Below are 72089 nucleotides of genomic sequence, written 5' to 3'. Positions count from 1 at the left end.
TCTAGTATTGGCAAAGGATACTTTTTTTTGGTCTCTGCCCATCTTCTTGCCATTAGGACATGGGGTGAAGTGGGAAAATATTCTTAGGAAATCCTTTCTTGACTAGGATAACCATTAAACTTCCAGAACTTTTCTTCTCTTTATTAATGATACCCTATTTATCAATTGGATCTTTTTTATTTTCTTATTCTTATCATTCTTAGTCTAAACTAAAATAGTGGGAAAATCAAGGTCATGCAGAAACAGAAATTTTAAAAATCAAGATGAATTTAAGCAGAATCCAAAAATATTTCTGTAGGCTTGATGAAAACATAGTTTTTAAATATAAAAAAGCCCCAAATATTTAACCTCTAAAAACATTCTTATTTATTTTCATATTCAGCCATAATGGTACAGGCATGATCCTTTTTGCCAAAAAAATATATAAATTCCCTCTGCTGTAGAGTTTGTTGATTTCATTTTCTTTTCAGACCATTTTGAATCATGCTATAGTGAAATCATATATTTCCTATACATTCCTATTTGCTGTTCTCTTTAAGAATAGGAACCTCTGTCTTCCCATTGAATAATATAATTCCAAATATCATCTGCCTCCTGTCAGAATGTATCTCCCCCGATGGTTAGACATTGTTACAATTATCCATTATGTTGGCATTTCAGTTCCTTTTGAACTGCATGATACATCAGTCGCTACAACTGTTCCCAAATCATCAGACAGCTTCCTTGCTTAATGCGGTCCGTGGAGGGCAGGAATAAATTACCCTGGTTCAGGATCCTGTGTGTGCCTGCACTGCAGGAGTGGCAGGTGGGCTTCACACTGCTGCTCACTCTGACACAGAAAAACATTCAAAAATTGCAGCACTGGAAAGGATGGGGAGAAATTGTAAATACCCCGGTAGCAATGCTGGTGACAAAAAAACCCCAAAAAACTGACACGCCATAGGAAAATATCCTTAAAGTCCCCTACTTTAAGGATTCTGGTGGTCCTAGCCTGCATGAGGGACTCAGTGCAGCTGGGTTGTGTCAGTTCTGTCTCCAATGGTCAAAACCACCGTACCCATTCTGGCTGGGGACAAAAACTTTCATTTGCTCAGTGATATGTAGTTCTAGGAGATTTTGGTGTGCATAAATCTAATGTTAATAAACTCCAAATGATGACCAAAGAAAACTTTTTGGGAGACAAAAAATTGTCTGACAGTGATTCTAAGGAGAGCCAGAGAACATTAAAGCAGCCTCAAAGTCCAGATCATAAATACAGAACTCCCCACAAGCTCATGAGATTAAAACCTTTTGCATCCCAGCATCTGTGGAAGCTGAATGAAGGTTCTGTCCAGGAGAAGCCAGACTGCAGCTGAGATGTGGGAATTTTATCCTGTCTGTAACAGAATCCAAGTCCTAGGCCTCAACCTGTTGACTGAATCCCACAGCTTCTTTAATCAAAAAATAGTATTTTTACAGATAAAAGAAAGTTCGCAGTTTCCTTCTTCCCATTCATCATGACTGAAGCACACTCTTTCCAATTTACTATGAAAAACCTCTATTTACATTCTCTAAATTTCCAAAATGTTATTGCAAACTAGTACCACATGTCATGCAAATATTAAGTATTTAAGGAGAGACAAAAACTCTGAGTGACTGAATTGCAAACAAAGTTTGTTTAAACAACTTCTGTTACACTTTTGCTAAAATTCATGTTTGCTAATCCAAGCCCCAACACAATAATAAATTGATAATAAATCTGACTGTTATACTAAGTATAGGGTGTTCCTTACAGGCATTCAGAATATCAGTTAAATTTTAGAATTTTTACTTATTCTACCTTGAATTCACAGAATTTCCACAGTACTCTGTCTTATCTCTTTGCCCAACAGAAAAATGCACCTCATGTAAGCTAGTTTGATCCTCCAGAGTATTTATGCCATGATAGTTCAATCACAAAACTTATTTGAATTCTCCTGTAAAAGTTTCTGGTGTTGTATCAGACTTTGCCCTTAAAATTAATGAGCTAAGTATTTCCAAGAGACAACCTTCTAGAATATTATCATATCCTCTAATGACGTCTCCATGGCCTTCATGTGATCTCTTTCAATTAGCCAGTCTTTCTTCAATAAGATCAGTCTGATGGGAGTGGACAACACATTTGAGGCAAAAGATTACAATGAGGGACAGTTCCTCAAAACTCTTGACTTTAACTCTGAATAACTTTGAGTTCTTATTAGCCAATTTTTCGTGTAAGGGAAATATTTTATAACAATTGGATAAAATTGGCATTTTCAGTGGAATGAGCATCTAATGACATTGAACCAAAACTTGTTTGCCCTTTTAATTGTGATTTAAATACAGTTAAAAATATATAAATTATTATGAAAAATTGAGGCAGCACATTTGAAAGAATATAGTTTTAAGTATCTTCAGCACTGCATCCACTTTCTCTCTTGGAAGCACCTCCTTTATACTATGATTTTTTAACCATATATGTAAATAAAAGACTTAGGTATATCTTTGGGTTATTTATTTGGAATTTGTTTTTTAAAAATTTTTCAATCTTAAACTGAAGTACTGAAGTGGTCACCAGCCTTTTATTTATGGTAGTATCAATCTGATTTTGTAATCAAGAAGAGAGTCATATGCTACATACAACACATCAAAATCTGCCTTTGAAAACAAATATTATTAAATATTAAGAGCTAGTGGAATTCTACATGGTATACAGCAATGTGGGCAGCTTAACACATGATGACATCCACAATGGAAATCACATGTATTGCATTCTAGACTTAAACTTTTTTTCTTCTGGACTTTTTGGGTCACAGTGGAAAATTTAGAGATAACTTTGTCCCCCAGATCACCACCTTATTTATACCAAATACCATCTTCCTGTTGGAAAATGCTTTGTGGAGATGGAGAGGAAACAGATCTCCTACTGCAGCCTCAGAGCTCTGATCTCATGGAGATTGACCTCCAGGAAAGACAGTGCTTGGAGAAGACCTTGTACAGCTGGTCTTTTCCAAAGATGAATGTGAAACAGAAAATAGGCATCCCAGGTTGGTCCAGAAAACTCAAGGGACTTCAGGACACAGATACCTGGACAGCTAGCCAGATTTCATTTGGGTTTTTCATCATGTTTTCTGTTTCTGGTTGATGTTTCTTCAAAGTTTTCTTGCATATCCCTAAGGCCCTGTAATGTTTTGGGGTTTTTTTTGGTCTGCCTTCTTGCCTTTATGCAGAGAATGTGTTGTTTTGTTTTGTTTTTTGCAAATTAGGTTTTAAAAATCCATTTTATAGGATATACTATTTACCTAAAAAATAAAATAATCTGTTAAGCCCTCTTTAACCACTGAATATATGTTCAGTAAACGTAATGAATAATTTGAAAATTATTTATGCTTTGACAAAAATGAAAAGCAGAAGAAAAAGGATAAGTGAAGTTGAAGCAATAGGATTTTAGCTACGTATATATATTTTAGCTATGTATTGAAGTAAATTCACATATTAAAAAAGCAATCTACTGTGTCACAGAAGTAAGGCTGTTCCTGCAATGCAATTCTCTTTTTATTTTTGTTTTCCTCCTCTCACCTTTAGACAGTTCTAAGGAAAGCTGCCACGGATTTCTATGATATGTCTTGTTCTGTTATGCCTTAATTCAATGGATAATGCATTAGCCAGTCTTCATTTTTATTGTGTGTACATGAACAACACTATATGGAAAATAAGTTTATGAATGTTCTGACTTTCACAGTATTATCAATGCCACTGGCTGCACAATCTGGTAACTACTAGATGAGCCTTAAAATTGCTGAGAAAAATAAAAATAGGCAGCTGTAGTGTCAACACATGGCAGTTTGTTATAGGAGCACATTCTTTTCAGTGCTGTATCTAAATTCTTCAGATCAATATGTGATTTGTGGTTCTTCAAATACTCAATTATCTCAGGTTTTGAAGATCTTGCCTGAAGACAGTAGAAAGAGTATTGATTTGTCTTTAATGCAATACTTTTTGAAAGTGGTTCTTGAAACAATTTCAACTTTAAATGTCATGTTTTCCTATAATTATTTTGATCAAATAAGTATAGCATTTGATCATTATAGGCATGGGTAATTTTGCCAGTTTTTACAGAAAACATTGCAGGATCTTTGAAGAAAATAGTTGTTTAATCCTTTCTATTTTCTCCCTTGCTTACAATGTAAGACAAATGGTAGTTATAGTACAGTGATCTAACACACCACTACATTTTGAACTTTGTGTTGTATGTTAACTGCAGGAAAAATTGTGGTGATGAAACATTGCAGAGCACAGTCAACAGACAGAGGGCACTGAAAACTGGACATTAGGTCATTGATAGTACGTATATATATGTCAGTGTTTATTGTTTCCTTTTTGAGAATGAGAAATAGTACAAATGTTGCAGTAAATGGAAGGATACATGCTGTGATAAATAGCCATGTTTCAGTACTGCTTATTTAATGACAACTGCAGCCAAAAATACTCTGAAAGAGTTTAAGATTATTTGGGAGATGGGTGATCAGAAGATGAAATCATACTTCATTATTCCTTTCTCCAAAAACAGCATGAGCAAACAAGACTGTAATTATGACCCCTTTAATTAAAACAATTCATCATACAATGGTATGAGTGTAGAAGTCTGCTGCTATTTTTTAAAGATCTCCTCCCTTTAAATTCCTTGCTTTTATTCCTTGTTTGAAAAATCAGTGAAAGGTTTTAAAGAGCCAGGTCTGTGACACTGGAACAATGTTTTCTGCAGTGACTGCTGCTCCCTAACTGATCCATGTCACACAAGTCTCGTGCCACACAGTGCATTATGTGAACTGCACGTAGGCAGGTTAAGAGATTTTGTAAATCAAGTCTTCCAAAATGGCTTGTCTATTAATAACCCAAAGAACCCAAAGAATTTTTACAAATGGAAATAAGTTTCTCTTATTTCTTTTCAACTAAAATAGACGGTTGTCGCAGACATCTTTCATGAAAAATCCTTTCTTAGGATTTTTCCTTGTGAGAAGCTGCAGTTTCCAGCAACCAAAGTAAACAATGGTTATCTGCTGCTGTGGAATGCAACAGGTGATTGGTCTCCTGTGGGTGTTTGGATTTCTTGACCACTCATGGCAGAGCTGGCTCTTGCTCTGTCTGAGACACAGATCTTTGTTATTCATTCCTTTTCTATTCTTAGCTTAGCTAGCTGCTGAAGAAACTTTTCCTTTCTATTGCTTTTTAGTATAGTCTAATGTAACATATATCATAAAAGAATAAATCAAGCCTTCTGATCATGGAGTCAACATTCTTGTCTCTTCTTCACCCTGAAAACCCTTGTGATCACAGTCACAATTGGTGACCCTCGACTGAGGAGGACAATCATCACTTGGTGAGACCACCAGAGGAGCATTGCTGCACTGGGTGAGCCCCAAATGTGTGGCGTTGATGGTTGCTTCGCAAGTGACCACAGAAGTGGATTCTAGCCAGGAGCTGAAGAACTGAAGATCCGAATTTGGACAGAGTTCTCAGCAAGGCTGACCACAAAGAGAACCTTCTGAAAAGCCTCCAGGAAGATGTTCAGAAAGCTCAGCAGCACCGTGCAGATAGCCAGAGAGTCCTGGACACTGTCACAAGGTACTGTTGGTTTTTGCCCTCCTGAAGATGAGGCCATTCGCAGTTTGTGGCTGCTCATCTGGAGGACTTCTCCCCTAGAGGATGAGGTTCCATTCTCCCCTTCAGAGGAGAAACTTATTGCCCTCTGGCAAAAATGGGGTGCAGAGGACAGAATTCTCCTGTTGGAGACAGATTTGTATGAGTTTTTTCGATGGGCGAAGCTCTTTGGTTTTTTTACGGATGTGCTATATGCCCTCGATGTGTTTGTCTGGGAGTGTATGGGCTCCATTTTCCATTTCTTTTTATACCGGGGGTTCGGATGCCCCTCGATTTATCCAACCTTTTTGAAGCTCTTTCTAGTCTTGAAACGGAGAGCAGCTGTTTTTCCCTGGATTGCTAACTGCAAGGGCAAAGCCCCGTTCCCCCCGATTCCGGGGGAGGACCCTTTGGAGGGGGACGCTCTGCTGCTTTCCAGCCCCCCTGACCCACAGTGGGGGGGCGAAGTTTCGCCCGCAACCAAAGTTTTTTTTACTGTGTCTTCGGAGCATGCTCAGACGGAGCCGGTTTCTCCCCCATCCCGTTGCTCTCAGGGGGGATGGGAGTGGGCGGCACCGCCCCGGCCAGCGCCACGGGCACCGCCCCGGCCAGCGCCGCCAGCGCCGCCTCACCCCGCCCCGCGGGTGCGGGCAGTTCCCCGCGCGGCCCGTCCCGCGGCCGTCCCTCCGGCAGAGCCTGTGGGGGCTCCAGCCGCGGTTCCTCCGGCTTTCCTGCCTGCATCTGAGATCTCAGAGACACCGCTTCCCGCGGCTGCGCCGATGTTGCTGGGCAACAGCGATCCACCGCTACCCCCGGCCGTCCCGCCGCCTTCTGCGACTGCGGTTCCGCGGCCGATGTCAGAGCCCGGCGCAGAAGATGCTGCCGACCCCGTGCCGCCCCCGCCGCCTCCCCAGGCGGCCCCGCTGCCCTCCCCAGCAGTTCTGCCGCCTGTGGGGACTCCGTCCTCCGTGTCTGCGTCAGAGGCTGCCCTGGAGCCAGCGGCAGCTGCAGCGGCGCCTCCTGCATCCAGCGTGACTTCCTCCCCGAGTTTTTCGGGTTGTCCCGGGGCTGCCCCTACAGCGGGAGCTGGGACAGGGGAAGAGGGCGTCAGCCTGTCCTTCCGTGGAGGGGGCATGGCCCGACAGCTGGCTGTGGGCGCAGCGCGGCTGCCTGTTTTCAAGATCAGCATTTTTGGCGGGTTGGGGGGTGTTTGGTCCGGGTTTTCCCCCTGGGGGATGCGGATCTCTCTGCCGCCCCTCGCGTGCCCCAGCGGTGAGGGGGAGGTGGGTCCCGAAAGTTCTGCCCCTGGTCCCCAGCCCAGAGGGGGTGGCGGTGGGGCTGTGAGGCAGATGGGAGGAACACCGGGTGCATTTGCATCGCAGAGGCAGAGGGCACAGCAGGAAGCGAGCATCGCTTGTCTGCTGTGGGGAAAGGACATCCCCAGACCCGAGACGAAGTTTCTCGGGACAGCTTCTGTCTTCCCATTGCCGGCATGCCTCGGTGATTTTGGGGAAAGGAAGCGTTTGGTCACCCCTTCTGCCATTGTACTGGCAGCAGGGTGCGGGTCTGTGCCAATGCAGAGCCTGCCTCGGGGGCTGGGCCTGGGCTGTCTGGCTTGGTTGCTTGGGCCAGGGCCACCTCCCAGCCTCCTGTTGGGTTTGGGGGCTTTGCTTCCCCCTTCTGGTCCTGGGCCACCTTTCTGTGGGCCAGGTCTGGGGTTCCTGATCCTTCCACATGGGCCAGGGCCCCCAAGGGCCTCTCTCTGGCTCCTCTGCTGCTGCTGCTGCTCTTTCCAACAAGACAAAAAAAAAAAAAAAAAAAAAAAAAAAAAAAAAAAAAAAAAAAATTAATTGAATAAAAAAGGGTGAAAGAGCTGGCAGCAGCTCAGAGGCATTGAGCAGAGGCATTGAGGAGCCAGGGATTGGCTTCAGCCCAAGTTGTTCAATAAAGGGCTGTGGCAAGACATTTCAGAAATTTTCTCGAAATTCTTTGAAGACTGTCAATGGACATTTGATAACTATTGATGGACTTTTCTGTAGCAAGCCTGTTTCAGGACCAAAAGAAACTTTCAGATATGGCAAAGAGGAACATCTTCAAGCCATGGACTTTTCCTGAAACTCAGCTGCTTGGACTTGAATTTTCTTTGCATTGTTTTTGCATTTTCTTATATTGTAAAATCGTTTTAGTGATATGATAGACTTTTATGTCCTACAGGTGAAGAAATTCCCAGTTCATTCCACAGGAGCACTTGAGTGGAGTTTGATTGGCAACAGATAACCTGTCAAGTGTTTGTCTTTTTCTTCGGCATGAGTACAGCAGAGAAAATTACAAACACTTTTTCCTTTTAATTTAATTAAATAAAAAAAGGTGACATGTCGCAGACATCTTTCATGAAAAATCCTTTCTTAGGATTTTTCCTTGTGAGAAGCTGCAGTTTCCAGCAACCAAAGTAAACAATGGTTATCTGCTGCTGTGGAATGCAACAGGTGATTGGTCTCCTGTGGGTGTTTGGATTTCTTGACCACTCATGGCAGAGCTGGCTCTTGCTCTGTCTGAGACACAGATCTTTGTTATTCATTCCTTTTCTATTCTTAGCTTAGCTAGCTGCTGAAGAAACTTTTCCTTTCTATTGCTTTTTAGTATAGTCTAATGTAACATATATCATAAAAGAATAAATCAAGCCTTCTGATCATGGAGTCAACATTCTTGTCTCTTCTTCACCCTGAAAACCCTTGTGATCACAGTCACAGACGGTTGTTAGCAAAATACTATCTCGAGGAGAATCCCATTCAGTGCTACATATTGCAATTAAAAGCTATCTAAATAAGGTGGAATTCCTACCCCACTTATTTCATTTTTGCAATATAACATGCAAGTGAACACTTGGCTGCATCATTCTTTGTGCTGAAGTTATAGCCACTTAGGCAAGTGGACACCACTAAAATGATGAAAAAAGATTAACCTTAATTAACACTGTAATTTATTTACTTTTGTTGAAACTTCCCTCAGCCTCTTTTTTGGATGAAATTCAGTCTTCCTTCAGGTCTCAGAGGAAACCTGGAAATTATAGCATCTTATTGGAGACATAGAAGGACACTTCCCTGCCTTGGGGAGGCAGCTGAAGTAGTGATGCAGGCAGAACAGCATAGCAAGGAAAGATTTCACCCATGACCTACTCAATTTTGGACTCTATTCAGGAAAACACTTAAGCACACATTTCCTTCTCCTTATTATGTCCTACTAGAACTTAAACACATGCTTAAGTGTCATTTGAGGAGGAATGCTTTCCTGAGCAAACACAGGAGAGAAATGGACTCCTGTCCCACCACCCTGCTCCTCTGTGCCTCCCAGGGCAGGGCAGGGATGGAGGAGCTCCACACCTGTACCTGAGGGTCCCTGTGCCAACTGTGCCTGCCCACAGTGCTGCTGTTTAATGGCTGTGCAGTCTGCTCAGGGCTTAATGAGCTCAAAGAGAAAAACTGTTGGGAGCTTCTGCTTATTTTATATCAACAATTAACTTCCTTTGTTCTTGATCTATGCAAATGAATTGAAACTTACAAATTAAAGGTATCCTCATTTGGCGCTAATGATTCAAAGTTCATCTGTGCTATTAGTTTATTTTCATGTTGAACAGAGCTTATTTGCAAACACACATCCACTTTGCTGTTCTTAAAATCTGAACTGAATACGTACAGAGCTACACTCTGTGTATTCCACATTACTAAGCATTCCTGTTTTGATTGTTTGTATGCAAGGCTATGAAGCCAGAGAAGCTCCATTGCAGCTCTTTGCTGGAGGGCTAGTTCCACTGGAAATGCTAAAATGATTTCACTGCTTTATGTATAATTCATTGAAATGTCTTAATGGTCAAAGAGAAATGGGAAAATGGGCAGTACAGTGTACATATGCTAACTGTAAGGACATTACTTTCTTTCTTTGTCCAGTTTTGTCTCCAGAATTTTTTCTGTGCACACACAGATTGTCGTAGGAAGCAGCTTAATTTCTAAATCTGATTTCTTCTGTTCATAATAAAATCTTTATTAAATAAGCAGTGGAGTAAAGCTAAATTAATCATGAGCAGCTAGATCCACCAATGCACTTATGTGCAACAACTGTGAAAACGACAGCACATAACAGTTAGGCATCTGCTCCCTGTAGCTGCTCTGTGCCCAGAACAAGGTGCCCAGGTTCCTGCTGCATTTTATGGAGGCACTTGGATGCTCAGGATTAAAGATCATAATGTGTCAAAGGCTGTGGAGAGGGAGAGCAGTTAGTAGTAAGAAAAAGCTGGGCACAGCAAAATGGATCTTAGCCCGGGCTCTTCTCTGAGATCAGGTTGATCCTAAAGGAATAAAACAGCTGATAAATGTGGCCTGGAGGGTGGGGCGCATTTGTAAACCTGCAAACATAGAAGGAATTCACATGGAACCTGCTTGAGAGCCTCGGAGGGCTCCTCTTTGTGCCGTGTGTGGCTGGTAGACACAAAGCCAGCCTCTCCTGCTGTGGTGAGGGAGGCTGTGCAGAGCAGGCCCTGTCTGCCTGGGCAGGCGCGGCACGGGCAGCCCGGCCCTGCCCCTGCCAGGGGCTGCTGCCAGCTGGGCCCGACTTCTCTTCCCTAAGAGTGGGCAGCCAGCTAAATCCTACACTTGCTCATCTGAGAAAAAGACAATAATGACTACATTTACCTCAGATGCTAACTAAATGCAAATTATTGTTTTCCTGAATATTGTACTCACCATACCATAAAACAAGATCAAGCCTCATTCTAGCTCCCTGTGAGCTCTCTCCAGTAAACACCTGAGAGGCAGTTTTGCTCAACTATTCATCACATTTCTACTCTTACATGTTTTTGGGGTTTTGGCTTAATTGTAAATTAAATTGAACTATTTCAACCATCCGTCCTTGAAAAACAAAGAGCATAAAATGCATACTCAAATTTAAAATGCATATTCACATTAATTGGAAATAGGACCAATTACTAATCACCAGATCCTGCGTGGGTATATATTTCTTTATATATTTAAATCTATTTATCTACATATATATATACATATACACACACACATAATTATCTGGTCATCCATATCCTTTCAAAAACTATTAATTTTTGTTTGAATTCAACCAATTTACTTAACGTAAAATTAAGTCAGTTGTGTGAGCTTTAGAATTGACCTTACGGAAACCAAATACTTCAGAGAGGGTTTTTTTTTTTTAACTAAAAAGATATCTGAGAGTCTGAACTGCTTCTGTATAAACAAGGAAAAATTCATGTTAGAAAACTATGGAAATGGAAACTATGGAAACTTGCTCAATGGAAATGTTTTTGCTAGAGTTATGTGACAAGAATTTGTAGAATTACTTCTAATAGGAAATTGTTCTGTATTTTTTGCACCATGGACATTGATGTAAAGTATTAACCACTCAACACTGAACTCTGTCAGATGTGAGGAGCACTAAAAATAAGATTTGTATGTTTCAATAGCCCTGTTTACTTGAGAATTGAACTTGTTGTTTGAACTTAGACTGGTTTTAAATTTCCAGCACTTAGAAAATGGCATTTTTGCTGCACTAAATCTGTTAATTATTTTATTATTTTAAATATAAAAAATAGAAAAGTTAAGAAATGTGTAATTCTCAAGTTAAGGCATTTTGTAAAAAAAAAAAAAAAAGAAAAACAAAAAGCTGCTTTGAGACTGTTTCATTGCTAAGCTATAAAACTCATCCAAAATATATATTTTTAATAGAAATGGAAGCCAGTATAATAGATGGAGAGTCTCAAAATGTAATCACAAACACTATTACTGTTAGGAGTGTTAAATTACCAAGAAAAGAAAAACAATATGCACACAAATACAGGTCTAAAATTTAGCTTCTTTATCTTGTCACCAGGTTAGGAGGTAAAGGTCATACTGCAAAAAAAACACTTTATAATAACAGCTGATGGTTTGTTCATAGATTTGTTTTTAAATGAAATAGGATAGAGCAACATTCTGTGGCTTATTTTACATTTATAAAAATGACTTATACTAATATTGATGAAGTTCTTCCAGATAAGGAAAAAACTTCTGCTTGAAAGTGTTTCAAAATCACTACTTCACGTGCAAAGAAATGAACCTGTCATTACGTAAATCAAAGAAAATATCAGGGTAGGAATTTTCCTGAACCCAAGAAGCCTCTCGAGCTCAGGGCTCTTGCTGCTCCAAGACTTGGGCAGCTGTGGGCAGGACAGGGATAAAAGATGGACATTAAAGGGAGTTTCTCGGCTGTGAAAGACACAGGGCACATTTCTTCCCTCTGGGCTTTCTCTGAGGCTCTGCAGGGGCAGGAGCAGCTCAGGGCAGCCCTGCCAGGCTGGGCTGCTGGAGGGTGGCCCTGGCCCAGCCTGGGGACAGGGGAGTGTTTGCCAAGGGCCACCACGGGCATGCAGAAGGTGTGGGTGGGGCTGGTCCTGGCACAGGATGGGGAGAGAGGGGAGCCCAGAACAGGCCCCGGTGCCTGATGCAGGATGGGGGAGATGTGAGCCCAGAGCAGGCCCCGGTGCCTGATGCAGGATGGGGGGAGATGTGAGCCCAGAGCAGCCCCCGGTGCCTGATGCAGGATGGGGAGAGAGGGGAGCCCAGAGCAGCCCCCGGTGCCTGGCACAGGATGGGGGAGATGGGAGCCCAGAGCAGCCCCTGGTGCCTGGCACAGAATGGGGGAGATGTGAGCCCAGAGCAGCCCCCGGTGCCTGGCACAGAATGGGGGAGATGTGAGCCCAGAGCAGCCCGCGGTGCCTGATGCAGGAGGGGGAGAGATGTGAGCCCAGAGCAGGCCCTGATGCCTGGCACAGGATGGGGGGAGATGTGAGCCCAGAGCAGCCCCTGGTGCCCGGCACAGGATGGGGGGAGACGTGAGCCCAGAGCAGCCCCTGGTGCCTGGCACAGGATGGGGGGAGATGTGAGCCCAGAGCAGCCCCCGGTGCCCAGTACAGGATGGGGAGAGATACGAGCCCAGAGCAGGCCCTGGTGCCTGATGCAGGATGGGGAGAGATGGGATCCCAGAGCAGCCCCTGGTGCCTGATGCAGGATGGGGAGAGATGTGAGCCCAGAGCAGCCCCCGGTGCCTGATGCAGGATGGGGAGAGATGCAGATGTGAGCCCAGAGCAGCCCCCGGTGCCTGATGCAGGATGGGGAGAGATGCAGATGTGAGCCCAGAGCAGCCCCCGGTGCCTGGCATAGGATGGAGAGAGATGGGATCCCAGAGCAGCCCCCGGTCCCACACTGCCACCCCTGCCTGGGGCAGGGCTCTGCTGCTCTGGTGGCCTCTGCCATGGCTTCGTCCCAGCAAACAGCTGGACAGGGTTCAGGTAAAATCTTTCCAGTGGATGGAGGCAAAGCAGAAACATTCAGCCTGTTAGCAGACAAATAAGGTTTGTCCTTATTCTGCAATGACTCACAAAAGCATGTTTTTCTGCCAAAAAACCATCACCATTCACAGACTTATGTTTTTTGTGGCAACAGAAGCAGTTTTCACATTTAACATTGCATTTTTGGTATAATGATCAGCTCCTGTATTACACAGCAGGAGAAATTAAAAAATTGAAAAAAGAGAACAAAGAAACACTAATGTCAAACATGATCCTTTTTTTCTATCATTAGGAAAAAAATAATATTTTTTAAGATATATCCTCTCCATTAGTAACTGGTTTATGCTGTGTTTAAACATATGCTTTACATAGCTTATATTCTACTGAAGAGCCACAACAGTTTTCTCTGCAGCTCTTATTATTTCATTCTGTAAATCATGGTATCTGTTGAAAGGCAGAAAAGGAAAAAGAATGGATAGTCATCCACAAATGAATAAAAAAAGCTATTCTCCTTTTTTTGTCTTATTAGGATTGATCTTTGCTGTAGTTTATGTAACTTATGTAACTTACTAAATTACAAAATGAGGCATACATATTAATCCCAGAAATATTCAAACTTTTCATTTCTGTCCTTCAGTTTCACAGTGGACTTGAAAGGATTCCAAGATAGTAGCCATGGTCTAATATTTTGAAGAACCAGATGTATCCTGCTCAGCATATTTAAAAAAAACCACCCAAACTTAATATTTTCTACTGCTGGTAGAACAAAAAGCACCAGGACCATTTTACATATAGTTTGCCTTTGAGAAGATGCAGAGTTGCAGAGTCTTAGGAGCAATTTTAAGAGCAAGAGACTGGCCAGCCATTAGATTCTTAAAAGTGATGATAAAGGCTAACAGCAAAGAATTTGTTGCCGAATACCAAGACTATACTGAGGGATTTTTAATTTTTTTTTAAAGAGTAGACTAACATTACTTGAATTTAAAACAAAGTTTGTCAAAAAAGGGAAAATTACATGAGGCTCAATTAAAAGAACACAAACAGAAAAGGTGGCAGTTCTCTTGAAGATTCTTCACTGCAATTTTATAGAGATCAGCTTCTAGAAGTGATCAAAAGTAACCAAGTATTTGGAGGAAATACTTTTGAAAAACTGTTGACAAAAATATATCTAATGCTTTCAGCTCACAGTGAAAATTTAAAGTTTGTTTCAATATGAGCTGTTCCTAGCTCATATCTATAGTTCAGGCTTGCAGATGAATTTTTAATGATGAGCAGTAGTGGTGTCAAAACACTTCCAAAGAGCATAATCTCAGCAAAGGATTCCTTCAAGACATTGTTTGTCTGCATGGACAGCATTAGACTGAACGAGTCTGAGTCCTGTAGACCTTCACAGAGGCTGAGGGGAGAGTTGTGTGTTTCACCAGTGACATGTGGAAAAGCAATCAGACACTGGATTACATGGCTGTCACTGTCCATTTGCCTTCTTTACCTCTACTCACTCTGAGCTCTTGCAAGTAATGACATTGCTGTGTAGAGCAAGACAAAAATGTGCAGGAAAGAATGGGTTTGGCATATTTAAGCTTTTTTATTTGCAAAGCAGTTAAAAAAATTCTTATTCTTAATACATTTCTTCAATTATATACTAGAAGGAATATTTGCTAAGGATAAAGGTTACTTTGCACTTATAAAGGTTACTGTTAAACAACTGGAAGGTTTTTGTGGTTCATTAATCTATGTTCAATGTTCGCCTGTATGCATTCGATTACTTCATTTCCAATCAGTTGCCCCAGTTTATAAATACAAGGGACATCTAAAAGAATTTGATAACCTGGTATGTGTAAAGAAGTGGAATGCCTGTTGCCTGGGGAGCACAGATTTTCCTACACACATTTGCTAAAGAGTCTGGGTGTGAACTTTCCTGTTTACCTGTCTGCAGTCCATACCTTTATATGCAGTACTCAGGTTAAAGACAGTGTCTGTAAGTTTATGCATCTTCAACAGCAAAGTAGATGAATACAGCAGTGAGAAAGAAAATAGCTGAAGAATTTTAGGCAACGTGCTGTTTTCATTCTTCCCACTGCACATGAAAAAGCATCATTTTGGCTATGCCCTTGAGGTTGGAAAAATAATAATAGCATCTTGCCTTGCTGAAAAATTAGAAAAACATAAGTCTCTGTATACTGCATTCAGAAAAGATTTTTCCTCCTAATCTAAATGTATCACATAGATACATTTGAATTTTCTTAAATGTAGATGCAAAGCCAACTGACTTCTTGAATTTTAGTGGTTCAGGGACAGAATTCTGCAATTGTTTATCGTTACTTCAAACCAGCAGTAAGCAGTGCCATCTTTGGGGAGCATGGGGAGGGGCTTTTTTGATTTTGATTTGTTATGCTGCAACCATGAACAACCATGAATAGACTTAATTTTTGCTTAGGACAGAATAACTATGTATCACTGTAATTAATTTAGACTCTGTGAGTCATTTTACATTAATTTCAATGAAAATGATACATGCACTGGAGGGGGCCTTGAGAGCAGACACAAATTAAATGAAGAGAAAACTAACATGCTTGTAACATACAGAGTCTGTTGGCTTGCTTTTTCTTACTGAACTTGTAAAGTGTATCTTTACCAATAGAATGTTCATTAGAATCACTTTAATGGTCATTAAACTAGATATTCAAACACATAGAAATTATTCCATCAATGCCTAGATTTGTCTTTTAGCCTGTTTTATAGAAAATATTGCAAACTATAAGCACTGCTTGCAAATGCTGCAGCTTAAGAGTCAAGCAACTGACATTTCTCAGAGCTTTTTCCATTGACAGCATAGCATTTGATGAAATAAGTCATAATGATTTTAGCTTTGTATTCATAAAGGAGTAAAGGATGATTACTTTCTGTGGAAATAAACACAGATAAGAACTCAGTGTCCTCTGCAGCTGATGAATAAACACCCCAAAGTGCATAGTACTCTGGGGACTGGAAAAGAAGGCAGAATTAGCTATTTCAGCCTCTTCTCTTATACTCTTTTTCCTGACTCTTTACTACTAAGGACCTTTGACTGCAGAATAGGGCGTAGCTTAGTAACGTATCTTTCAGAGTGAAATCTGCTTCTTTGGTCTTTATTCATTTCTGCTGTGCAAGTTCAAAGTAACTGTTTCCCTCAAAAAGCCCACGTTCAACAGCCCTCTGATAAAGTTATTCAAAACAAGCAATGTCTACTTAATAAAATGTTTTCCCTCCTTTAATTAAAACTTTGTGCATTGCTAACTTGACTATCAAACTAAGAAATAGCATATTTGAAAGAAATGTTTTTTCTCAGGATGCATGTGGAATTATGTAGTGGGAAGTTCCTTACTTGAGAAATAATAAAGCTTCAATATAGGTTTTTAGTATCTTGGGTTGGGGAGGAGCAGTGAATAAAATATATTCTAAGCAATATATCTGAAGACTTTGTATCTCATTTGTATGCATCAACAGGGAGAAAAAAGTCCCAAAAGGACAGGGCTTGTAGAAAAGTCAGGTTGCTTATCAAAGTGAGTTCTGTGCAATACTTTTTCTAATGCTTTATTTAGTGTTATTTTCATTATCTTAACTGTGTGTGTTTCTTCATTTGGCTGGGAGGATTCACACTGCAGTGAATCACACAGCATATCTTTTTTCCGTCTGACATTTATTCTACATTTTTATTCCTTTTGAAGTCACCATTTTTCATACACCTACCAGGTCAAATCCATCTCCCACTTAAATCCAAGTGTCCCAATGACTGTAGTGGGAATTGAATCAAACTTATATTCCCTATGCCATGCCAAATTCATAATATATATCCTTAAAAATATCATCCTTTGAACACCTGCAAGACCATTCTTCAGTTGTTCCTTGGCAAAGCCTTTTTGTTATACCCATGTTCATCTTCCCATGAAAACACCTGCTGTCATTCTAAATACAGTATTTAGCTCTTCACATAGAAGGCACTGTGGCAAGAAATTAAGGCCCAAGAAAGCAGTATTCAAGCTATGTGCATCTTTGGTCTCATCTACGTTATTCATTCTGCAGTTTACGTGATTAAAAAGCTTGTTAAAAAAAGGAATTAAAGTAATTGTCATCTGTAATTACGTAGGAGAACATGCACTTGAGAAAACTTCAAACTCACTTTGTGATACCAACATTGGCAACACAATGATGAAGAGGAAGTCTTTCACAACCAGACATTGCCCCATCAATCAGTTTGCAGTCAGGAGAAAAATTGACTTTGTCATGATATGGTTCTTAAAGCAAAAGTAATAAATTCTATAGAAACAGCAAGCCTACAGCGTAGCTAATTTATTCATTATCCACCCCAGAAAAATAATTAAGTCATGCTTTCTTTCCTGGCTCTTCATTACAGTTTAGCCTTTTTCTGCAGCAGTCAGTGACTGAATGCTTATTAAAATAAATTAGCTGCAAAACTTTTAACTCTGTCTTAAAGAAAAACTAATCCACTTTTCTAGTGGAAACAACATTGATTAAATAAACCGAGTTTCATGCCGAGACAACTAATTCCTTTAGCCACAGTTTCCGATCTTAAATCATGTTGTATCTGTATTAGTTTGAGAAGTATATAATGAGCTGTGAGTTTATAATTGGTATTAACCTCTTTCTGTATAAATTCCATTTTTTTCTAGCCTGGGTGATTTCAGTGATGGAATAAAATCACTATGTAGCCTATAGACATTGTACTTGTGTATCCTTTTTTTCAGAAAGCACACATGCAGTCATTCAGATATACTCTGTTATTCCTCTGATCCAGCTGTTTCAGACAGACTGCTTTGACAGGAAGGAACTTCATCCATATCAAACTGCTTCACAGGTACTACATAGGAATTTCACTTTAAGAAAATAAGTCTTTGCCAACTTGCTCATATTTCATTTAAGGAATATGGAATACGAGCATTTAAAATAACATTTGAACCTGATCCACTGACAAGCTGAATTAATGTAATATTCTCTCAAACAATTGTGTTTCACATAAAAGCACATCAAACAAGGCCAAATGCTGCAAAATGGGCAAATAAAGCTGCAGGAATTGTCACCATGTGACCTGTGTAGAGTTGCCCACATCACTGTTTTAAAAAGGATATAGGTTCATATTTTTAAAAGTAAATATTTTCTTTAATGCCAGCAGCAGTAATCAACCAACAGTTTGCTAAGTAGAGCAATCTAGTGATGAATCAATCAGATCACACACATACCAGCTGCCACAACAAAGGAGATAATAAGAATTTGATGTGAAATAGTGATTAAATCAATATAATTAAGCCAGGGATAAATCCATCACCCCTTCCCAAGACCAACCTTGTCACAGGGCATCAGAGGGGCTGGCTGATGCAGAAGCACAGCTCAGCAATAACTGCAGCCTGAGGGTGTCGACATCCTCTGCACTCACAACAATCCCCTGTGCACTTGTGCACTTCCAGTGGCTCTGAATATTTATAAAACCCTCAGCCTCATCTTCAGCACCCCATTCAGCACCTCTGCCCTAGGAAGAGCCTTTTTCTAAAGATGCCATGTACATCATGGATCTTAGTCCCTGTTGCCCCTCATTACCAGCTGCCAAAGCTTCTCAGGATGGCACACCACAGCTGCACAGAGCAGCCAAAGGAGCTGCCTGCTGTTTGAGGCTGGCTGCTCTCCCAGGGCACAGCAGCCATTCTGATGAAATGGGGAAAAGAAAACACAAAAATCTCCTCTGCCACACACGTTGATGGGTCCAACTGCACCGCATAGGAGGCGAGAAAATCTTCGAGGAGCGACTCTCAGATGACAAAGAGCATTCATCAGGCAGGGCACGCTCGCAGCTACAGCCCATTCAGAGGCAAACAGCCAAGTACCTGACAGACCTTGGTGACTGCTCCATCTTCTGGGCTGCCTGAGCCCCATGGGAGCTCAGGGAGCCCAGGGACACAGGGCCTCCTGTGAGGGTCTGGTGCTGGCCCTTTGTCCCCCAGAGCGGGCAGCCAATGCTTGCTCTGCTTGCCAGGATCTGCAAGACCATCCCACGCAATAACCCCTCAAACCTCCTATTTAAAACTCCACAGGTGCTGCAGGACTGGCAGAACAGAGGGAGAAAACATTCTTTATTGTCACATCCCCCCCACACACCCCTTTCAATTGCTCGCCTTCCCTTTCTCGGCTCAGCTCGTTTTATCTCCGCCAGGCTGCAGGAGCCAGGGCGGGAAGGGAATATGTCTGCTCTGACAGAAAACTCCTCTTCTGCAGGCAAGAGCTCACCGAGGGACTCTGGCTGAAAAAAGTGGTCTACATCTTGTATTGATAATATCTTTAGTCTTTGCTTTACACTGTGGTTATAGCTGTATTGCATAAATGCTACTTCTCTGTTGTTTCTTTTTTACATTACAGCAATAAGCATATGAGAAACTAAAACTCAATAATCAATTGAAGAGAATCTTAAAAAAAAAAATAGAAGAAGAAGAAAAAGTGATTGCTCTATATTTACACCAGTGAATTATTCAGGGAAGGCAGCTTACCTATTTCAGGCAAACAGCAGGGGCTATGACAGAACTGCTTCAGAATTTTTTGTTATAGTAATATGTTTATTTCTTCTAAGTGGTGAATTGTAGGAGATGTATTTCCTTCGTGTATTGATACAGTAGTGAAAAAATTTACAATTTTCTCATATTAACTTGATGTTCATACTTTCCAGTGAAAAATCTGCTGTTATATGTGTGTTTCTATAGGAATATTTAAATTTGGTTAATGTGATATACTTTTATCTAGTGAAAACTGGAGGCCTCTAATAAACTAAACAAATGAAAAAATGTCCTCTCTCTAGTTGTTTTACTAGGTATACTCATATCAATGACAGCTTATTTAATTTGATATATGGCACTGCCTTTCTGTTCCTTAATTGAATAATCACAAATCCTATCATTAATTAGCCTTCAAGGTAAAAAAAATTGTTTATAATATCCATAAAAATCTGTTCTTAAGTATGGTTTTCAAAGTATTATTTTCAGCATAAAGTAAAAATTATTAGTTTCTGGTGAGACAAGATACTGGCCTTTTCTCAGAACCCCAGGTTCTGTGTGACAGCAGAAAGTATAGAGAAGTACAAGACAGTAGGGAATTTTTTGTAATGCTTTGTTGAAAATATCTTTTGAAAAGGAAGTGGTTCTAGGAACTTGGTTATTGCCACTGGGATGAAGTCCTGAAAGAAAGGATTGCTCTTCTTGCTAAGTACAATTCTGTTTCAGCCTGGTTTACACACTTTAAAAAAAAGTTACACTTAAAATATAACATTGCCTGAGTTTTGATAGCTGCACTAAGTGTAAACCATGCAGGAGGACCAAACCATAAGAAGGAAAACAACTTCCTTTATACACTCATTTTTAACTAAATTGTTTATTTGGTAGGATTTTAAATAATAATCTAATTTTCTGCAAATATTCACAGACTTGAACCTCTAAAGTGGTTTACTAAAGTCTAGGAAAATGAGTGCATCTATAAAAGCATGCATGTGCATAGGTGCATACAGGTACAAACATACACTGCAGTGAACACACAACTGTGGACAAAGAGGGACAGTTTTTGGGCCAAGATTTAGTCAGATGAGTCTACAGGAGCTGAGGTTGTCTTCTCACACTGAAGAGTGTCCTGTGATCTCCCAGACACAAAAGATGACAAGATTGTTTACAAATTCTCAGAGTACTTTAAATTTATATTGGAATATGAGGTTCTCCTTTGTAAAATTTGTATGGCAATTGAGCAAATAAAACTTGAAACTGTGAGGTGATGCAATAAGGGAGGGGGCTGTTGTGTGTTATTTTTCTTGAGTCTGACAATTGTCAACAAAGAGTATTTCTGGACAGTCCAAAATTTCCTCTAACCTTTGCCAAGAAGATTTTTAGTGCCCTCTTTTGAGCATTTCACTATCTTTTTGCTCCACGTATGTTATTTTCCCCTGTTAATCAAGCATTTAAAATGCTATTATTTTTATATAGTAATTGGAAATTCATAATTACCTATTAAAAAAGAGGATGAGGGAGAATATGTAGCCTCTTCTAAGTACATTAGATGATTTCTTTTAATACAGCTTCTCAGATTATACCAAAAATTATAGAGAAGAAGTATAGGGTAAAGAATAGACACTATATTCTTGTGCCACTTTTATTTTTACTCCTGTGTGTCTACAAACAATTTTTTTTAAACAATTAATTTGTTTTAAGAAATACTAAAAATGTGACAATATATAATTTTTTAATTTTAAAATTCTTTAATTTGTTACATCACATGGTCCCACTTGCATGTCTATTCCTCAGTACTCTTAAGGAATGTTGAGAGGAATGAGAACTGACATTCTTGAAATTTTGGGCTTGAGATAATAATTCTTCTACAGTCAGTGTAAAGACATGGGCTGCTCACAGACTTGGGTCTGGGAATCCAGAGCCTCCCTCTGGAGTCTCTGAGATGATTCAGAAGGGACCATATGGGGAAGAGTTTCCAAATTAGGCACTTCAGACAGAGTGGCTCACTCCTATTATGACTCAAATTTTGTGTGAACACATTTTCAGGAGTTTCAATATTATGATTTCCAAATCATAATAGCAGCCATATTTTACACAGATTGAATGTCAGCTTTCTAAAAGGCTCCAGCAATTTGCTGTCTTTGGTCTTCCAATCTTCAGGGCTGGAAAGGCCTGAACTCCAGCACACGTCAGTCCAGGGTTTTGGGGGAAACAAAATGTGGTTTCTTCTTTTAGCACCTGTTTTTCATCTCTATGCTCCTGTCCACTGGATCCTGCCTTCATAACAAGGTCTGTGTGCAAATAGATGCTGAATGTTTATGTCTCATAGAATTAGGACCTCTGACTTGTTCCAGTGCATGCAATTCCCCCAACTTCATACCGAGATAAATGAGGGAGTCCCAATACTTGGAAGAGCCTGTCCTTCACAGTCTTATGCTAGCATTCATTAAAGTTATTGTCTTCAAAATGGAAATTATTTTCTTTTATTTTGAGTGTTACTAGAAACTAGGAATTAGCTAGGTTTTTTTTGCTGTAACCTACAAATCTAAGTACTTTCAAATTAAGAGACATCCTGTACATTTTCAATGAACTAATGTACAATTTGTAACAAGTGAAATATATCAAATGAAAATGATTTTGCAGTGATCTAAACCCAATTAACCTCAAAGAATGTTGTATGAACATAGACTGTGAAAGATTTTAATTATAGCTGTAAATGCTATGCAATTATTGACCAAGTTTGGCAGAGATATTTTATGTTGCCTACTGTTACTATGTACTGTTAGCTTTTTAATTTGGAAGCAGAAAATTTTAATGTCAAATCACACTGGTAATTTGAAGAGTCATGGATTGAATGCTTGTTGACCACTTGAAACAATAATTCAGGCAGTCTTACCAAAATAAAATTGTCATTAATAAAAAGGAAATAAACCATAACTATTATACTACAGGTGTGTACTTGAAACACAATTAAATGAAAATATATTAGTAAAGGAACAGATATCAAGTGCCAATTGCCGTTTCTAATTATGAAAATGTTTGCTAGTAATCTCATTAGTCTGCTTAGAAGTCATCAGTTACATTGAGCTCTCTGGCAGTCAGAAACAATAGTTACAGGAAAAACTGTGATCTGAAGATCATATTTTTATAGCAGCTGGATAAAGTTCAAAGTTTTTCCAACCATTCCTCAACACATAAGGTTAGTGATAAAACAGTGGAATGCAGAGACTTTCATGCTTGTAAATACATTTGCTGCCTTCATGCCATTAGGAGGTTCAAATAGAAAGTACAAATAATATTCATTAAAAAAAACCCCAGTGTATAAAATTGTAGGTATAATAAAACAGAATTTAAGAAAAAACCTTATCATGTTTCTGTTTTGTAGAAGAAAAACAAATCAGTTCTCTGCATTCATTTACTGTTTTAAATTAAACACTCACAGAAGTACAATGATATTCCCATTTTACAGAGAAAAATAAGGAAAAGAGAAATTTAAACATTGGAATAAAGGATCTGCTAAGGGATTCACTATAAAGCTATGTTCTTTCTATTAAGAAGGTGTGGACATATCATGTATTTTGTGCTTTCATGTTATACAAAGCTCTTCTTGGACTGCACAAGGTAATGCTGCATTTGACACAGAAACAGAATAATTTAAGTTGTAAGGGACCTCTGGAGATCATCTGGTCCAATCTCTCAAAGCAGAGCCAGCTTTGAAGTTAGAGCAAGCTTCAAAGTTAGACCAGGTTGCTCAAGGTCATATTCAGTTGAGTTTTGAATATCTCCATGGACAGAGATTTCACAACCTCTCAGGGCAACCTATTCCAGTACTTGACCACCCTTATTTTGGAAAAAAATATTTTCTTATATCATGTTCTACACTTAGTTATATAGTCTTCCGTAGAAAAGTCTTATCCCATGAGGTAAAAAAGAAACCTTTAAACTAAGTCAGTTTTTTCATGTTTTTTGGGTTTTTTACTCAAAGAAAGGTTATATTGACTGCAGAAGGCACATGAAAATATTTGAAAGAACAGAGCTGCTATTAATTTCCTATATACTACTTTTGGAGATCAGCTACACTTGAAAGACATTATTTCTAGTCATTGTGTAGAGCCTGTGTTGCCAATATCTATGTATTCTTGTGGGTTTATAAGTTAATTAAATCCAGGAAACAATATTCAGAATTCTGATTTGGAAAATATATTCGTAAAGATGGGGTTTGATCTCTTATCCAGCAAATTCTTACCCTTGGAAGAATAGAAACTTAATGATCACAAAAAGCCATTTGTCTGCAGGGTAAAAGGTTTGATCAGTGTAAAATCATCAGCAGAGAAGATGAAACAATAGATTTTAAGAACTGCTCTCCAAGCAGAGCAAGCATGATCAATAGGCAAATTGAGTACTTGAAGAGGTTTATATCAGATGGAAAACCTGGGCCTGAAGGCTGAACAGAGAGGCCTAGGAGGTCCTAGGAGGAATCGGATATTTCAGAGGTCCTAGGAGGAACCTAGGACCTCTGAAATATCTGATCACAAACCAAAGCATTCTGTGGATAGTGAAATGGAAGGAAGCTGCTTGCAGGGTTGTGGTTTTCCCTCCTTTGATCTATCTGCCATGTTTTGCTTATGAGAAGAAAAAAAAGTATTTGGATAAAAAAATGAATTCAAATTTTCAATTTTATTTAGTCCATCTACCTCTAAAGAATAAAACAAGGTGGAATGTTTCAAGGAAGAGAATTCTATTACAAGGATTACACATATATGGAGTCTAGGTTGTTTAGAGAAAGAAGCTCCTGGCATGAAGTACTTTCATAAGTGCCCAGCTAGTATTTGGGAGAATATTAATCATATCCTGTTATGTCTTCCTATAGTAAATATAAATTAGCTAATTAAAATTGTAATCAAATGTTTGAATAATGGCATCAAATCCCATTGTGTAGCAAGTCAAAAGTTGTGGGAAAAGGCACAGAAGATTTCATGCATTCTGGAGTTTCTCCTTGCTTGCCTGTAGTGAGTTTCAGTACTTTGCAATACTTTATAAAGGAACATAGCCTTCATTCTCTGCTGTCCCTTCTGTCCTGAATCTCTTTATTTTAATATGGCCATCATTATTCATTTTAGGATGCTAAGCCAATTTTAGGAGACTTATTCTCTCTGTAAATTTTTTCTTACTTCTGGACTTAAACTTGTGTCTTGTGATTTTTCTGAGCAGACCATGAAACCCTGGGTTCTTTGGGGGAGGGGTTTATTTTGAATTCTCCTTTTCAGTAGATTCTTGTGTAATTGAAAACATTTTCAGCCTAAGTACTAACTCTTCATTTCTGAAGCAGATAAAGTTGCTTGCATTGTTTTTTTTTTAATATAGTCCTCAGAGTCCAAGGTTTAGGACCTTAATTTGAGTTTGACAGATCAGCTTAAATTTTACTTTGAAGGGAAAGAAAAAACCCCACCCACCATGAACTGTGTGAGTAATGGTTATTACAATAAAATAACCTTGAAGAGACAACTTAATTAGTATTTAAGTGATCCTGAATTACAATGAAATTCCTATGGAAATGTGAACAACCACCTGCATATCAAATAAAGTCATGAGATCATCGCCTTTACAGTAAATATAATTTTGTTCATAAAAACTGGATTTCTTAAGGAATAAAGCTTCAGAAGATAATAATAATTCCAAAAATTTAACCACATAGGAGTGTATACATGATGCACTGGCTTATGGGAATGACTGAGAGTAAGCAAGCCCTAAGTGTTAGTATAAGCTGAGTTCATGCAGAATGACCTTGAAAAAGTCATTTTCACCTGCTTGTGCTTCAGCCAGCCCAGCTGGAATAGTGCATAAAAAGCAAAAACCAATTGATAAGCAGATGCTGCTTTTAAGCTGGCCATTAATGACATACATGAATTTCTGATGTGTATAATTTCACACTGAAGGCAGAAAGGGTGACTTGTATTGATGCCTCTCCTAGTTTTGGTTGTGGAGTTTTTTATTTGTTTGGTTCGTTATTTTTAATACATATTTGGGTTAAATATATGGAAAAACTATTTTGAATGGAGAGCTGTTATTCAGTGTTCTGTTTCTCCCCCTTTCTGTATCTTCATAGTAAGGTGCTGTGCTAGCTAGGGAGAAACAAAATTCTCTCAATGTCATGTTGAGCCAGAAGACATCCTGACATTAGCACAAGCACAATGATTCTCACTACAGATGAAGCCTTGCTGCCCAAGGGACTCACTGTTTTCTCTTTTTCCTGAGACACTTCTGCAACAAGGGTTCAATGATCTCTGAAGTCAAAGTTGGAAATAAGCACACACTCAAGAAAAATAAAACCCTTCCGAAACAGAGCAGCTGCTGGAGGCACAAACCCAAACCCGTTCTCCTCCCAGGTTCTGCAGCTAAGCAAGGGTCTGCCTTTCTCTCCTGTGCTCACTGCAGTCACTACTCAGGGAAGCAAATCCTCATCTGTGTGAATGAAAATTGGGAGAAATAGAAAGAAAATAAAAGATGCAGGTTTTTAAATCATTTTGGTGAAATTTACACTACTAAAAAAATATTTTTTGTCCCTCTCTTAAAAGCAATAACACTATTAAAAAGTGAAAGATAAGAGGCAGCTGAAACAGAGGAGGCAAGTAAGGAACATGACGGAGATCCTGACCTGGAGTTAAAGCGCTGCTAAAAAAGACTTTCTAGATTGGTGGCAAGTGGTTTGGGCTGAGACATTTTGGAACAAAAGCAAAGACTTTAGCAGGTTTATTCCAGGATAGATTGGATTTCGGTGAGGGTGAAATACATCAGTGATCTTCTGGGGATAGCAAAAAGAAAAAGTGAGAAAAGGTAATGAGGCATATGGTTTGCCTGTCAGTCTGGGAAATTATCTTCCAATATGTGGAAAAGTAAATTTGATCCCAATGAATGTGTGCTATAGATTATTAGGGAAAGATAATAAGACAACCAAAGAGATGTGGTAGAAAGAGTTATTCCCCCCTCCCTCCCCTGAAAAAGTCTTCAAATTTTATATTAAAACCATAATGAATGCACAATTGAATCAGTCGAAAAATAAAGTAAATTTAAAAAGAATAAATTTAGCAGAGAGGAAGGAAGGCAGTGCTTGTCAGACAGGAAAAGAAACACACTGAGTTCAAACCTACCATGACTAATTTGGCTATGGTAAGATACATTATTAATATGAATTTTAAAGAACTGAAACTTCATGTGTTCATTTGATAACAAATAGCAACAACAAAAATTTAAGTCATTTTAAATTATACATCTCAAAAAAGGCAGAGATCAAAAAAGGGGTATCTACCAGTACTCATGGTAAGTCTATTTTTTCAACACCTTTGGGCTGAGATATAAAACAATTTAGTTCCTCATGAAAACTTTTACAATTATCTCATAGCAGCTGCTGGCAGTGCTGCTGTGTTGTAACAAAAAAGAAAGTTACTGGCAATAGACATGAATCATTTAGGAGCTAGAACAGGTTTGTGACCTGCCTCAATTATTCACACAATGAATTGGTGGTGATCATGATGATGATGGTGATGATTCAGAGCAGCCTTTTTTTCTCTGTTTCACATTGAGGTCCAATATTGCTTTCAACTGCAGTGTGTTAAATTAAAAAAATTCTGTTCAGTGTAAAATGACAGCCACACTGCAGCACTAGGCTCTCTCCAGAGCTTTCTGAATCTGCTAAAATGTCTTTTAGATGTGCTACAGGGCACAGTGCAAAGTGCTGTAACAAAACACTTAATCAAATGCTTAACTTTAAGCATATGTGCAATACCATCCTCATTCAGCAAAGCAGTAACTAGGTGATTAATGTTAAATAAATGGGACAAAAGTAAAACCACGTGCTTAAAATCTAAGCTTAAATGCTTTCTTGAGAGTAGAACATATAACTCATTTCCTTAAAAGAACCATATTCCAAATTCATGACTGAGCACTCCTTGCTGTAGATTGAACGATGTTGTACAGGGACATCTGACAACATCACATGAGTAGGAAGTATTGTTTTTCAGCAGAATGGGAAAATGTCCTGTTTCCATACAGTCAGATGACAAATAAACTCGTGGATGGATATTCTTTGTTGCTCCCAGTCCAACATTTCCTGTAAGTGAGAGTCCTTATGTATTAAATTTGGTCATAGAGACTGACACCTTGGGAAAATTGTTTCTCTCAATAATGAAAAATTGTGCTAAAATTCCCTGATTAAGAAGTGGTGCTGTAACAAAGACTCTTTCATGGGGTCCAAACCCACTCAAGACCATTAACTACTGGTAACAATACTGTTTCTGTAAAAAAAACCTATAAATCATTCAGTACAGTTAATGACAGTACTCAAGGTTTTTAGAGCAAAGTATTGAGTTATAGGATATGAGCTTAAGCCTTAGTTGTCATTCCAGTAATGATTTTACATTTCCCTTGCATTTCCACTCCTAAATAAGTAGGTGTTTGTTCATAAATTGCTAAGAATTGTTCTAACTAGGTTTAATTTATTCTGTTAACTGATTAATTATTTAGAAAATATCTAGTATGGCTACTTTGTGTCTATTCCTTAAAGTAAATTGTATTAAGTACAAAGCTTGGTTCTCTGAACTGCTACCACATTTTTCATAAATTAATATATACTGGGATATGCATAAGTAAGGAGGTTGTGGAAAATGTAACACATCTCTGCCACCACAGTCTCAAGATATTTCAAATATGCATCCACTTTTCTTAAAAGCCCTCTGCACAGTAGTTCTAAAGACAGGCCACTAAAATACTTGCTTACAACTTTGAGTGTTCCTAGGTCCACTCAATTATCCTTTAATCTGAAGTCTACAACACTACTTCAGCATCTCCATTGTGTTTTGGGACTCCAGCCCCCTTTGTCCTGAAGCTTAATTGCATCCCCAATACTGTGATTGCTCTCGCGTTTGTATTGTTATGCAAAATAAAAGAGAAAAAATACAGCTGGTATTTTCAGAGAAACAAATTAATGACAAGAGATTGTGAAGTTCCTCCCTATATTTTTTCTTTCACTGTGTGGTGATCAAGCATTTTAGAATATGTTTGGCATTGCAAATTCTCTTTGAAGTCTTCCTATTTGTTTAGTTTTCAGTCCACTACAGTCCAAAACCAGTTAATTTTGAATTATGGTCATGCTGTAAAATTAATACCCAAGGTGTTCTATGCATGGGACTGATACAGGTGTGCACACATTTCCAAATTCCAGTAGGTAACATCAGTGCCCAAGAATTCCCATTTAAAATTTGAATTGTCTCAATAATAAACCTTATTTTCTTACTGCAAGGAGCAGGAGTTCATAAAAAACCCCTTTTTTATTCCATCCTTCCTTATTAAAACACAACCATGCTACAAAGAACTGCAGTATTCTGGAACATATTGTGATATAGAATAATACACCTATACTGTCTGCAGCATTAAACTTTCATTCCCACAGGACAGAAAATTGTTTTTTCAGAGATTACAGATCCTGAGAAGTAACAGTTTTATTTTCATCCCAGAAAAGAAGTTACTGCTATTTTCTTTAAGACTGGAAAACCTTCACATGTTGAATGACCCCATTGTAGCTGTACTTAAAAAAAAAAAAAAAAAAAAAGGCATTCTTTAGCCAGTGAAGAATGGAACAATATTAGATTGAAACATTGTCTATTCAGAATTTCCCTTTATTTTAGGGGTGGTAAAGATTCATTGTCCAAATGCTACATAATAGTCTAAAGGACATGCTTCAGGGAACACAGTGGGTTGGGAGACATGGATGCAGTTCTCTGGTCACTGGTGTATAACTAAGTAGTTCAGATCTATAGTTTGCTTCAGGCCTGCCTTACAAACAAATGGGAGGCTGGGAATTACAGCACATCCGGTACCTTTTGGAACTTCCAAAGAAACACTTTTCCCATGTTTTAAGTAACAATGGCAGATAAAGACTGTCAACTTAATGTCATGGCAGATTGGAGGTGTCTATTGTTCTGCTTTCAGACAGGCATGGCTCGTCCAGCTGTGGAGCTGCTTAATCTCTGTATGATACAGCTTTGGTTTTCTTTGTGATATAAACACATTATCATGTACAGACCTTGGCATCTGTCAGCTGCAGCATGAGCATCTCAGAGGTGCCATTATGTTTAATTCAGACATTTCTTAAAGCTAGAGTGTGATGTGACCAAGTTTTGTAACCTTATGATTTTAATGATTTTCAAAAAATTTTTTACAAATGATCATGGTTTATGTGCTAAGGACATTCTGGACAAGATTAAAGAAACAGTGAAGAAATAGCACATAAATTAATTTTATTTTAAAAATTTAAATGTGCTATGAATTGTGATCAAGGAAACTATAATTCCTGAGCTAAAAAGACCAAATTGTTTCTTAGATCACTGAGATGATATAAAAATTATCTTGTGAATGTAGGGAAAGCTGCTGCAAATACAAAGAATAAAATTTGAAAAATGGTGAATATCAGCTGTGCTTCATGGATGTTTCGGCAAGCACCGATGAATTTGTCTAACAAATTATTTTAGTTTTAAATTACATTACCAAAGGTCATTGAGCAATTTTATTTTTACATTGGCCCACAGGCTCAAACAGTGAACTAGTTAAAAAGAGAAGTACTTCTGGAAGAAAGTATTCTTGTGAAACCCTGTAACTGAAATGGACAAGATTTTCACAACTCTAATTGCAATCATTGCACTGCAGGTTGCTGATTATTTTAGACTGATTTGTATGAAACATAGAGAAATTCTGAATATATTGAGAGCTATGATTGATATAATAAATTGATTGATATAATAAAAGGCTGCTTCTGCTTCCATGAAGGAAATAGTATCCAGTAAGCTTCCGAAGCAACTCAATATATTGCAAAAATATGTAAAATAAGATTAGGAAAGTTCTCGTAGACTAGCAAATAGTTGTATCAACTTATTTGAAATATTAACATTGAAATGGACCTTTTATTTGCATGACAACCATCATAGACATCTGTGAATGAGAGCAAACAGCTTTGCAAGATTTTGACTCAGTGCTTGGAAAATACCTAAGAAAAAAGTGAGAGCATGAGAGACTCAATTTTTTCCTGTAGGTTTTGCAAATAGAGACTATTGTTTCTTTTTTTTTTTCCTAGTCCTTTATGCCCAACTATCTTTTCCTCTGTTACAAAGCCCCCAGATATCATCCTCTCTTATGGGTTTTGAAATTCCTCTTCCTTCCTTCTTTCATTGCAGGAGTTGTGCTGAGGTGGGGCAGAGTTTGATGCTTCCTGATGCAGACGTGTTACCCTACATCCTGAATGCACGGAAATGCACAATCATCTCCCCAAGATAACCAAACCTTTCTTCAGGATGGATGGGACCATGAGGCTGCAGTCTTCCAGTTACTTGAAATTTACAAAAATCCGCAAAACCTTCATTTTATTTGGATACAGTCTTTGACTTATAAATCAATTCTCTTACTCTATACAAAATCAGGTAGGTTGGATTTAGATCATACCTTGGAGCTGTGCCAGAGGGAGATTCTGGGCCTCTGCTCCACCCTTGTTAAACTCCACCTTGAGTATGGCATCCAGCTCTGGGGTCCCCAGCACAGGAAGAACAACGACCCTTGGGGCAAGTCCAGAGGAGGCCACCAGGAATGTAAGAGGGATGGAGCACCTCTCCTATGAGGAAAGGCTGAGGGAATTGAGATTGTTCAGCCTGGAGAGGAGATGGCTTTGGGATGACCCAGTTATGGGCTTCCACCCCTGAAGGGAGCCTGTAAGAAACCTAGAGAGGAACTTTTTACAAGGGTCTGGAGTTACAGGATGAGGGGGAATGGCTTTAAACTGGCAGAAGGTTCAGATTAGAGATTAGAAATTCTTTATAGTGAGGTTGGTGAGACACTGGAACAGGTTGCCTAGAGAAACTGTGGATGCTCCATCTCTGGAAGTGTTCAAGGCCAGGTTGGATGTGACCCTGAGCAGCCTGGTCTAGCAGTAGGTGTTTGAGTGAAATGTCATTAGCAGACATCTGTGTTACAAAGCTACTTTCCCTGTGGTAGCGCTTGAGAACCATCTAACTGGTGTTTGCCCTAGTGCAAAGATCACACAAGCTTCTCAAAGGCATGGAGAATTTTGTCTTTCACGTTGAAGTGACTTCTCCAAAGGAAGGTGAACCTGGTCTTGCCTCCATCCTTCACTTGCCCTCATCAAAGGAGCGGCATTGGATCTTAGCAGAGCTGAGGAGACATCAGGAAATCCCAAATGCCCTTTCAGGAGATGACACTTGTCTCTCAGCTGTGCACTCCTTCCTGGCCCTGGCAGGGATCCTATGTCAGTATGGCTACAGATGATTGCACTGCCTGCAAGACCCCCTGTCTCAAATACAATTTCCCATTTTGCAGTGAACAAGGAGCATTTTGTTTATTTCACTTGAGAAAACAACAAAAAAGAAAACTTTCAGAATAGCATGAATCTTTTGATAGCATTGAAACTAGCAGTTATTTCCCCTGGATTGGTTCAATTGGATCATTAAATTTCTTTTGTTGGGTTTAATAGAGAATGATTGAAAAATCAATGTATACATGCTTGAGATCATGGAAATGATGATATGTCAAAATGTCAGAGGGGCTGAAGGGGTAATGATAGAGTGTGGAAGAAAAGTCTCCCTTTGACTGCTGCACTTGGAAACTGAAAGGCTGAAAGTTTCTCACTAAACACTGTCTTTTACTTTTTGAAGCATTTGACATTCATTGTGCCTCAATACACTTTTTTTAAAAAGAAACCATTCCCCAAAGAAATTACAGAAATTATTCTTCCGTACCCAAATGAAAGTGACAATAAATTGGTTACTCTTTCAAGTATATTTCAGCTACATGTGAAGTCATGTATGATAGTCAGATAATAAATTCAGTGATGAGAAAAATAAGTAATTGTGGAGTTTATAAAGTGGATGCTGTCAGTGTCAGGTATATCTAAAATTTTAAGATGAGTGTATTTTATACTGTAGATTTATAAAAAGATAAGTGGATGTCAATTCTTTAACAAAGTTATCAGACTATGACTCTATTTTAACTCACAAAGTGAGTTCCAGATATTCTTGAAACCTGAAAAAATACCTAAAAAAATAAGTATCATGAACTGAATATGTTTCGGATATTTGCATAGTATTTCAGATCACTTGTCTGTAGGTTCTGCCTGATTTGTTTTCTTTTGCATTTTTTTCAAAAATATACTTTAATGTACTAGCAAAAAACTCTCAGAAATTTTTGTTTCTAATTTACCCGAGCTTGGAGAATTGTTTGATAACTTCTGAGACCTCTTTTGTGACACCAGCATGGTTTTTACTTCAAGATCTTTGCTGCAGCCATTGCAGTTAGGGCTAATCCATGCTATGAAAGAGCTTCCGGTGTCCTCTTCAGGCAGTTTAAATTTCCCTTGCTCTGTGCAAAGACAAGAACAGTGAGTGAAGATTTTCCCATTCAAAATTATTTCTCTGAGATCCATAAACTTCACTGTTAACTTAAAAAACTATATTTAAAAAAACCTAAAAACCCAAAGAGACAAAAACCCAAAGAAAACAAATCCACCACCAGCCCTATGTAAATGTAAATGTACATTTATGAAAATATTATTGAAGTGGCAAAATTTAAATACCCAACAACATTCTGTTGATTTATAAATTGCCAACTGTTTCCTACAGTCCATTGTCCAAATCATAGTTTGGAAGATAATTTCATTTCTACTCATACAGAAAAGCAGTACAGAGAGAAAGAGATTGCCCCTTTTATATTGGTTTAGGCATAGGGCCTCATAAAATTTTGTAAAATGAGTGTTTAATAATGTCTCTCTTCATGACCATGCAACTCATATCTACAGTTACAAAAGACATTTCTTCCAACTTCAAAACTAGAAAAAATCATCTTGTGTTACTTCTTATGGTTTATGTTACAATAACATTTAGGAGTCTCAGTACTGACCTCAGACTTCCCAATGATATGAGGTAATGGAAAAATAAAAAAAAATAGATTTTGCTTATAAGAGAAAAGGGATTGATAATAGACAGAAGGGGGAAAGGAAATCTAATTTTCATCATAGTTATGGGCTGTATTTCCTGCAAGACAGCAACTGAATTTTAGTCAAACATTTTGCAGCCAGGTGACTTTTTTTTACTGACTATGATATTGACTAGAAAACAGAATTTCTGTGTTGAATTGAATAGTTTATTTCTGTCAAATAAAATATTCATGAGGGTAAGAAATAACAAAAGAGTTCAGTTTTCCATTTATAAGGAGAGCTTTTCAACCCTGCTTTGTACTGTAATTTCTTTGTTTAAAAATAGATACCGCTGAAAATACTTTGAGAAATTGAAAGAAAAAATAACAATTTTGTTGTGAGGTTTAAAGAATGATTAACAAGTGTTCTTTCTTTTCCCCCTTTCTATAAACACCTTTTTGACTCCCAAACCCCACCCTTCTCTTGCTTCTGCATATGATCAGAGTTTTAAAAAGGCGTTTACCATCCTTATATAGTATGGAAATGCTACCCTTATTTACACAGATCCAACTAATCTAACCATGAGCAGCAGTATGACAAAACTATGGTCTTTTATTTTTTTTGTTTTCTGAAATGTTTATGTTACTGGCCAACAGGAGAAAGAAGATTCCAGTCTAAGAGCCAGTCATTTCAATCATTTGTTTGTACTTTAGGGACTAAGACACTGGAGAGCCAGAGTGAAAACAAAGACAGCTCCATGCCTAGAACTGCATTTCCCAGTGAAAAGACAATAAAGCCCATTGCTGGCCATTGTAGGTGTCTGCCCAAAGCCTGCCTGATGTGGAGCTAAGGATGAAACTGAAAATCAAAAAAAGCAGATTTTGTCTGATAGAATAGAAACAGAACCACTGGAATCATTCAAAAAATATTAGCAAAGTAATGGGTGATCCATTCTAGTGGAGTTACAAGCAGATGCACAATTTTTGAATATCTGTGTTTAATGACTCAGATGCTGGATGATGAAAATATAATAATTTACCTGTGGCTGCAGAGACATGGTTTGAGCTGAAGCTGTGCAAATCCAACTGTTTTAGCTTAGGAGGCAGAAGATCAGTACCTGTTGTAAGAACCATAGGTGCTAAAAACATATTCTGTGGTTCATGGCAGTTTTACAAAGAAGATGTGTTTAACTTTCTCAACATATTTTTGATTTTTCATTGTTTGGTTTGGGGCTTTTTTTCTGCACCAGATCTGAATGTAAGACTAATTATTCCTTGGATTTAGACTCCTAGACTGATGAACTTCTACTGGAGTGATTTTATCAGGTACCTACCTGACATTAATTTCTGATGGTTTCTTGGTGCTGCTTTTTCCCCTCAGACATGAAATTACCCTGGTCTGCTGCTTTGATGGTTAAGGGCACCCTGTGCATCTTTGCTGTACCTTACAAAGATTTTCTGTAGCACCAAAGTCACAGTTGCCCCTCGGATCATCATCATCTGATCTTAAATTCTTACAGCTCTGCTGGCTTCTCTTTTAAAGATGGAAAACTCACAAATTATTAATAGATGATTCTGCTCTTTTTATGTCCTCAGCAATTTTACCATTGATTTCAATGAGTAAAAGATCAGAAATTGAGGACTTGTTCCTGGTCATTTAAGTGTAAATTAAAATTTGATGGTCATTTCATTGAGATACCAATTGTAAATTGCTTTTCATAAAGCAGTTTAGATTTCTTGAAAAGTGAAAAAAATGTCATCCAAATACAGAGAAATAATAATGAAATTTTTGAAACTAGGCATAATCAAAGGATAAAACAGTGTTTGGTCCCTCTTAACCTCAGTGAATCTTTTTTATTTTGAGTAAAGAACTTTGTGGTACTCACGCTGCTGTCAGTTACAGTGGAGCTAAACTTGGCCATTTCAGTATAAATCATGCATAAGAAAAAACATGAAACATTAACTGGCTTGTTTAAATAGACTTTTCCATCTCTGCTTCAAGTACTGAAAGAATCTTGTTAATTTCTTCGCTAAGAAATGGCTCAAAACATTCTTAAAACGTCCTTTCGGCTGCCATCCAAGAAAACCCCTTTAATAACACCTTCTATTTACTCTTTTTTAGTAATCAATCAGACCTCTGAGTTGTCATCATGTCTAAACATTTGCAACTTATCTCACATTTTGCACTCAGCAGTAAGTCTTCACAAAAGACTCAAGAGCTCCAATCTTGGACAAGCATAATTGAAAGCTGCAGTCCTGATTTGATTACAGCTGGTGACAAAAATTGGAAAAAGAAAAAGGTTAGCTTTTAATGTGCACGAAGTTAAGCAGGAGTTCTAATTCAAATAATTGAATGCTAGCATGGTTCATTTACCAGGGGTGGCAGTTGCACCAGGTTTCTTAAAAATCTTTTTAAAGATATCTTTTACTGAGCTTAAAAGCAGGAATATCTAATGTGAATTGTTTGACCATAAGCTTCCTTTTAGGCAACAAGCTGTACAAGCTGTAAGTCTCCCAAAAAAACAAAGTTCATATCTACCCAAGTATAATTCATCCTGCTGTATGCAGCCCTAAGGTGACAATTATTTTTGAATTCCATAAAAAATAGGGGCCTGATATTATGGTTAACACTGAATAGATGTTTTTTTCCTTCTTACAGCCTGGAGAAGACCTCATGGCTGATAAAAATATGCCACCTCTAATATTTTTTCCTATTCCCAGACTCTATTTTCAGCAAGATTTTGCATTTTACAATCTGATATAGCACTAGATTTTTCCATAATAATAAAAAAAAAAGTTACTTTATCTAGGGCTAAAATGATTGCATGGGTTATACTTCCCTTCTATACTTTGGTTCTCTGACAGTGCTTATTTTTTTACCAGTGTTACTGTGCCAGGGCATGGGGATGGGGATAGAAGTAATGGTTTTACCTAACTGTCTGTATATTTTCTAGGGAGAAAATTAATTCAAGGGTGACATTGTGACACTTTTGAAAATTCAATAGAAAGACCTTGCCAAATTAATTGAATGTATACTTTATTTTGAAAGATACAATGATATACTGTGTTTTGATAACATTATTTTCAAAGGTACGTGGAAAAATGCTCATTTTTAACAGCATCTTCTTGTTTCATAATACTGTTAGCAAAAAGATGCTTAACTATATGAGAAGTTTAAGGGCTGATCTATATGAAAAAGGACGACCTCAGCACTCCATTTTAAAAATAATTATAAAATTATAAGTGAATATTTTATTGTAATCAAATAGTCATCTGCCTGAAATTTTCTCACAGTATCTCACATGGAGACTCCATCATATATGTGTTATTCACAAGCTGGTTTGGACTTTTAATGGTCTGAGTAGCAGTCTAAAACAGACACATGCCTTGTATCTTGTACCCTTCAGGTCAATCCTGAATATCTGGCAGATCTAAGCAAACACATAGTGCTCCATTGTCCTTTTGAAATTCCATTATGGCAGTGCTGCATACCTTGACATAACACGGTTCCTTAAAAAGGCACTAAAAGAGCATGAACTTTCTTGCACTCTCACAACTAGAAGGAAAGAGAAAAGCAAAGTCCTTAAACAGCTACTTTCTCCTTGATAGTTTCATCTCTAACGTCAATAAAGTTTTCAGCTTTCTGCAAGGTATAATATGAAGTTAATCCAGTCCTAAGTTCTTTAAAAGATAAAACAGAAAAGATAAGGAAGCTTAGACAGATAATTACTTCCTGAATTTTTGTGTCAAGGTACACGGAAACTTTGCAGAATAGTCTAATAATGAAAAAGCTGTTGCAGAAACCTTTAAATTCATTACTGCTAACACCAGCCATTTATTAATGGGTAAATAGTATGGCTGTATAGATTTTTATAGAGCTTCTAAACCTATAAGGAACCACATCCTCTCTTAGAATAAATTTTCACAGCACTGCAGGTTTGATGCCCACTCACCAGAAACAGCTTGAAAAATAAACAATTAAAAGAAAAAAAGATGTCAGCGGTTTACACTGTCACAGTTCAGAAAAATCTGAGCCAGCACTGTGATTTTAGAAAATTTTGCAGAGTCTAACTTATGACTTTCATAAATGAAGCTTTAAATTTCTGTTCTCTTAGGACTGACTAAAATTGAGTTGAATTTCTTGAATGCTCATGCAAGCTTATTTTTAATCCATGCATAGAAATAATCATATCAAACTCCTTCTATAATCACACAAGGTCTATATTTGTGCCTGTTTGCATGCTTATGCACAGATAAATTGTGATGGGAACTCTATGTCTCCAAGAGCCATAAGATATGAGTATGTAATACCTTAAGAGTACGAATGGAAATTTGAATCTTCCCCAGTGTACAATATGACTAGCTCAGGTCAACAATGAATGACTACTTCTTCCCCAGTCCCAGATAATACAAAATCAGAAGTCAATTGTGCCACAGAAAAATATGTCCCATGGGGAAAGCAAGTACTGTAACATTTGACACTACTTTTTTGGTGCTTGTTTTATTTTTAATTCTATGGGGAAGCATATATTCTGATACTTTAAAGACACTTACCAATCCAGGCACCACTTACAAGGGATAACAGGTAAAACAATTAATCATTCATTAGCAGTTTCTATTAATCCAGAGAACTAAAGAATTTATAGATACTGTATCAAACCAACTACAAGTAAAGAATTCCATTTAGGAAGTTGCAATTTCCTCAAGGATATGCTGGCTTATACTGTTATGTGCACTGGGCATCCAGATCCAGAGCATTTGTGTATCTGTGGGTATCCAGTGCATCAGCAGTCAGAAAAGGCTCACCCAGAAACTGCTGATTTGGTTCAGCTGCCAGTGAAGAGTTTTGTCTCGAGGCATTGCAGCTGGAAAGAGATGCAGAGGTGCACAGGCTGTTTGCAAATGGGGCTGACTTGGTTTATGGAGCCCCAAGTGCCCTGGCTTGCTGTTTCCCCCCACACCATCTGTCTGAGGGCATCAGTGCCCCAGCTTAGCCACTGAAAAATGGAGTTCCAGGAAACTTCATGTTTCAGCTTGGGCTTGACTGGCACTTTGTTGGGTAGATGTGTCCAAATGAGATGAACTGAGCAGCACCCTGGGCTGCATACACCAGCCAGCATGCATTGTGTTTGAAGGCAATTTGAGATAACCCTGTGCAGTAAGTGGGCTTTATATACTGCTGAATTTCAGCTGACTTCCTGTGGTATCACATATTATATTCACATTAAAACCAAATGAGCTCATCATGATTAATGTTACTACAATAGATACTGAAGGAATTAAAAACGATTACCCACTCATTGTACAGGGTTGCTGATAATTAGGGCTATTACACAAAAAGGTACATTTTAAGCAATCACCACAGTTAATTTATTCAGCATTATATTATTCAGTGCTGATAACAATGTGTTCTCTTGGCACTCCTGTGGTTCCCACATGTGTGTCCATCAATAACCCATTGTACTGTGCCTTCACTGGTTGAGCATCAAGTCACAAACACTTCAGTAATGTGCTACCTGTTGAGAGCATTTATTATGCTTTTTTAAAGTTATTTTTCTAACCCTTAGCAAAACATAGCTATAGAAACCATTTGAACTGCTTGGATCATGATGCAAAGTTAACTTTAATAAGTATTTTTTTAAACAAAAGGAAAATGGGTGCTTAATGTGTGTGGGTGCCTCTGTGTACAAAACAGGCCTGTAAGCTTAAAAACCAGGAGTTCAACCAAACAAACCCCTGCTCAGGAGGCCTTTCATCTCATTTATGGATTACCTCCCATATTCTTTCTCACCATTTGATGCTTTTTTCTCATATTTTGACTGAAATCAAGGCAGGAGGTGCATTTTCTAGTGTCTGTGAGCAGACAATTCAGAAATATCAGTACTGATATTGAGAGGCCCAATGGGGCAATGTTCAAATTTCCCATAATGTTTGACATGACAAAGAAGTTTGTTTAAGCCTCTTCAGTGTATCTCAGTTGTGCCTGATTGCTTGAGACAAATTCAAGGTCTGAGGATAGCTGCTATATAAGCTACCAGCTTAAGGGTTCTCGTAATATTTTAATGAACAGCAAACCATATCTTTGGTAGAAACCATCCCAACCATAACAACCCATGAGCAGACTACAGAAGACAGAGCTTTTAGTGGGTCTGACATTGCTGCTATCAACCTTCTATTGATCTACTGCTATTTATTGTTGGTAACACTGATTTCATGTTACCTACCTTTCCTAAAAATAAACATGCAACAAAGTCCCACCAACAACGAAAAAAGACCCTTTTTTTTTTTCTTTTAATACAGGATTTAATGGTATGTGTCACTTAATATTCTCCCAAGGAAGATTAAGACTATTATTTTGTTTAAATTTAGGCATATGCTTAATCAATTTCCTGAATCAGGGCTCTAGGAGTTAGAAAAAATTTTTAATACATTTCTTTTTCTAAGGACTGCAAGATTTGCCCTTTAGGTAAGACTTCTTTTTTATTTAGTGGAAGTATAAATCACTTTTATAAATGTCCTTTCACTTGCATAACTGTCATATATTTCTCCCTTCTTTTGTATTTTTGACAGTTTTAACTTGCACAAAGCATCTAGAAATCGTGTTTTCAACAAATGTATTCACCTGTGGATGATAAAATGAAAGAGGTGGAGGCTAATAGTACTGAATTATAGGGTGGCAATTCAAAGCTATGAAAAGAAAGTCTTGAGGTCTGCTGAGTGCCATACCCATTAAAATGTCGGTTTTCAAAACTTGATGAGAAGTAGAATGTCAGCACTCTGCTTGCTCTTGTCCCCAGTGATGCTGACAAACACACACCAGTCTGGTATTAAGTGCAGAGCACTATTTTTCAGGCTAGCTTATACATGGGAATGGTTGTTCCCTGTGAAAGAACACAACATTACAAGTTTCAATACCACATTAACAAGTTCCCATTTTTTTCATCAATAAACATTTTATTCCTGACAATATTAATAATTTTAAATACTGTAGCTGTTTTATTTAAGTGAAAGAACATATAGTTTGATTGTAATTCTTAAAATATACTTTTTAATATTGTAAAATCAGAGAGTAATAAATCCTGAATCAATGATGGGAAGCTGATCCTTTGGTGATGCAGTTTAACATTTCTCACTTGGATACATTTATCTCTGCAGTCTGCATACAGTCTGCATACATCAGAGTCAAAATTTGAATCTTTTCATCTAAGGATTTCAGATTTCTGCTAAATTCTCAGTTTGAAAAAACTGAAATATGGATTAATATCTATTTTGTCTTATTTAGTCAATGGATCAAGCCAGGAACAAAAGGTATCTTGGGATAGAAAGGACAGGTTTCCAGTTGCACTGCTTGTCAGAAAGGGCTGTCCATTTTTTGGCCTTGTGTGTACATGAATGTTAAAACAACTGCAGAATCCTAAAGAACTCCAGTATTCCCACAGTGCTCACTCAGTAATCTTTCTGAAGGCATCACAAGGGAGCAGGCTGTCTTGTTTTGTACTGTCAGTGCTACTATAGACATCACCTCAGTGTCTATTTGCATCTTTCCTCATTCTTAATGTCTTACCCAACGTTTGCAGAAATCAATGGAGTCAATGGCTGAAAGGGGATGTCATTTTTTGAGCCCCAGTTCATGTTAAAATGAAGTGTGGAGGCTGGGAAGTAGTGAAAGTTGTTTGCTTGACAGGATTTTGGTTTCAGTTTGTTAAAATAATCTGTGAGGAAGAAGAGAGATCGACCAGTGCTTTAGCTTGAGCACCAGTGTGCTACATTCTGCTCAGGACCCCCATGCCCTACTTAGACAAGGGAAAAGTGCTTTACAACTATTGCAGCTAGGTCAGAGAAAGGTAAAAGAATCTCCTCAGTGAAAATGTGTTGTGTAGTTTGCAGTAAATACGTTTCTAAATTTAATTAAATAGGAGCAACACTCTCATATAGCAGAATTTAAAAGCAAGCTATTTATAAATAAGTACTTACAGCAAACCTTATCTGAGGAAACACTAAAATTTCCTCACTAATGATGCTTTGTCATTGTATGATTAAATGCTCAGATCTTTATTTTTCTTTTAGTACATTGTTTCCAAGCTGAATTCATTCCAGCTTTGCAGATTTCAAGTGAAGACATTTTTGAGGCATTTGAGTGCAAATTAAGTGTCTGCAGAATGACAGCAAATGAGAGCACTGCTTCATCCTGCTTCAATAAATTTATAAATGAGTGAATACACATTTTGCCAACATTTACATATACATACCCACGCAAGCACACACAATCACCTTCAGTGTAAGAATATGTATGAGCAATTTCAACAGAAAGAATAGTTTATTCTGGAAAATAATAAATTGTTGAAATGAAAGGCTCTGAACAAAAACATTTCACAGCCAAATAGAGAGGCCCTCTGTGTTGACCACTTATTCAGCAGCAATAATTTGTGCAAGTCAAATTTCTGACTGGGCTATGGATTTACAGCAACAGATATTGAAACAATGCCACCCACTACTACAGAGCTGTAATAGTCCAGTAGAATTTGTAAAGAAGTTCTTTCCCCACAGAAATCTTTGAAAAACAATCTCTTCAGAAAAAAATCCATTTGCATAAGATGTTTTCTTCATAAGTAAAGACATTTGCATGAAAATAAGTCTTTGATTTTGAAGAGTCTTTATAGTCCCATAGTTTATTTCTTTATTTGAAGTCATAATTCCTGCTTTGTGACATCATTGTTGATTACAGTGAAAATGGCTATTATTGAGGAAACAGAGGCATTAACTGCAGTCCTGCTGAGTCTGGGAGTAGGGGGGATGGAGAGTTAACTTCCAGTAGATGCACTTTTTTCACTTGCTAGCATTTCTGCATGGTTTTTGCTTTGACAACAATGTTTTCCAATGCATTGCATTCAGCCTCCTGAAAAAGCTTTTATCTGTGTAGGTGGGAAGTGAGCAGAAAGATATGTATAAAGAAAACCAGGTACTCACAATTGTCTCCCCATTTTTTATTAAAATAAATAAATATATAGACACAATTTGCTCATTTCTCATTAAGGCAAAATGACACAGAAAGAGACTGACAATGAGATCACTGATCAGATATTGAGCATAATGATGAATTTTGCTGTAATTCTGGATGTCACTCAAGTATTCATGAAGGATTCTCTAAAGCAGAGTCAATGAACACTTTTATGGCAATTGAGTGTGGCAATACCAACACCCGATTAGTATTTTGCTTTTACTGTCTCTGTAATTTAGAGGTTTTGACCATCAGAAAAGTTTCAGATTGGTTGCAACACTTTGTAAATAGATCCTTGCCATGAATTGTCCACTGAATGCCACGATAACTGGGGGAAGAAAGTTATAAGAAACATAAACCAACATTTTTTTCTGTTTGAAAACACATATATCCATTCAACATGTTCATATTACTCAAAACATGAGACTACAGCTGATAGCAAAAGGTTACCATATCCTGTAGATCTTGGCCTATTTTGAGGGTTTAGCAAGGCACATATTATACATTTCTGTATATAGCTGGCTTCTACTAACAAAGTGGTTAATAGCTTCTATTAACACAGTGGGCAGTAAAGGACAGCAAAGTCCCAGATCATCCTACCAACCTGCCATTTCAGGTATTAATGTGACTGAATCCCATTTGTAAATTGATTAAATTCCCTCTGAACAGCAGATATTTTTCCTGTACTCCTCCTAGTAGAAAACAGAACCAAAGTGATTTCCTGATTTCTGGGTTGCTGAAGTCATTTAGCAGAAATCCCTCCTTTCCCACCCTTAGCCTTTCCAGTGTCCTCATTCAGAGCAACAGCACTGTTGATTTCCCATTCTTTCCCAAAGCCAGGGATGATGTCCCAGGTCCTTGTGTTGCTTACAGGGTTCTGCAGGCAGGGTCCCCTGACCAGGCACAGTTTGCAGCTGCCCCTGAACAGGAACCAGGGCAGCCACACAGTGCTCTGTCTCTGAGTTAATAAAGATTTTTCAGAGGCTGCCTACTTTAGAGAATATCTTGTGTTCTACTACCTTTTATATCCAAATTATTACCCTTAGGGAGAACTGTATCATGGTGTGTAAAAATATCAGCCTGGATACAGGTAGACAGAGACTGTTTCCTCTGTACTTCATTTTTCCAGATAGGCCTGACCTCAGTCTCTTCTCATTGGTTCTCTTTTTCTCCAAGGAAGCTATCAGTTATTCTTTATGCCTGTTTTGGTTAAAATTGATGTTTATTCACTGATCTTATGAATACTTTCAGAACACCATGAAAGAGTGCTCTGTGCAGAGCATGTACTTTTTTGATAGAAATAGCTTTCTTGATCATCCTGGAATCATGTCTGTTTGTTTCACAGCCACTTTAACTAATCTGCTCAGACCTGTCTCCATGACCAAGTATTCAAAATTCAAATTACTGTTGTTAAACACTGATTACTTTATTTTTAAAGGCTGCTTATAAAGATCAGTCATCAATGAAGGCACAATTTTGGCAAATTTAATAAAGTACATTTCAAAGGAAATAGAAACAAGGAACGGCAAAGATATTTGGTAGGTAATGAGTTTATAAAATCGAACTTAAAAAAGCATTGTGAAATGTCCTGAGATGCAGAAAGAGAATCATACTGTTCTTGCATGCACTAACTGGTGATCCTCAGGAAAACTGAGAAGCAGGGAACTTGAAAAGGGAATCAACATTTCTGGCACAGGTGATAGGAATCCCCTTCTCCATTGTTTCTTGCTGATATTGTTAGACATTGGTTTTTCCAGGGCGGTCTGTGGTGCTTGTCAGTCTCACATCATTAATCAGTGACACATTTTTCACAAATCCTTAATCCCATGTTAGTTCTAATAATTTTGCAGGGAGCTGCCAAAAATTACTTATTGTTCTGTTAATCATTACTAATAGGAACAGAGGACTGCCTTGAATTTCTTCATGAAAACCATACTAATTAGAAATGTCTGAATACATAGAAGTCCTCAGAGATTAATTTATTCATCATAATCAGTTAATCACTTTTCCTTTACATAATTAGACAGCTCCTGGTGGAGAGGAAGACCCCTAAGTTTTCTTGGAAAGAAGTAGACTGCAAACTGATGTTAGGAGAGTTATATTTTCCTTTGTGGGCATAGACATTAGTACAGGTGGAGGTTTTTTCCCGTTCACCACAAATGAAATCTCAACTCAGAAACACTTTTTAAAAATGTATTTTCTAAAGCTGCATCAGATAAAGTTTTCAACAGGCTTGCCCTTCAGCTGTCCACTGGGACTAGGCTCAAAGATTGCTGAAGAAACTGGTAAAGTTTTAGTATTGATGGGTCCAAGCAGAAAACTGCTCACTTTGCATGTAGAGGGACATACAGAGGCAGTCCAAATATTTAACCCTCTTGCATATTTCACAAGCTGAGCTTCTCTTAAGCCCCCAAGGGATTTTCATATGCCCTTCAAAATGATAGCAAAAGTATCCCCATCATTTACCTGAGTGGATCTCTTTTTAAGTCCCCTGATAATCCGTTTTAAGAACACTCTTATATCACAAGTATGGATTTACTAAGAAGGAGAGCTAACAAGGAAGCTGTGCCATTAACATTCTCTTTCAGAGAATGAATTCTCTACCTTTTGATCTGGAAAAATCCCAGGAATTAAATTACCCAAAGGACCCTGTGTGCCAGGGTGGCAAGTGCTGTGGTTTTTAATGTCCTTTATTGCACATTGATTTATCTAATTATGCTGACCCATTACAAGCCACTGAGAGAGTATAAACACTAAATGCTCTAGAAATGAGTGCTCTGTACTCTTTGCTTACTGCTAACTGTTGAAATAGACTGGAGACTAGAGATACATTCCTCCCCTCTCACTTGAATATTTGTAGAGCAAAGCACACAGTCTTCTCCAGTATTAATATTTTAAAAGATAACTCCTATATTATGTCTCAGTTCTGTCAACCACTGAAATAAACTGCAAGCTAGAGCCTTTGCAACATAATGGTGACAGATGTGGAGTGTAGATACTTGTTTAAATCTGGATTTTATCCCAAAATGGTGTGCTATTCCCAGCAACTGTGATACTATCTAAATAATTATAACCTCAAAGGTCTTGGTTTAGAATAAAACATTTTGCCTATTAGGCAAACTTGAAACTGGCAAAATCTGTGGCTGGATAAAACCCATTCTGTGCCATCTTATCTTTGTTTTATTGTCGACAAAAGGTCTGGGGAGGGATGAGGAAGAAAGTTGTCAGGTGGAATTTTGCACTTTGCTTTTGGGATTTTGCAGATGGTGTTAGTTAATGATCAACTTCTAAATGTTTCTAAGATGTGAGAATGTGAAAATTCCATAATTTTATTATGGAATAAAAAAGAAGGTGATGCCTACATACATATATTAGGTCAAATAACAAAGTGTCTAAAATTGTATAAGAAGAAGATGACAGAATCTTGTACTTTGCTACTGATGAAGAATGAAAACTATTTTAGTCTGATGTTTGAGATACCTGGTAGCTTCCTGACTATTTGGGTGCTCTTTAAATTTCAGTGATTATGTCAATTAAAACAGACATTTAATAGTGAAAAAATGGACTAAGAGTTCATGACCAAAAAAAAAGGGAATTGGCTCCCAGTATTTTTTTCGATGTCTGTGTACAGATACAGATTTTGTGGACTTACTCTGCTTTTATCAATGCTACAGAGCCACTAAAAGCCAACCAGTCTCAGTTTTTCAGATTTCTGCCTGCATTAACTGCCTGTTTACAGTATTTGAGTACTACAGAGCTCTCAAAACCTATTTAGTATAAAAAGCAAAGGAAGAATAAAGGATTTTCCTAATCATTACAATATCCATGTTCAGAATGTTTCTGTGGATATTTCAAATCTGTCGATCTTTACAAAATATTTGTTTTGCAAAGAAATGGGAAGCAATTCAGATCAAATTGTTGTCATTTTTTAAATCATAGCAAGTATGCAGTTACAGAAAATGGCTACAGCATCTCTGATGTTCACTGTGTTTCACTTAGAGTGTAATGTTACATTGCATCACCTTTCCTCTTGAACAGTAAATGCAGCAAGAAAATGAAGAAACAAACACAGATACAAAGAAGAAATGTATTAGGCAGCAGTTAAACTGATAGCCATCAAAACCATTATAAAAATCTGGGAAAGTATGATAAAGTTATAAATGAAATAATGAAATAATTTAAAAAAAGTTTTTCTTTGCTTCCCTTTACATTTTTAATAGAAGCCTTAAGATTTTAGTAAAAACATTTAGTAAAGTAGGTAAATTACTTGTATTAACAGAAAACTGAATAAGAATGCTTGTCCTAGGCCCACACCAATCCCATTAAAGAACCCCAAACAACAGAAACAATAAAAAACCAAACAAAACCAAAGCAAGAGAGTTGAATTGTTTCTCCTTTGTGCCTTTAAGTTTATGCATTTCCAGGTTTTCATGTGAGCAGTGTCCTGTCCTTGTAATTTGATATTTCCATTTGCAAATGTGAGAGTTTCTGATTGTCCAGATAAGCTTAGGTATGTTCCAAGTAACTGTACAGTCATTTAAACTCAACAAAAGTCTGAGTATTTGGAGGTTTGTGATAGTAAGAATGATTTAAAAATGAAGGCTTTGTTTGACGGTGACTAATAAAAGTATTTTAACCTTTAAGCCAGATTTTGGTTTTCTTTGAATATTTTTGATGATGTTAGTCAGTTCATGCAGTGTTTGAATCCATTTTTACTCTCTCACTGGATAAGAAGCTGCAGTGCAAAGGTACAGGGTTATCACACTACTTCCAAGGAAAGAACAAACAGTGTCCTGAATAATCTAAAGGGCTCTTACTCCTGACCTTGTTGAACTTCTTAGTGACTTGTATTACATTAAAATATTTCACCAATTTCACTCTTTTGTGTTGGCAACAAGGATGTTAAAACAACAAATATTTTCTATGCTTGATTGAATAATAGAATGTAAGTGAAACTGAAATAAATACTAATTTATTAACCTACCTTTTATTACCTATGTCTTGCTAATACTTGCAATTTTTGTAAATAAAGGCTTTATGGTTCTTTTTCATACTCTTCTCCTAACACAACTAAAACCCAAAAAAACTTAAAATTGGCTTTTGAACGGAAAATATTTTCTAGCATATTTTGCATCTAGTCTAAAGTTTTCTTCTTCACAACCACCCACAAAGCCCACTGGGCATGTAAAATCCTGTAGCTGACTGCATATTGCTCTGAACCTATATTAGCAGAGCTCTGAGAGAAGTGAGCCTTCAGAACAAGCAGTGACTGGCACTCACAAAATCGTTCTCATGACCCCCAGTGTGAGGAGGGACAGGCCTGACCTTTCTTTCACGTCAACAATGGCGCTGCTACCCAACCCATGTGCAAATGGATAAGAAAACTCTCATTCATTTGGAGCACATTTTCTTTGCATCATTTCAGGAAATGCTTGAACTTTTCACCCTTGTTTGAAGTGGGATCTACTCTGTCTCTGCCACTGCTTTGAGAATCTGTTCATTTTTCTGCTTTCTGTTATCATAAGCAGCATCCTTCTGATTACACAATAGATTTTTTTTCCAATATCATTTTAAAACTAAGTTGCATAAACTGGGGGAAGGGAGACTCATTGTAGCATAAAGCCATCAGAAATACTGTATTTTATTTCTCTTTAATAAAAGAACATCCCCAGAAGAAGTGATAAAAGAAAAAAATCTTGTGCTGGTTAAATCATCAGCGGGTTGATTAGACAAACCTCCAAATATCTGAAAATACACATCCATAGAGATGCATTGAGAGGGGCTGATTTAAAACCAGGGGTTTCTGAACAGAAAACTAGAGATCCTTCTGATGTTTTCATAATCATACTTCATAAAGATGATTTTTTTCTTTGGGTGAAGAACAGAAGTTATAGTTAAAATAGCATAGAAGCACAGACTATCTGTTAAACCACATGCTGCTTCCATGGGACAATTATGTTCCAGATTTTGCTCTGCCTGATTTAGAACAAGTACCAAAGTCTTACAGGAGAAATCACTTTTGTTCTCTCCTACAGCACTTGTTTTACCCACAACAAATATTTACACTCTCAGAAAAAGGCCACAGCCTACAAGAAAATCAGATGGGTAGACTGCTCTGAACCTTCTATTCCATCTCATCCTTTAATTATGCATAATTTTCCTAAGTACTCTCTCTGAGAGTTTTCTGGTAATTTCAGTGTACTTTTTGAATATTTTACACAGGTTTTGTGTCTCTGTATGGCCCTTAAAATTTTGAGTTAATCAAAATTTCTATTCTTTAGCCAGCTTGTCATGTGCATAACCTCTGGCTTCATGCTTGCTTCTGCCCATGAATGCTATCTACACTGGCAGACATGCTAAAAAGCATATGAAGAAAACCCAAATAATTAAAAGAGAAATTATTGCTTGAAGGGCAGGATATGATATACTGTGGACAGGCTACTGCCTGTTACCCTTGGAATTTCTCCCTTTCCTTTTTCAAATCCCCTTAGGAAAATAATTTCCTACCTCTGTTACCTGTTTTTCCTTCTAACCTATGTATTGTCTGTGTATTTCTCAGGAAAAGGACTCTCTTATTATTTATATGAATACTGACTAGCATAATTATACCCACTCCTGGATAATACAAATAATAATCACTAGAAACTAGCATATCAGTGGTCCCAATTATTATGGTTGCTTTCACCTAGTTCCCATTATAATATTTTAAAATACATTAATTCAGAAAGTTCTACTACTTTATTATGTAATTCAATGTCTTTTTCAAGAATATAACTTCTGAAATAGCAAAAAGGTATATATGAAATAAAAATAGCATGTGTTTGCTATACAGTACTGTTAGTATTTTTATTGTATTTTTCTTTATGCACTTTGAAATATTTGATGCATCTGTGTGGGTAAATATTTTTATACTTGCATACTTACCAAGTCAGATAACCTGATGTCTGAATTTAGTGATAACATCCATCATCATGAGTTAAAAGAAATAAGAGACTAGCACAAAGCAACAAATGTGTTGTTCTTTTGTCTCCTTGCAGAAACAGGAGAATATGCAGTACACTTCAATTTTAAAGAAAAAGAACAGATTTGTATTTCAGGACCAGGAAACTGTGGTGAAATAAGCCAGATTTGACTCATGGTTTTATTTCCTATCCTATGTATTATTATGTAGCAAACCCACTAGCATAAAATAGTCTGATAAAATCTGTAGAACTAAACATTATCCTCATTTATTTCACCTGTATTTTGTCTGTTAAAAAAAAATTAGCTTTGTAAACAAGATACCTACCATTTTCAGTAATTGCTTTGCACTAGGGAATTTCTGGGCAACACTATAAATTCAGATAACACAGAAGTTTTGCAATTTAAGTGAAGTGACAATATTAAAAACTGTCATGTACATACTTTATAAGCATCCTGCATTGATAATTCAGTAAAAATTAGTAATCTTAAATATCTCAAGCTGAAAATGCCAATGAAGTTCAACAATTAGGAATTCATATATGACAGTTTTGTTGAGTAAGTTTTCTCAGGGGACCAATCTATTTGCAACCCCAAATTCACTTCAGATTTCACATGACTGGAGTCTAAGTGTCCCTGGCAAAGGTCAGCATTAAATATCTTAAGACAGTCAGCTGGTTTTGAGGAAGATACTCTTAAAATAAGGTTTCTGGCTCTTTTTTTCAATATTAGATTGCAAATTCTTTTTTTACAATATTACATTGCCTGAATTAAATTTCTACAAATATAAATATAAATATAAATATAAATATAAATATAAATATAAATATAAATATAAATATATGTAAAAATCCTGTTGGCTTTAATGAAAAAAGACAACAAAGTCTTACAATGTGAATTAGAACAGCTAGTATAAAATGCTGTCTAAGTTCCTCTGTTATGTGATGAATTGCTGATGACAAATAGAGAGATGTGATGTGCAGCATTTTGGAGACAAAGGTTAGGTTGAAAATTTTTCTAGGTCCCCTTGTGCTCAGCCTGGTATCAGTGGAAGTCAACACAAGTCTTAAATGTCTGCAGCTAATAGTGTTCCTGTATTCTCCTCTGGAAATAAACCTTCCAGTCCCAAGCCTGTCCCTGGTGAATGTCAATGTTAACTGCCAGAGGCAGAAAAGAGGCTCTTGGCATAAAAAACCACATGGTACAGAGGTTCTACAAAATCTAAGTGCTGAATGAAATACCAGCTAAGAAATTGCAAGGCAGGAGATAATTGATATTTTGGTATATAAATTGATGTACTCAAAAACGGAAATTCAGACTACTAGGAAGAAATCTTAGATAAATGCTGCCCATCAGAACTTATTTTTCTTCTATCTTTCTGGTCCAATTCATTTCACAGTCTTTCTAAAGACAAAGCAATTTCAACAATGACAGCTAACCTCAATGATATTTTAGTGTGTGTTTTTAAGAGCTAAAAAGAAGGAATATCAGGTATGCAGGACCTTTGTTCAGCAGCTCCCCTCTGTCAGCTGCTCTCAGCTGCATCCTCAGGCATCCTGGTTTTGTTTTTGTCCTCCTCTGATGGATGTTTCTTGCACTGAGTATTACTGATGTGCCTGTCTGGAAGGGTTTGATTTTATTCTAGTTCAGGGTCAGGTACCTGTTTTCTCAGTATTCAAATGATTTTCTGTATTTAGGCTTGTTTTTGTTTGGATTTTTTTAACTTGGTTGTTTAATGAAGTTCACACGTCAAACCAGTGGTGCTAGAACTAGAAATAGCTCGGGATTTCTAGATAACAGCACTCTGTTCTGATTTCTGTGAATCCAGAGATACATGCAGATAATCAATAACAACGATTCATTTTCATTTTTGTTTCTTCAGCCCTGTTCTTAGTCTTCATTGCAGAACTACAGATTTTGTAAGTGTGTTTTCTTCTTTTCCTCTTGGGAAAAATAATTACACATTGTCACTTTCCCTTCTTGCACGTTATTCCAGGACTAGTGTTTATAGTTTGATGCTGCATCTTATATTGGTCTTAGTCTGTAAAAGCCTAGGAATCTTATTGCAAGTTTAGATTTCAATTAATATTCTCAAACAGAGCTAAAAATAGCAGCTGTCATGTTATATTCTTTCCCAGCAGGATCCAAATGTCCTCCACTGCCTCTAAACCACAGTTAGAAGGACAATAATCACACACTTTATTTCTCACTGAAGGAAAAGGCACAGTACTTTGCTCTTTCCTCCATTCCTTAATTGGCATTGTTGTTTATTTGCAGGCATTTAATAACAGACTGTGTGACTGATATGATAATAGCATAATTCTGCAGATCTGAAAGTTTGTAGTTCTATTATAGGATCTCAAAGCACTTAACCCAATGTAGTTACGAGTTCCTGCCTCCGTCAAATTCTAACAGAAATTAAGCTCCCATGACTGATTTTTCTTTAGGTATAATTATCTTTCATTTCCATAAGGGAAAGATGAACTTAAGGTCACGATGGTGGGGTTCTTATGGTCCATTCAGGCTCAGTGACAAATCTTTTATGTGTGGTTACAACAAGTGCATTTTATGATTTTGTTTCAGCAATGATCTTGTCTCATAGCAGCAAATAGGGTTAGCAGTCTTTGCCTTTATTGTGCAAGGAGAATGAAAAGATGCGGTTTAAAAAGACAGGATTGCTTCTTGAAAAATACTGTACTTTTTTCATTGAATATCTAGAAGTCACAGTATCTGATTCCAGGAGTTTATTTCCTTCTGAAGGGGTAGAAGCTAACACTGACAACCCTGCAACCCTGACTCCTTACAGGAAGTGCAACAAAATGTCCCTTTTTTTTTAAGTTCAAAGTCAAAATGGAAGCAGCATATTTACCTGAAACATTTTGCTTTTACTTGGCAATAAACAAAGGAATATTTGATAGCTTTCAGGACATTTTGATGATTAATTTACATCCATCTTCTAGCAACCTCTGCAAGAATTTAATGGATTATTTGAATGGCTTGAGGATTATTTTACATGGTACATTTTCATTTCCATTTTCATTCTGGGGGAAAAAAACCCTAAATCATAGTATTATCTTTGCAACCTTTCTTTAGAGATTTGGGAATATAAAATGGTGATACTCTGTTAGCACCCCCTGAAAGGTGGAAACAGGTCAAAGGTTTATTCCAATGACAGGTTTGAACATGTTTGGCTTGGAACAGGAATTTGAACTCAGGACTTAAAGTGGTTTAAACAACTGAAGCATTATGAACATGAAAAGATCTCTGACTTTCAAGAACTATTCTGTGCATTTTTTTATGCCTACAGAAAGGAAAGATATCTTAATCTGTGAACCCACAGTCACTGGGAAGGTGCTGGACTGATAGCCCTGAAGAGAGCAATGCTGTGTTTGTCCATCAAACAGGGGCAGCAATGCCAGCCTGGGTGGGACCAGAGCCTCAGAGCAAGGGGACAGTCACCCTGCCTCTCCTCAGGAGCTGAGGAAAACTGTAAGGGCAGAAAGCAGTGGAGGCAATGGGAATAGAAATCTGAAGGCTTTTCTTAAGTTTTCCCTTAACTTACTCCGCACATTTTGTATCTTAAAATCGCACTCAAAATACATCTCTCAAACAATAAAATCTTTTGCTTTATATATTCACATACTCACTTGGCAGTAGTTTAATTCATTGCCACTCTATAGCTACCCATTAAATAATACAGTACCTGCAGACATTAGGGATGACTTTTCCACTGCAGCTATTTAGTCAGTAAATCTGACACATCAAAGTCCATGAAATTCAGCTGAAAGGCTTCCATTGACTTCACCAAGATTTGCATTATGCCCTTGAGCAGTTACATGTGCCTACACACACACTCACATGTTGATTAAGGTATTGTTTATGGGCTGGGAGGATAACTTCTGTATAAATTAAAGACATTTTGTGCCCTCTAACTCTACTCCTGGACAGGTGAAATGATCAAGGTTTACTGGCATTTTTGAAGTTCAGAAAAATACTGCAGTGTCTTCAAATGTCTTTCTTCAGGGAACAGCCAAGCATTCAATCAGGCCAGGAAATTCAGGGCTTTAGAACAGCCTAATGCCTATATCTGGCAGTAATCAAAGAAGAGTATTGAAAAAGGAGGGGGGACAAATAGGAGTTGGGGGAGAGAGTGAGAGCAAGGCAGGAGCAGAGGAAAGAGGAGAGGGGGAAATAGATGTGCCTACTGTGGCTTAAAGCACAATAATTTAATTATCACTATGCAATCAATAAAGATGTAACAGTGTGAAGGGAGCACGACAAACAGATTTGCTTTGTCTTAAATGGTATGTACTAAATGAATGTTTCCCAAACTGAACAAGATTGACTAGTAAATTAGAAGAAAAATTGATGTTATTTTAAATTTTCTGCTTACCCACAGAAAAAGACATTCATTTGCAAGAAGAAAACTGGAAAATTGCTTCTTTGTCTCTGGCAGCCATTCTTTCAGGTCATCCCAAAGAGAGGCAATAGGCATATTCTAAAGCAATAGTATGATTCAGTAAGCATCCTGGCTCAGAGAATCAAATCATTGCAGTCACCACATTGACACAAGTGGATTTCGTAGGATCAGGCCTTAGAATTTAATGTTCACTTATAAATGCAGAGAAGAATGAGAAGTATAAAGCAGTATAAACCATAACACTGCACAGATGGAGTTTTACATCCTTACGTAAATATGCTAAAGTTAGCAGGGAACCATGAGACAAATGAGTTCCATCCTTGCAGACACTGAGAACTCAGCCAAACTTTGTAATTGGTTCTGATGATGCAGGCAACATGTAGGATGCTGGTTTCTATACGAATTTGAAATGAAAATGATCAAATGGTGCATAAAGTGCTATGAAACAACAGTGCATTCTCATTGCTATTCCAGCCTTTTATGGGCTTGTATATTACACTAGTGTTTTTACAGTTGAGGCCAAATCCCTTCTTCTGAACAAGGTAAATAAAGCAATTAAATGAAAGAATATCTAAACTCAAACTGTTTTGGGATATTAGGTATGTATTCTTTTTGTTGTCAGAAAGTCATTGTTTTAAAAATAAAGCCAAAAAGTTACACAGGCTATGCTATCTTTTGCCTTTTAAAAACTGAATAAACAAGACTTTCTTTGTGTTCCATTTGGCTTCACTGAGAATTCATTAGGAAGCAGATATAATCTAGACAGAAGAGACTTAATCCTGGAGAAGCTTATTTATTAACACAGAATAAGTAAACATCTTAACCTGTTTGTATTTATCTTCACTTTTATTTGATTTAGCTCCAAATTCAGAACAAAATTCTAATTCTTTCAGTCTGGGGATATCTTTTCTGTCACCACAGCGCTTAACTTTTTTTCTGCTAGACTTGGTAAGTCAGCAGTCTCAAAGAAACAACTTTTTTTTCCCCTAGAATTCATTCTATGGCATGAATCTGAGCAAATATCCTTCAAACATTATATCCCAGAACACTAGCACTGCATCTGAGCTATATTAAATTGAATAAGAATGAGAAGCCATGTGTGCAAGGACCAAAAATGCAAGCCACATTTCTTTAAAAACAAAACAAAATAACCAACCACAAAAATAATGTGATACACTAACTCACACCACCATTTTTAAAACAATTGACAGAAGATGAAAAAATTTTGTTTCCTTAGAAAACATTGGGATGCCTTGTCTCTCACATGGCAGCCTCAAATGCTGTGGAAATTAGTTTTCTCTGGAAATGCCTATCATAAATGAGATTTGCTGAATATTTCTCATTAAGATGCAGTCACTAATTGTGTTGTTCACAGAAAAAATGCATGGTATATGCATTTTGCTGAAAGGCAAGACATTTGAGTATGACTTGAAAACTACTGGAAAAGATACAAGATGATTGAAGGATATTTCAACCTGTTTTGGCACCACTACTCATCATTTAGCTTAGTGTTTTGAAAATTCTTTCATGTGAACAGCTATTTTTAAATAAACTTCCCATGGAGTGAACTCTATTTTGTATTCTTACAGTTCAAAGTCCTGTTTCTAAAATAAAACTAGTATTTATTACTGAAGTTAACTGGAATTCAAAATTACAAAATAGTGAATTGGGGAGTAATTGGACCATACTATGCTCACAGCCAGGTTTCCCATTCTTGGTGAATTCCTTGCATGAGGGAGAATCTGTGCTGGCTACACTTTGTGAATTCTGTTTTCCTTGCATGAACAGTAAAACAAGCTCTGATCAAAATCATAGCCACTTCTAAAAAATTCTGAAAGTGTCAGCTGTTACAGGTAGTTGGAAGACATCTCAGTGCAAATTTGTTTATAGGAAAAAGTTCACAAAATTTAAGGCTTCATATGGAGATTTCACTTTGTATCTGTAAATAAACAAAGTCTGGGACATATCTTTAAGGAAAATATATATGTAGATTTGAGTGGTAAAAAATTCTTTTCCACATTTCCATAAACAATTTGAATAACTCTCCACAGGAATAGAATCTTAAAATCTCCCTGATAATGCTAAGTTATTTATTTGCATGACAAGTTTCTGTAGTGAATCTGAAATGAAATAAATGGGGTCTCTACCACACGATGAAAATACATGTATTTTCAAGTGACTTTCATATGTAAGTCACCTTCTTTTGTAACAGATGCAGCACAGGTACATCTAGAAGAAGGCCTCTGTTTTTTTTAAAGTGCATTTATTTCTGACTGGTGGCATGCTGATTATACTTATCCACTGAACATCTGTATATCTGTCTATATCTAAAGGCAGAGAATAAGGATAATAGCTGTGCTATTTTGATGGAAAATAATACATATCTTGGTTTATTTGTATGGTAGTATTCTGAATTTATGGTAATAAAAGAGGCTGTAGGCTGAAATGAAAAACCAGCTGCAACAGTGCATCTCCAGGGACAGCAGCCAAGGTCCTTGGGACTGTGAACCAGTCTTTTGAAGTTCCCAAGCTATATGTCACTAGCCCAAATAACAGGCCTTTTTTTTCCAAGGTCAGTTACTAAAATCAAAATTCTACAGTGCTGCTAGAAGTCATGATTTGCAGGGAAAAAGGTGCTTCAAAGATACTGAAAGACAAACACAGGGTAAGTATGCTTATTCTTTCTGTCAGGGATTATTCTCAGAACTTGATTAACCTTCAATTTCAATGGAAAGTATGCAAATATGAACTAAAATATTGTTTTCTTTTGCCTGTGAGACCAAGTTCATGTCAAATGCAGAAGAATGACAGAAGTTTGTAAGACCTTTTAGAAAAGCATATCCAAGCATGCTCTTGTGTCCCTCCAGAAACATTCAAGCTGATCCTGTGATGAGTCTCCTGGACACTGCACAAAAGGTCAGTGTCAGGTAATGACTCTAAAATGGTTTCTCTAGATATATTCAAAATACTTTCATACTATATAACCTGAATTCTATGACCTAATAAAACTGTAGAGTTTTATTGTTAATTGCCTTTGAGTATATGAACAATTATGTCTCCTTTGGGCTGTATTCAAAGAATATAAGAAATCACCTTGGATGAAAGAGGTATCTGTTGTGGCTGGTGGAGGTACACATATTGGTTAAATAGATGGAAACCTTTGGAACACTGCAAGAAATTCCTGACCAGAAAAACCCATGCTTTTGCCACAGGGGTTAAAGCACCTCATGGAAATCTCATGAGCAGACACTCAAGAACAATTGATCATGCAGAAGCTCAGAAGAAGCAGAGAACAATGGCTGTAGCAGGCCAGGCCTTCAAGCTACTTATACAGCTTTCTGTTTCCCTGATCCATCCAAGAGAATGAAGATGCTTCCTTTATATCTTCATGAATTTGGCTATACATCCCTCTGCCCTTCAGGTAGCAGCATATCTCTACTTTTTGCATGTCCTGAAATGCGAGGAAGAGCTTTCTGCCATCTTTGATAGTGCACAGTAATTTATGTTGTCCAGCATTACTGGAATAAAATTGGGATGTGTCATATGTTCCCCAGGGAAGGACCCTAGCTCACTGCTGCACTCTGAGCTCCTGCTCCTCCAGGCAAACCATGTTCTCCTGGTGCAGCCACTCCTGCCAGGGGCTGTCCAAGGCCCTGGGAGTGAGAGGCAGGAGATAACATAAATCACTGGCAGCTGCTGGGCTTTCTCGCTGCTGAGACCTGTGTCAGACACGCCGTGACGGATGGGGGAATCTATCCAGCAGGAGCTTTCATCCTTCAGCACCCAGACAGGAGTCCTCCAGGCCAGACTCATGGCTGAAGCCTCTGACAGCAGCAGAGGAGCCTGGTGATAAAGCTGCTCCCATTAGCTTGTGAAGTAGCTCTGGTTTGCATTATTTCAGCCTTCTACATAAGGAAAATCCCAGTGGGAAGATGAGGGAGAGCACGCAGCTGCAGCTTATGCTTTCCATTTTGTCAATTCCCAGTCCCTGTATGAGGCCCTACGCAGCTACGACTGCCAGGACAAATTAGGAGAGGCAAGAGGTGACCTCAGAGGACGTGTTGGGTCTGTCTGACTTTACCCATCCAGCTTTCATAAAGCATGTAGGCAAGCAGTGTTCCCAAGTATCTGGAACCAAACTGAACAAAATGGGGGAAAATGTATTCTGGGGAACAATTATGTGCTACTAGAGGATTGGATTAGATGACCTAATGGGAATTTTCCATTTGTGATTGCTTTGATTCTTTGATTTACATTTTCAAATGCTTTGGTCTCTGAGGGAGAACAGTGAAAAGGAGTGGACATGATCAAATAATTAGTAACACTGCTCTTTTAACTTTTAGTGGAACATTTTTCAGTTAGTTTGCCAGATATGTAAAAAATGACACAGAACTATGTATTTTATATAGTGAAATATTAATGCTGGCTGGGAATGCCAGGCTGATGTTGGAACTAAGTAAAAAAGTGTGTACTTGACTGTGCCAGTGAAAACCAAGATGACAGGTTTTATTTTAATTTAATAAAATCTGAAGGTAGTGCTGTGGAAATCTGGCCAAGGCTGTCTGGCAGGCTGCCTTGAAGGGAGTCATTGATAGTCCCCTTCCTTTTTACTTTATTAAGTTCACCATTTTCCGCCATTTAACATAAAAAAAGTAATTTCCCAAATAGCAGGATTCCTTAGTTGTTTTATCTTGCTCATCTAGCATCTACATTTTGTAAAGCATTTCATTGAAATTAGGTTGCCTAAAACTCGCAGCATGATCAATCTGCATTTTACTGAGATTTCTTTTGTAAATTCAATATGATGCTGAAAGTCAGAGGCACCATTTACATACATTCCTCTATGGAGAGGTGAATGGAGAGTAGTAAATACTCTTGAGACCTTGAGGGGACATTTATAAAAATGCAGGGTTGAAGATTTCTTTTTCTTTTTCATTCTGTGATATTGTAAGGACAGAAGACTATCTATCAAACTGAAGGGTGGATTAAGAACCATTTGTTGCAAACCAGTCTTCTAATCAGCTACTCAATAAATATCCATTTTTAGCTATTAAATCAGCAGTACAAATCAGCAGGAATATTAATCCAGAATAATCAAGGCCAGACTAAATAGGTTTTAGTGCTCTGACCCTCTTTGTTTTATTTCACCTGACAAAAGACTTATAGCACCTTCCCACCCCAGGATGCTGATGCTACTCATAATCTTGTCCCAGAGAGTTACAGCTTCCTGTAACTCTCAGCCATATTATAGATTTATTTTCTCTAAGTTGGCAGTTTCTTATCTACCTCATGCCCATAGTATTCACCCCAATACCTGCTGTGTTAAGTTTCCCATCCTAGAATCCATGTGTTCCTTCTGAGATTCCAGATAGGAGCATTGTTTCCCTTAAGGAACTTCATATAAATGTGCCTAAAAAAGTCCTCCTCTGTTTCCAAATACTTTATTGTAGAAAGTCTAATGAACCATACAGACAGTTATATATTTGGACAAGATTTATGCCTAAACATGTCTTACAGACCTTTTTATCATCCCATCATGCTATTTCTTTAATATCTTTTGACAAATCCACCCTCACAAGGCAGCATCCAAATGCCTTATGCTTATCTGAGGAAAGTGGTTAATTGTGGTCCTCATTCAAGTGGGCTCTGTTGGTTGGGGAGTTTAGTGCTGCAAAAAAGCACAAAAAAGAAAGTGCAATGACATTTGCAAAGTCTGTGGACAATTCCTAGCAATGGATTAGGAGGAAGCAAGCCTGCTCTTTGCAGCCCAGAGTATTGCTCCAGTCATTTGTTTGGCAGCTGTAGTAAATTGAGTAACTGGAAAGACTGAATCAATTTGTTCATTCTGTGAATTCATTAAGCCTCAGAAGACAGCCTGTGGGCAGGGTCCTTAGTCCTGTGAGGTTTGATATGTTTATTCATATTAATGGATTCACCAATGGCGAGCAATTTTACTACTCATTGCAATTGTTCTTTGCAATAAAAAATAATGTGCTTCCTCAGATCTTTCACTTTGTTTCAGTTAGCCAGAATGTGTGAATTTAATAACCATTTACAACATTGATTCCAATAGGGATGAAAACCCTTATAACCAAAATTGAGCCATTGTGTGGCATTATCTCCCTGACATCAGGATACATGCTGCATTGAGACTTGCAATGCTTCACAGCCAACATTATGGGATGACACAACTAAAATTGAATAAGGAACAGACTTCCTGTAATTAAATTGCAGCTATCAGTGTGAATACCATCTATCTAATACACAGCACACAAAGTGAATGGAAGCATGTAAACGTGTTTGTAATGTTTACAGCAAACCAATTAAGTCTTCAGGTTCCCTATCAGCAGCAATATCACTCATCTGCTCAAGCCATCGGCAACTTCCTTTGGTGTTCTGTATTCTGACTGCACACAAGAGAGAACTCTCTATCTGGTTTTGCCCATACCATCTAGCAGCAAATGATTCCAAAGATAACTTATTTCTTTCATGTCTAAACTTTAATTATTTTGCTTTCCAGGAATTTTAAGAAAATGGACCCTTAGTCAGTATAAATTGTCATAACTTTTGCTGATGTCAGTAACAATTCCTAGTATCTGAGAACTTGGCCCAAGGGCACCACTTTTAAATTGCAAGTTTAGACAAATGAACCCACAGTTTAGGAACAGATAAAAAAATACTAAACTTAATAAAGTGAAAACAACATGTTTCACATACATTAGGGTTTGAACATTATATAGTTCATTAGTTACAACAAAGTTCTACAGTGTCAAAATCCAGTGTATGTAAAACCAAAATATTATGTACTATAAGGAGAGCATTTATGATAATTGTCTACTTCTGTTCTTCCCCCACAATTGAATAAAAAGTGCTACTACAAGAAGCCCAATGGAAGAGGCCAAATTAATATAAATTACTATGTTCAAATACTTGTAAGATCCGGATGGGAAATATCAGGATGACACTAAAAAGCAAATAGATACAACTTTTGATAATTCTTGAGTACTTGATCTGATCTATACTATCCAGGCTGAAAGAATCATTTTTGCTTTGTGGAATTATGAGAAGTCAAGTTATGTATTTTCTATACCCTGATTGTGAAAAAAATACATAGTAAGGTCTAATGTTCTGACTGCCATACATTTACTGTGAGAAGTAGTAGTTTTCTGTCTGAAATCTTCAATACCTAATACTTTCACCTTGAAATAAAAATAAAATTATTGAATTCTGGTACTTAGAAAAGTTTTAAATAGCTGAACTATAGGATGTAGAAACCAGATCTTCAAATATTTCAATCAATGCTGAGATGTGTTAAAAGCAACCATATTTATCCAAGGCAAAGCAAGAACCTTGATGAAATTTCTACACACTTAGTGAAAAAATTCCTAGACTCAGCTTTCAATTTACGTCATACAACTGAATACACATATATATTGTAGATATTCAGTTAAACTATTCCACTTATTTAGTGGTTAGCCTTAATGAAGGAAATGAGCTACCTGATTATTTTTGTTTTCCTTTTGCACCTTGATCCTATTTCAGTTTGCACCTTGATAGGAATGATTTTTCAGCACTGATGATCTCCACATTATCTATGATAAATTTATTTCAAAATGGGAAAGTTATAAAAATTGGAACATAGTAATTAAACTACTGGAATTGTTTTCTTTTAAAAACCTTGTAGGTTTGATTGCAATAAAATAACTAGGATATTTTTTCAGATATATATATACCTGTTAAAAATTTATTCTTGCATGAGCATACTATAGTGGTGGATACTTGGAGGATGACAGCTGAAGAGGGAGAACCTCCAAAAATGTTAGTCACAAAGAAACTTATTTTACACAATTAAATTAATGTGGATGAAGCTAAACAATTTGGAAAACAATATTAAATTGCCCAGTGAGTCAATAAATAACTGGCTTTCTAGTGCACAGAAAATTTAACTATATATTATGGAAAATTCCAGTCATATCAGAATATTCAGAAGGTTTTCATAAGAATGAGTGGTTGATATGAGAATAACAGAAAAATGGAGGCATTTAGTCCTTCACATCTGCTGTTTTCCTTTATTAATTCCTGTATCTAGAAATAATTTTATTTATTCTCTGTATACCCAATAAGGAGTCTATTCATTTCTCCCATCCTTACTTCACTACCCCATATGTCATCAATTGCCAATTTGACTCTGAGACTGGGAATATTCATGATAAAAAAATGAGAATCTTCTATAAAGATTCTTTAAAGGTTTTACTTTTTTTTTAATGTTGTGTATATTATTTCAACTCACTACAAAAAGTTATACATTAATCATAAGCTTCAATCTTTGATAAACATTATGTTTTAATGAACCAATAAGAACGTTTGAGTTACGTATAGAGCACAAAGAATGTGACATGTATTTAGTGGTTGTTGTTGTGGCATGTTCCAAATTGTTTTCTGTAAAGTATAAGAGCTGTGGTGTAAACTGTTTTGCCTGAGGAGCCTTATTAAACTCAAAAGATTCAAAAGCATATCTATGACGTGTCTGGGTTAGATGCTTTAGACAATATAGCAATAGGAGCACCAGGATGTGCTGCAGTGGGGATTCATTAGGCCAGGTTAAAGTGTGGCCTTCATCTGCAATAGCTCTGTTGTCCTGCTAGTGAGGAATGAATCTGTTCCTGAGCAGAAGCAGAGGCAGACCTTGTTCTGTAGTCCAGGCTAAGGATAGCTTCACCAGGCTCCCATACCATTCCCAACCATCCTCACTATAAATTTGATTTTACTTAAAACCTGTATAAATTTGCAGTTATCCATATGGAACAAGCATCACTGAGAAAAATGGGCAATTCTACCCTAGTGTTATCTTTGGATATGCTAAGCCGATTTTCCAGCTGGTGCAAGTTAAGTTATGGCAGTTATATTAAATGATGCCAATATACACTAATTTAGAATGAGTTCCTTCATCATTAACATGGGTATTTTAGGAAACCAATTTAGAACCATACATTATGTAGACTCTCTTCTCTACTTATCATCTCTCATCTGATATTTGATTAGTATATTGATTTCCTCTTATTAAAAAAAGAAGACCAACCCACTCACCTCCTTTTACCCTCCAGATGCAGAATGCTACCTGGATTAGCAAATTGATTAATTGATAATAAACACATTGATCTTCTTTGTCTTTCTGCAAGCTGTAATTTCTCTATCCTTACTTTTTTTTTTTCCACAGGAATTTTTAGTATTGGCTCCTCTCTACTACTGACACCGTTCTTGTGAGTTCATTCTTCAAAGACTCGTCTACAGTTTTTCAGTATTAATTCTTCAAAATGTCTTCCCAGCATGCAGCAATACATACGTGCTCATGGTGATGTAAGCAGAAGTCTCCCTGATTCTGAAGTGCTAAAATAAACAGGTCAATGCAGGAGCAGATATGATCCATCCATAAACTTTATGGAACACATCTGAAAGGGCAGGATTAGTCTAAAATAGAATGTCTGGGACATATCTCAAGGTAGCTGCATTGATAAATTGTTCTGTAGATGGGTTTACTTGGTTGGAAGAGATGTTATGTTACACATCCAGCCAGCTGATATTAACTGATGATGATGACATCAGAAGAAATTGCTGGAAATTTACTTTATTACAAAAGTCCCACACAACTCTGTAAAACCAAGGTCCAAGGCAAAGAATGAAATTTACACACCCCATTAGAAAGACACTCTATACACAAAACACCTAATATTTCAAAATGTTATGCTTTCAATGCTGATCATCATGATTAAACCCCCATATCTCTGTAGCACCTAGAGATCAGCTGGGTTACAGTTGTAGTTGTGGTAAAAAGCGACAGTCCCTTTGACAAAGATCTAAATCAGGAGCTGGTTCATAGCAGTTTCTGAGATTTTATAATGTGTTTTCACTATGCATGGGAACTGGGATCAAGAGAATGGCATTACAGCAAAATGACCACGGATCATGTCTGGAATTACAGCAGGGAATGTGGGGGTCCTGGAGGGGGTGGTTATTCCCATACTCCTACCAGTATGATCATCTGACCCTAGATATTGTCTTGTATTGCCAGAATGATGTCCCATCCATCTTTTCCACTTTCTGCAGCTGTTCACAAAAATTGACTTATTTAAACATTCTGACATTGTTGAAATGGCATACTTGTATAAAATGTAAGCATTGCAACTGAGTTTATTAGAGTGGTAAATGAAAAAAAAAGCAAAAAACCACCCCAAAAAACAAATACAAACACAAAACTACAGCAAAATAATCTAACATATGGAAATTACTTACCATGAAGAACCTTTGGAATTAAGTTACATGAGATGGCAGACACCTTATAGTCACTAAAAGAGAAAAGCCTTTTTCCCCTTTCCTGTCTTCTACTTGGAGTTGCCCTGGTTTGTGGTGGTGTGGTGCTCACCAGGCCCTTCAGAATGAGGTCACTAAACTCAGTGAAATGCAGGTCACTAACTTGATGGAAATGTACCTGTTTGTCCTTTACTGGAATGCCAAATATCCAAATGGAGCCACTGCAGGAAAGGGTCAGGGAAATGCCATTCAGGAGTGTGGAAGAGGAACACTGTGGGGCACAGCACACTCCTGTGTCAGTGACAGTGTTATTAGGGATATCTTGCAGAGCTTGACCCATATCTGAGTTCACTATGGTTTCCACAAGCAGATTCTTCTACAAGGCATTTTTACATAGAACTATTATATTAATGGTGCATATGCTTTCCTTGGCTTGGTAAGAACTTCTGAGGGTAAAATTTACCTATTTAAATATCTTAGCACCTGGATCCATAGTTTCTTACTTGAAAAGATTATCAGGGAAAGCTACAAGACAGATCTAAGGACAGAGAGGCAGCTGGTGTAACACAATGTAGTATTACTTCTGATCCAGAGCACACAAAATAAAGATATACAAGTTCAGCAAAATAAACAAAATGAAGATGCTTGAATCTCAAAACGTTTTTTATGGAAGTATTTCATGAGAAGTTAATGTACTGGTTTATTAACTTCTGGAGGGGAATAAAATTCAGATGAATGTGTTGCCCTTCATCCCTCAGAATAATTTTAAACAAAGGATGTATCCCACCATAGCACACAAGAGGTGGCTTAGGTTTAGTTGCCCTTTAGAGATGTCTCTCACAAGATTTCTTTTTGTGGTTTAGCATGGCAGGCAGCTAAAACCAATATAGGAATAAAAGTACAATTTATGGGTTGAGATAAAGATGGTTTAAAAGGAGAGAAAATGAAAGTAGTAGAACATTAATAACAGTAATAATAGAAATTGAAACAGAATATACAAAACATATCGCCCAATGCAATTTTCACACCTACCAACCCATGCCGAGACAGCTCCTGAGCAGAGGCCTCTGGCCAGCTTTGCCCCTAATTTATAAACTATGTATGTTATATGGTGTAGAAAAGAGCTTTGGTCAGCTGAGTCACTTGTGTTCCTCCCCAGCTTCTCAGAACCCCCAGCTGGTGGGGTGGTCAGAAGAGCTGAAAAGTCCTTAGTAAACACTGCTCAGCCACGATTAAATCATCCCTGTGTTATCAACATTATTCTCATCCTAAATCCAAACTACAGCACTCTATGAGCTGCTAGGAAGAGAATCAACTCTATCCCAGCTGAAACCAGGACAAAAGTAAAGGCATGGCAGGGAGCCTTTTGGAAGATTAGGAAGGGCACTGATCTCTTCTCTGTGGTGACCAGGGACAGGGCTTGAGGCATGGCCAGAGGCTGTGTCAGGAAAGGTTTGGGTTGGACACTAGGAATAGGTTCTACACCCAGAGGGTGGCTGGGCTCTGCCCAGGGAAGTGGTGCCCATGGCACCAAGCCTGCCAGAGTTCAAGGAGAATTTGAGCAGTGCTCTCAAGGCACATGGTGTGGTTCTCCTGGGCAGGGCCAGGAATTGAACTCGATGATCCTTATGGGTCCCTTCCAGCCTGAGATATATTCTAGGGTTCTATGAGCCTTGTGAGTCCCTTCCAACTCAGGACATTCTATGACTCTAAGATTCTATATTCTTCCAATGTACAAAACTAAATCATTCAAAATGATGATTTTTCCAAATGTAAACACTTCTCTTTTTTGTTTTTTTTGTTTATTTTTTTCTTGTACTGAAGCTAAACAGTAACAACATATCTGAAGTTAGACTTAAACTGCCACGGGATATGGAAAAATATACATACACCAGGAGAGAGGGAAAAGATTTTTGTTCGTCTTCCCTCAAGTCCTACCTTCAGGAAGCATCTATAATTTGGGAAAAAAATTTCAATATTTAAATCCCATTGAAGCCAATGGAACCCTTCATCCTATAGTAAGTGCTTTTGTAAACAAGGAAATGTTTTTCCTCTATTTTCCTGAGGACAGCAAATCTGGCAGAGTCACTATGTCATGTTATTTAATTTAAATAGAAAGATTATTCTCTTTGTTATAAAGGCTATACTATACTACTGCTCTTTGGCAGTATGACATTACAATGTGAATTAAGCATGTGCTTAATGGCTTTCCTAAACAGCACTTATTCCTGAGTGAGAGTCAATATGATTTCCCATTTGTGATATGAGATGCCAACCTGAATTGCAGATTTGGCCTTCAGGTTTGGTATCAGGTTTGAGCAAATTTGGGATGAAAAGCTTCGTAGATTTTAAAAGTCTATGATGTAATTTGTCATAGCAGATTAATAACAAACATCACAGCACAGAGGAATGAGATTGCTGAACAGGAAAGAGGTAAATGTTTAGGTTGAATAAATGAGGGTAAGGTAGGTGATGTGATAATATTGCCTCAGTACAAGAGAGTTTAGAGATCAGTTAAAGAGGACAAGTTTCAGAACCTAGATCACAACTGAAATTAAAATTTAAAAAGTAAAGAAATTCTAGAAATGAAATCATCAATGAAATGAGATGCACAGCACTTCAGAAATATACATTTACATTCTCACAGACAGCAGACAGAAGAGAAAACTGTGTTTTAAGTCTCTTATTATGAGATGTATCATCATGTAGAAATGTGGTAATTTTTCCCCCTGGGATTGAAGCAGATAAAATTTTAGTTTCCAGCGTATTTACATAGCATATTCTTTAATAATGTATTTGTTCTGAATTAAATCATTGCGTGTGCTGTCTCATATCATGACATAATTCTCTGATATAAGCATTCAATATAGTTTTTTATTCATTCTCAACATATTTGGTTTCATTCTTGATTTCAGGTAATATTTCTAGCATTTGATATCATCTTCACTATTCCAAAAACAAATTCCATAAGTGTCCCTAAAATTAAAGCTATGATTTTACTTAGTAAATGATGAAAACCTCTCTGTTACCACTTGCAGATACACACATACATATGCACACACATATATACAAAGAAGTACTGCAAAAAATATATTTCACATCAGTGGGTGCATGGAAGTCAGGTATTTTTAGCTGAGTGAACTTTCTGCAATGCAGAACTCTTATTCTGGTCTTTTTATAATAATCATAGGTTCTTCAGCTGCTAACAGAAATGTAAGAAATTCTAAAGATTCAGGAACTGCTGATCAAACAGTAATCTACCTCAAAAATTACTGTGACTGATGGTTGCGTGTCTGTCAACCTGGAATTCTTCTTTTTCTAATACCTCCAAGCCCAGTGCTCTTGCTAATAACTTTAAGATTCTTTGCCTTTCTTCGATCCAAACCTCTTGTTCCATATTGATCTACAAGATAGTTTTATTAACATGTTTGCATCCACGGCAGTGCGTCAGCAGGAATCTTTGTCACTAGAGGGCAGCCAGCATCTTCTGCAGAGCCAAGAGAGCTCGCCATGGAAATCAAGTTCTGACAGGAGTCACAGAGGACGGGATTCTGGATCAGTGGGCTGTGTCTCAGCTGTACTAATTTTCAATAGGAGTAATTAGCAGCATTCCGGGATTTTATCTGGGGATCAAATTATGGTTGGCTGGCTCTTTCAAAGGCAGAATATGAAGACTTGTGAGTGTGGACTTACCAATGTCTTGAAGAAGCAAAATTTGGACGTTAATGGTGCTATAGAGCCAAAAAACCCTCCTCCATTTTTGAGTGAAGGAAATTTCAGAGCAGGTTGATGGAATGGGAGCATCAAATGTGGTCAGAATATTCCTGGAAGTCCAATCCCATTTTATGTCTTCTACACAATGGACAAATAGAGAATGGTGTGTTTGCTGTGTGTGCTGCTGAGTGCCTTTTGCTGACTGTAATTGGGTATAAGCTGGTGAATGAGACAGACAAGTGATCAAGTTTAGCTCTGAAACTCTCACACCCTCTCTGGTATCTGGCATGAGGACAAAAGTTCATCTTGCCCCTCCCTGGGGAACTGATTGGCACCCAAATAAGTACCCAGACCTTCCTCTTGCCCAAAGCTGACTGTGCTCAGCTCCTGCAGCTTGACCCAACAAAAATCCTGCATAACTAGGAGAGGAGTCTCATGGCCTCCTTAATTCTTTTCAAACTGTACATTTCCTTCAGTGTATCTGTAGAAAACAACCCTCAGTTTTTCATGCTCCTGGCATCAATATATAAACAAGGATGAAAAATCCTGCTTAGCTTCAGTGAGGTTAGTCAGGAACTAATCAGCATTTCACCTGGGCGGCAATGGGGAGGGAGAGGTGATTCTGCATTTCCTGATCTTGGTATGCAGCCTCTCCACAGACAGAGCCATAGCCAGCATTCAGGCACCTCTACAATTCTCTAGAGCAGTGGAAGCATAAATGTCTCAACACTAGAAATAAGAACAATTTTCCTTGTGTAGGAAGCTCCATCAAGACCTTGACTGCCCAGTCTCATTCCAAGGCTCCTCTCCAGAAGCAGCCCTGGCTCCAGAGGGAAGCCTTTTCTTCCCTCTGTGTGTTCCAGAGCAGCCAGGAGGAAGGTACAGCTTCCTTTGGGCACTTTTGTGAAAACCTCATACCTCACCATATATGCACCAGCAACTTTCTCCTGGGAACAGGGTGGCAGGGAAGAAGTCCCAGCATTTTTATTTCTACTTTCTTTTCTACTTTTCTTACCCACACACACTTCTCTACTTTTAGGAGGGACAGAGCCCTTCTCTTCCACCCAGCAGAGCTCCTTTATGCCAAACCCTGATGTTAATTCCTGACACACTTCAAAGTCCTGGAGAAGAGCAGAGGAATACTTCTATGCCAATAACCAGTAATTCAAAGGAAGAGTTATTTCAATTGCTTGGAGAATACTGCAGGAGAGAAGGGTGAAGTCCTACTGCCTTAAAAGAAAAGCACAAAGAAAGCACTTGATAAATAATTTAACTGACAAGAATGTGAAAGAAATTTTCATATATTTGTCTGTAGTGCTATGAAATGGGTTCCAGCATTGAAAGGTTCCGGATTAGTGAAAAATATCTCTCTTTGGGAGCAAGAAGAAAAGGTTTCACATTTAGTTTTCCCATTGCAGGAAAACAAGCCTTTTTAGTTTCCATAGCATAATATGATGTGTATTCTTTTATTTTTTTTTTTAAATAATATATTATTTAAGCATTTTTTTATTATTCTAGAACTTCACATGTGTCTTTTCATACACTGAAAACTCAGGACTTAATACATTATATAAAAGCATGAAAAAACATGCTTGAGGTTTTTATTTTTTAATGTGAATCAAGTCTCACCTGTAATGATAAAAAGTAGGGTTAGGAAGTTATTGCATTTTCTATCCAACTGTCAATAAAAAATTGAGAGAGTTTTATTGTATCTATAATAAGGAAATGTAAGCAATTCGCAGTAATTTCTGTATGAAATATTTACTTCTGTTTTTGTTTTGTTTTGTTTTTTTTATTTCAGTGCTATATAGATTAAAAGAAACACAAACAAATATTTCAAATAGTTATTCTGGATGCCTACTAACATTCCATTGTCCTCTAATAGAAAAATGTGCTTAAAAAACAGATTTCAAAGTGAAGTAACAACCAATGTGTGTTTTATTACATCATCATGTAATATGTAATGACTTCTTAGTTTATAATCCTTCCACTCAACCAATAAAATAATTCAAGCAAAGAAAAACACTTCAATAGGAGCCTCTATTGGTTTCAAAACCACATGAGCCTCTAGACTGGCACCAAAATATGAGTTTGATGCTCATGATAAATTAAAAAATCAATGAAGTATATTTTAAATGCATTTCATAACATTTAATTCACAGATGTATTAGAGATGGGCATAGGCTTTTGAAAAGCACTTTGGGCAGCTCAAAAATACATTCATTCCTACTTGCCTGTAATGTAAATGAACCATCCTATGTATTTTTACTAATTGCAAACTAGATGCAACTGTCTATATTTTTACCTTTTTCCTGTCCCAGAGACATTATCAAACTGTTTGTGAATGCTTTCCTCTCTTGATGGAGATAGAAGAAGAATAATCTATAAATTACTTGAATATTTGTGCTAAATATTTGTAAGTTGGTTCATTGGGGGACCTAGTGTGTTACACCAGTGGCCATGAAAATACTGATTTTACTTTAAGGTGACAAGCTTTAGTGATTGACATAGGATTTTAAGTTGAAGCATGCATGGACATTGACTCAAGATTTTTGGGGTTTTGTTTAGTTCCAAGTGGTAAAATTGTTTTCTCTTTTAACATGACCAGGAACTGAAGTTCACTTAATTTCAAAAGAAGATTTGGCTTTTTCTTTTTTTTCTTTTAAACTAGCATTCAATTATATTTACACATAAATGTGTTTAGAGGCACTCTCGGTACAACTACAATAGGAATTCAGACTCCTGAGACAGAATAAAAACTATTTCACAAGAAGGACAAAGATAGCATGATGCTGGTTTAGCTCACTGGTTTTTGAAATGTGTCCTAATGCAGCGCTTCAGTTTGGGTCAGTTAAAAGAAAAAATGTTGTTATTAATATATGCCTGATAAAAAACTAATGTTGCTCTTGGCAATCAAAGAATAAAAGGTTTTAGTTCACAAAAAGTCTTTAATATGCAAGTCTGTTCTATAAACTTCATATTCTTGTATGATCATAACTTTAAAAGAAATTTTAGGGATAAGATCTTTGTCAAGTGAGATGTTGTACTTAGTCTCACATACTAAAAATAGCTATGCAGGCAAATAAACATCACATTGCACTATCATATAGATTTCTCCTGTTTTCCAAGTGGTCAGCGATTTGTGGTAGCATTAATAGTTATTACAGATTTAAATGGACGCTCTCTGTCTGTAACTGATCGACAAGATCAATAATTTTAAGATCAAATACTAGCAGCAGTCTGTTTTTTTCTTTAATCACTGTCTTTTTGTTTTATACCCATGCCTACAGCAAGATTCTGTTTTCTGTATGTAGACAGAGCTTCCTGCTGTGTGCTGTCGAAAGAATGAGAAGACAAGATGGAGAATCAATTTAAGAAAAAAGCTTTAGTTGACAAAGCTTTGCTGTAGATCAATGGAGTCTAGCTAGTTAAAATATCTTTGGGAGCAGAGATTTTACAATCACAAGCTTGGACATAATCAGTTTAGCTTTCCCTATTCCATTCATACAGTATTTTGCCAGATTAAAAAAAAGTATGCAAATACCAGACAGTTGAATTCCTTTTGGCTTTGCTGTGGAAAAATAAAAGCAGCTTTAAAATATATTTCCTTGATATAAAGAAAATCTAGTCCTTTATTAAACTTGTTCTTTTGAAAGAGGCAGTATTTACTTAAGAGTGATCTTCGTTAGAGCAGAGCAGGCAACAGTTTACCCATGGAGAGATGGAATAGCATCCAATTCACAGCCTGGTACTTAGGGGACCTTTTTTCATTGACTCACTTACTCTTTTATCACTTATTTGTTCAAACAGGTTTCATAGCAAACACATGGTGTGTACAAACTGATATAAAGCACAGCTCTTCCCTACCAGATTTATCCATATACCTGAAATTTATTTAATTGTGTTCCAATAAATTTTCATACCAGCAATAATCAGTTGTTCCAAAATTCCTAATGACATGGAATGAAAATATTACGTAACTTTTTTGCTTAAATACACATTTAGGATGATTTAGAAACAATCCAATCACTTTCATGTAGCTGCTAAACCAATCAGGACAATAGCCTCAGGCACATGGTGTGACCCCTGGGTATGTCCTACACAGGGCTAAGTGTGGGTCCCTTCCAACTCAGCATATTCTGTGGTTCCTCATTGAAAAAAAATCACAAAATGTTTCAGCTATATGACCTAAAGAAAAAATGTGCACTTAAA

Source organism: Agelaius phoeniceus, chromosome 8 (genome assembly GCF_051311805.1).
Source record: "Agelaius phoeniceus isolate bAgePho1 chromosome 8, bAgePho1.hap1, whole genome shotgun sequence".
Taxonomy (NCBI): domain Eukaryota; kingdom Metazoa; phylum Chordata; class Aves; order Passeriformes; family Icteridae; genus Agelaius; species Agelaius phoeniceus.
This window is presented reverse-complemented; position numbering follows the sequence as displayed.